General features: G+C 45.9%; 1 long non-coding RNA gene across 1 annotated transcript; it reads left to right on the top strand.

The window, feature by feature from the left end:
- Positions 1-14,394: 14,394 nt before the first annotated feature.
- LOC148474995 (uncharacterized) lies at positions 14,395-70,551 on the top strand. Its single transcript, XR_015872787.1, has 3 exons — positions 14,395-14,557; positions 53,566-53,668; positions 70,425-70,551. It is a non-coding gene; the product is annotated as an uncharacterized LOC148474995 (long non-coding RNA).
- The last annotated feature ends 1,538 nt before the right edge of the window (positions 70,552-72,089 follow it).

Below are 72,089 nucleotides of genomic sequence, written 5' to 3'. Positions count from 1 at the left end.
CCTCGTCACCCCTTCATGTGCTTCCATTACTCTCACCTCTCCGTAAGTCGAGGGAAGATTGAACCACAACACACAAGGTAAACTCTTTACTTACCACGTAAAGTCAAGGTTACCACAACTGTGCATGCTGTATACATATTCCTAAGGTGTAGTCGGTGTATTGTGATGTCTTGGGATGAAGGTGTCCTCTGAATTATTAGCCTCTGCTTAGGCCCAATCATATGCTTTCTTCTCCCGACATCCTCTCAAACCTCCCCATTCACTTTCAAATACAGTAAACTGATATCCAGTCCAAAAGTATGACCATTTGTTAAAAATCATTGTACACAGAATAATGTGCCTACAGTTGACAATCACTGCAATGCTGTAATAGATACTTCTTTATGACTTACTAAATTTACACTCTGCAAGAATACCCGAGGATATGTCAGAGCTCTAAGCGTAGCGCCACAATTTGCATGTCATAAAGGTCCCGGACTGCCCTCTTCCCTGGGGAAGTGAGAAGTATCCAGTAGGCTGGTCTCCTGTCCCTTCCTGAAATTCGGGAGTCTCCAGGACGTTCTGGGAAAGCAGTCAAGTTATTCTATAATAGATCATCTCCACTCCACCCAATTATCAAATGTAATAACCATGTCAAAGTGATCTAGTAAGCCTTCTGTGGTCTGTCCTCAAACATTCTGGAACCAAATATCTCTAAACACACCTGTTTGTTCTGGAGCCATTGTAACATGCAATAATGTTTGTATAGTGCAGGGGTGGGGAACCTTTTTGCTGCCGAGGGCCTTTTTGCTATATATATAACATTAATAGCAGGCCTGGTGCAAGCCATGCCCCCTGCATGTGACATTGCATAGGGCGGGGCCAGATTACAGCACTGCCCGGAGCATCCTGATGATGTAAGGGCAGAGGGGTGACTGTCTGAAGTGTCCTAAGGATGCCCCAGGCAGCACTGCTGCATAGATTCTAGCTGCAGTGTGCCATTCTAGCACCCTGCTAGCCAGATGAGGCTAGCAGAAAAGAGCTCTGAGGGCCAGACCAAATGCCTCCGGGCCTGAGGTTCCCCATCCCTGGTATAGTGCTTCTGTGTTCCTAAAATGCATAATTTTCTTTACCTCTTGGGAGTGCTGCAAAATAGAGATTAAATGGAGATTACATCCTGCGGAAATCACTTCAATGTTTTGTTTGTTTGTTTTATAATGAAATCCTTGTAATCTAAGATGGAATAGCTAAACATGCACATTTTTTATATACATGAGTGCAGCAAACAAAATAAAGATGGAATTGGCTTACACATGTTTCTTGTAAACATCATATTTATTGTCAAGTGTACATGTTCTGTATTAACATATTCATTAAGCAGGCTGAATGCAGCAAAACATCTATATGCATGCTAATACCTTGCACTGTCCCTCCCAGCGGCTACAGTCCTCCCTGTTTTTTCAATGCAGAAAAACACTGCGCTTTTCAGTAGTTTGTCAGACGTGAGAGGAATTGTACAGATATAAAGCAATTTCAGTTCTGAGCCAAGCACACTGGCTGCTGTGTAGTTTAAAGTGAGACTGCACTGCCCCCTGGTGGATATCAGAAGCAAAAGAAAACTTTTTTTTTTTTCAACTTTTTTTATTGACAGGTATATAGAATTCATAAGGCATGTGTTTCACAACCAAAATACAGTAACATGACAGTCATATTACAACAATATAGAAAAATTATACAATTATCCACTCAATATAAATTGAAACATTCAAATATGGGTGAATTACACCATAAAGTACACCAATTAACGATATACATAGTATGAGAAAAATAAAAAGGAACGTAATCTGATACAAATCTCAAAAAGGGACTCTAGAACTAAGTACTTCCATATTGTACCATGATGTGAGATTGAAGCATTTCCTTAAACCTCCCTTATTGTGGTTGATAAGGTGTGTACATATGGAAGCCATATTTCAAAGGTATACAGTCGGGAAGCCGGCGGACCTAATCCTGACAGCCGGCTTCCCGACTGTCATATCCCGGCAAAGGGTCTAAAGACAGGCATCGATATGCCGACGCCTGTCATTAGACACACCAGGAGCCCGACGCCCGGCATCCCGATCGAAGGGACGCCGAGTGTGGATAGCAGCAGGTGGGGGGGAGGATTAGGTTTAGGGTTCCCGGGGGGGACTTAGGGTTAGGCACCCCCCCGGGGAGGTTAGGTTTAGGCTACAGGAAGGGGGTTTAGGGTTAGGCATCCCAGGGGGGAGGTTAGGCCCAGGGGCTGGCTGGCAACTTTCAGCCTGGGGGCAAACACAAGCAAGTGGCCCAGCAAATGCAATTTTAACAATGGGTCTGACAATAATGTTGGGGGTGTGGTTTACGTAAAATCAGGTCAATTTAAGGCTGTTTATTGCGGTGGGACGATTTTTAAAAAAAGAAAAAGGCTTAGACTGTGCTAAGGTCACAGTAGATATAGGGGTCTCTTCATGGTGAGGTGTTATTCAGCTATGGCCACTACCGTCCGCCTGTGTCTAGCCGCCGGTCCGCCCTCGCCTCTGCTTAAGCCTCTCACTGACAATTACAAAATGACCAGCAGCCTGTGTGTGTAGCATCTAATAATGCCTGTCCTGCCGGATTCTGGCCCAAAGCATTCAGCCTGCTCCATATCCTTCAGGTAAATTCATGTGCTCTGGTGTCTCGCAGTCATAGGGGAAAGCTGTACGTTCGTGTGCTTGCGTGGATTGGGCTGCTGGAGACATGGGGCCTGATTCAGAGGTGGACGCTAATGCGTACGCAGCCATGCTTCCCCACGCTCGTAGCTGTGAAAATATGCTAATGTTAGCAAAGATCACCCGAGCATAAAGACGCCCACTGATGCGTTCCTACTTGCGTGCACGATCGCATGCACGCATAAATATCGGTAACATCAGATAAAGTGGATGGAGATAAAGTACCAACTAATCAGCTCCTAACTGTCATTTTTCAAAACACAGCCTGTAAAGTGACAGTTAGGAGCTGATTAGTTGGTATGTTTTCTCCATCCACTTTATCTATCTCCAAGTATTAGTACACAGACCTCTTAAGTTTTTTATCTGTTATTATTATGCTGTATGCACAGCAGTTACCAGTTAAAAAATAGTGATACCGTTGAACTAATGCAAGTTATGGTATCTTTGCGGCCCCCTGCTGGATGTGTGTTGAAGATACGGAAGTAGCGTAAACTTCAGGAAACACTATTCGGACCCTGTGGGCTCGCCGCGCTCGGCACGCTTCGGGCACAGTGGTTCGCTTCGCTTGCCACATGGATTTATTCTCCCTGCATGCACACTTGTATAGCAGGGAATGACGTTGGATGGTAGGGACTGACGTTTGACACAAGCTTATAAGCCAGTGTCCAACATGATTCCCTACCATCCAAGTGGCATGGAGGGGGAATAAATCCATGTGCAGAGCGAAGCGAGCCACCGTGCCCGCAACATGGCGAACGCAGCGAGCTCGCAAGCGTCCGAATAGTATTTCCTGAAGTTTATGCTACTTACGTATCTTCACTGAATAGTGAAGATATGCAAGTAGCGTAACCAGGTGCCGCAAAGATACGGAAGTACCGTTATAACCAATTTTTTGTCACAAATATTCAACAGAAAAAAATTAAATATCTCTCTCTCTCTCTCTCCCCCCCCCCACCTGGTATGAGTGGAGAAGACAGGAAGCAGGCTCTCCACTCTGTGAAACTCATCTCTGCCCTCAGCCCCTCTGACTCTCACTTCCATGGGTGCCATAAAATGTAGTTTTTCAGGTCCTCTTCCCACTCGATAAGCCACGCCCCCTTTTCCCATTCTCCAGCCTCTTGGGTTTCTGGGTAGAGAAACCTGGCTCCACATTGGTCGAAGGCGGCCATCTTTTTGTAGTCTCTTATGGGGCAGCCATTTTCTTTTAGTCCCTGCACTTCAGTCGAATCTCTCTCTAGCTGGGCAGCGGCTGGGGAGCAGAAGAAGCATCCTCTGCCTGCCGCAGCCTGGCGGCCCTAGAACACTGGATTGCATCGCCCCGGGGGGCAGGTGGCACCCTGCCCCCCGTCCCAGTCCGCCCCTGGTTAGACCCCCCGGGGGACTTAGGTTTAGGCAGCGGGGAAGGGGGGGTTAGGTTTAGCCACTTAGAGGGGGGATTAGGGTTAGGTACTGGGGGGGGAGGTTAGGGTTAGGCACCCCTAAGGGAGGGTCAGGGTTAGGGGGTAGAATTAGGTTAGCTAATACTTATCTGAACACGATTGGGATTTCCACTGCTGCCGGGATGCTGGTGTCGGGATTCCAACCGCCGGACATGCGTCTGGCAGTAAATCATACCGATTCCATTTTAAAAAACTTTTCTCTTTTTGTAGTGTGTTATTAGTCCAGTCCATTGAAAACATGAATGAAAGCCTAGGATACAATAGCAAAATAGGGACAGGATCGGGGGTGATCCACTGAGAAAGTATAGTCTTCTTTGTGGCTACAACTAGTTTATTAAGTAATATACAGTTACCCTTTGACAAAAAAGTGGAGTATGTTTTGGGACACCAGAAAGCCCAGATTTTATCAATAATAAACTGAATTTTTAACTCTGTTTTAATATAAGTTTGAAGTGATTTCCATAGTGTCTGTACCTCTGGGCAAGTCCACAAACAATGTACAATGTCTGCCTCGGGTGATCCACATTTATAGCAGTTAGAGTTAGGAGCATCCCATATAAGGAACTTCAGTTTGGGTGTAAAATAAGATCTATGCAGAAGTTTTTGATGCATTTCAGCATAAAGGGGCCTATCCACTAGCAGACTGTGAAACGACTGCACAATTACGAAATTATAATCGTGCAGTCGTTTCACAGTCTGTGCTGTGCCTACACTGAGCGATCAGCCGTTCAGTGTAGGCACCCTCCCTCATCCCCGAACATGGCCAATCTGTCATTATCGGCAGATTGAACACAGAAAAAAGGAATTTGCCCCCCAGCATACTGCAGCTAAATCAAAAATACTTGAATCCTACATGATAATAGAAATTCAGAGGTATTGGTTACATACATTTGCAAATATATGAATAAGCGCTGGGCCGACGTCAAGGCTTCTCTATACCAGCATCCCTAACATTAAGGGGTTCACGTCCGAGAAGCAAGGCACCCCAAAAAATTCCAGCCAAGGACCATCCCAAGGGCATCACACAAAAAGGGGAAAAAGGTGATAGTGAAGTGTGAAAGGATAGATGTGTAAAGATAAATCAATAAGTGTTAATGAAATGTAAACAAATTAAAATGACATAAATAATATACAAACGAATAGAGAAGTGAAAAAATATTCTATGTGAATTAAGGGGTGATGCCATGAGAAAGGTCCAGCCAGAACAACCCCGGGGGCCCCACTCCCAAACGCTCACCCCAAAATAATTATTGCTACATAATAGTAGCACCCACTCTGGGTCATATAATTACAAATTGGTGTACTGCATGATAACAGTACATGCATGAGCTGAGAGCTAACTTACCTTGGAGGTACCCCAGAAACCTCCACATGGCACTATAAGGATCAGCACCTCCTCCTAATATTTATTTATTTTTTTTTTTTTTGATTATCGGCAGATTGACCAGGCATGTTCGGGTGATGACAAAAATGACCACTGGGAGCTCGCATCGCCAGTTGTTTTTGACATTAAGCTGCCCGATTTGTGCCCGATTAACAAGCGATTGAACAATAACAATGTCGTTATCGTTCAATTGCTCTGTTTAAAGGGGTAGCGGATACCCGCCTTAAGATATAGAGCTCTAAACCTAACCCAGCCCCCCGCGCGGCTGTCCGCAGCGGCGCCCGGCATCCCTTCGATCGGGATGCCGGGCGCCGGTCTCCCGGCGTCGGTAAAATGACAGGCGTCTGGATTTAGACGCCTGTCATTTAACCCTCGCCAGGATAAAGCAGTCGGGAAGCCGGATGTCGGGCTTACGTCCGCCGGTTTCCCGACTGCATACCGCTCTGTGTCCAACCCATCACAACTGAACCTAAGCATGGCCAGTAAGCACAGTCTTCTTAATGTAAATCTTGCTGAGCATCTCAAATCATTTTTGCGGCCGGATCACCCTTATCGATACAATTGGCTTCATAGCCGTCATGACCATCAGCGCGCAATTGGAACAGCCCTATCCTTGATGCAAACGTGTCTCCGCGTACACGCAGCACTACATAGCACAGCTACACCCCTTCAGCTGCAAGTGGAGATGCAGCCGACCTGTGTAATGCAATACTGTACATAGCCTGCAGTTGCGGATACTCCACTCCGGAGCATGCTCAGGGCCTGATTCAGACACGCTCGCGAGCGAATGTGGGTCGATGTTGCCCAAGTGCGCATGAGCACGACGGAGGCGGCTCTGTCGTGCGCATGCACGAGACCCGAATAACGACGGCCAAGCCGTCGTTATGGGTCTCGCACCAAAGGGGGCGTGCTGTCGATGGTGATTGACAGCACGCCCCCTTTGGTGGGCATGGCTGCCCAGACGGAGGCGTTCCCATGGGAACGCCTACCATCTGAGGCCGGCCCCACTGACATCACTAGTGATGTCAGTGGGAGTGCTTTTGGCTCTGATAGAGCAAAAAGCACTCCAGGGCTTGCGGCAGCGAGACCCTACCGCAAGGGTCTCGTCGCAACCCCGATGGTCGCGATGGTCTTGACCATTGCGACCATCATTTTGGCCGCTCGCTATAGCTGTGGGTGGCGACGCTACAAAAACTAGGAGGGACAGCCCTGATTCAGAGCGAGCACTCTGTCAGAGCGTCCAGCTCTGAATCAGGGCCTCAGGGCCTGATTCAGACCCGCTCGTGAGTGAGACCCTACCGCAGGGTCTCGTCGCAAGCCCGATGGTCGCGATCGCGACCATCTTTTTGGCCGCTCGCATAAGCTGTGGGTGGTCACCCACAGCTATGCGAGCGGCCAGGAGGCCGCTCCAATAATAGGTAGGAGGGCCCTGATTCAGAGCGAGCGCTCTTGTCAGAGCGTCCCGCTCTGAATCAGGCCCTCAGTGCGGAAACATGAAAAGATATATCTGCAAACCGTCTTGTGTTAACCTTTGCGTCAGCCGCATTGGGATCCGTCAAGTAAAGAATTGCGCTGAAATAGATTATTAGAATTGAATTTGGATTTAATTTATATCTTTTTAGCAGGCTCGACAAATTTTTGTCAAATCTAGGAGCCATCTTAAAAGTTTAGGAGCCAGACCATCGTCCATTACCAAAATATATGAAAGCTTGTATAGACCACCACACATGCCCTTTCAGTGCCCTTCAACCTCCCTACATACAATCAAATCACCACACATGCCTCTTTAATGGTCAACATGCCCATACCAGCCCCTGTAATAGTGACCCCAAAAGTAATGCTTCCTGTATTAGTGCCCCCAGTAGTAGTGCACCCAATAGTAATGCCCCTGTAAAATTTCCCCAATTAGTAATGCCCCCAGTAAAAGTGCCCCCAGTAGTAAGGCCCCTGCAATAGAGCCCCCAGTAGTAGTGCCCCTGTAAAATTGCCCCTTGTAAAAGTGCCCCCAGTAGTAAGCCCCTCGTAAAAGTGCCCCCAGTAGTAAGCCCCCTGTAATAGTGCCCCCAGTAGTAAGCCCCCTGTAATAGTGCCCCCAGTAGTAAGCCCCCGTAATAGTGCCCCCAGTAGTAAACCCCCTGTAATAGTGCCCCCAGTATTAAGCCCCCTGTAATCACCCACGCACGCAGGGGGGGTTCTGAGTACCTAGGAACCCCCCCCTGCCCGTTGCTCCATCACCGCCGGCCTGTCATGCAGTTGAACCAAATAACTTTTTTTTTGTAAAGAAGAGACACTGCCTGGGCTGGCTGTAGGGGGAGCTGCAGCGCGCAAGCCCCTCCCAGTCAGTTCCCATAGTGGCACTGTGACCAGCAACCTGAGTGGAGGGGAGCGCTTGCAGCCGAGACACCGTGTCCAGTACTGCCAGCGCTGACGAGTCCCGAAGCCGCACGACGTAGGCGGGGGTGCCGGAGGGGGGGGGAGGAGGGAGGGAGGATTATGTTTAATAACTGATGCCAGCACACAACTGTATGCACTTGCGGAGGGGAAGGCGGGCAGGGCGGAGGATAGTATTTAACAAATGATGCCTGATTACTGCTGCATTTGCCTTTGGGGGGGGTTAATGATGCCAGAGGACTGCTGTATTTGTGGGGCGGTGGGGGGAGGATAATGTTTATGATGCCAGAGGACTGCTGCATTTGTGTGTGTGTGGGGGGGGGTGGGAGGGGTGATTATATTTAATAAATGATGCTAGAAGACTGCTGTATTTGTGGGGGGAGGATAATATTTAATAAATGACGCCAGAGAGAGGACTGCTGTATTTGGGGGGGGGGGGATGATATTTAATGGTGAGCACAGCGGTGTGTGTGTATGAGTGTGTCGGTCAGTGTGTGTGTATATGTGTATGAGTGTGTCGGTCAGTTACGTTTAGTTCAAATGTTGAAATTTCACTGGTAGTTTACATTTTGTTTGTACATACTGTTACACATTGTGCATAAGCAAGTTTTATGCCTTGTTATTTATATTATTTATTGTTATTTATATTAGAACACTTGAAGTACACAATAAAGTGTATGTTGCAGGCTTATTGGTGCATACACACGGTCAGATTTTTCCCTCAGATATGAACGATAACGATTTAAAAATCATTCAGTCGTTCATATCTGAAGGAAAATCTGACATATCTGACATGCCTGAACGATGGACGATGAACGATGCGCGTTCCCGAAGGTCAGATAACGATATCTGACATCTGATGTGTTTGCAGTCAGACTTGGACGATTCCATTCATTTTAATGCAGTCAAAAATCGTTCAAATCGTTCAAAACTTTGGTAAAATCGTTCAAATCGTTCAATCGTTCATCTGACAAATCTGACCGTGTGCATGCTCCATTATTCTGGTTAGACTTTTTTTGTCATTGGTTCTGTAACTTTTTATTTGGAAACCCCCCTTTCAAAATCCTGCGTTTGCCACTGGTAATAGTGCCCCCAGTAGTAAGCCCCTTGTAAATGTGCTCCCAGTAGTAAACCACTTGTATATGTGCTCCCAGTAGTAAGCCCCCTGTAATAGTGCCCCCAGTAGTAAGCCCCCTGTAATAGTGCCCCCAGTAGTAAGCCCCTTGTAAATGTGTTCCAAGTAGTAAGCCCCCTGTAATAGTGCCCCCAGTAGTAAGCCCCCTGTAATAGTGCCCCCAGTAGTAAGCCCCCTGTAATAGTGTCCCCAGTAGTAAACCCCTTGTAAATGTGCTCCCAGTAGTAAGCCCCCTGTAATAGTGCCCCCAGTAGTAAGCCCCTGTAATAGTGCCCCCAGTAGTAAGCCCCTTGTAAATGTGCTCCCAGTAGTAAGCCCCCTGTAATAGTGCCCCAGTAGTAAACCCTTTGTAAATGTGCTCCCAGTAGTAAGCCCCCTGTAATAGTGCCCCCAGTAGTAAGCCCCCTGTAATAGTGCCCCCAGTAGTAAGCCCCTTGTAAATGTGTTCCCAGTAGTAAGCCCCCTGTAATAGTGCCCCCAGTAGTAAGCCCCCTGTAATAGTGCCCCCAGTAGTAAGCCCCCTGTAATAGTGTCCCCAGTAGTAAACCCCTTGTAAATGTGCTCCCAGTAGTAAGCCCCCTGTAATAGTGCCCCCAGTAGTAAGCCCCTGTAATAGTGCCCCCAGTAGTAAGCCCCTTGTAAATGTGCTCCCAGTAGTAAGCCCCCTGTAATAGTGCCCCAGTAGTAAACCCTTTGTAAATGTGCTCCCAGTAGTAAGCCCCCTGTAAAAGTGCCCCCAGTAGTAAGCCCCCTGCAATAGCGCCCCCAGTAGTAAGCCCCCTGTAGTAAACCCCCTGTAATAGTGCCCCCAGTAGTAAGCCCCCTGTAAAAGTGCCCCCAGTAGTAAGCCCCCTGTAATAGTGCCCCCAGTAGTAAGCCCCCTGTAATAGTGTCCCCAGTAGTAAGCCCCCTGTAATAGTGCCCCAGTAGTAAGCCCCCTGTAATAGTGCCCCAGTAGTAAGTCCCCTGTAATAGTTCCCCAGTAGTAAGTCCCCTGTAATAGTGCCCCAGTAGTAAGCCCCCTGTAATAGTGCCCCAGTAGTAAGCCCCCTGTAATAGTGCCCCAGTAGTAAGCCCCCTGTAATAGTGCCCCAGTAGTAAGCCCCCTGTAATAGTGCCCCAGTAGTAAGCCCCCTGTAATAGTGTCCCCAGGAGTAAGCCCCCTGTAATAGTGCCCCCAGGAGTAAGCCCCCTGTAATAGTGCCCCAGTAGTAAGCCCCCTGTAATAGTGTCCCCAGTAGTAAGTCCCCTGTAATAGTGCCCCAGTAGTAAGCCCCCAGAAATAGTGCCCCAGTAGTAAATCCCCCGTAATAGTTCCCCAGTAGTAAGTCCCCCGTAATAGTTCCCCAGTAGTAAGCCCCCTGTAATAGTGTCACCAATAGTAAGCCCCCTGTAATAGTGCCCCAGTAGTAAGTCCCCTGTAACAGTGACCCAGTAGTAAGCCCCCTGTAATAGTGTCCCCAGTAGTAAGCCCCCTGTAATAGTACCCCAGTAGTAAGTCCCCTGTAATAGTGCCGCGCAAACGCACAAAAAAAACCCAACAGAATACTTACCTTAAGCCCCGATCCTGCGTCCGCTGCCGTCCACCACTCCTCGGAACTGTGGGAGAGACGTCATGACGTCTCTCCCATAGTGCCAGTGGGGGGGAGGGGAGCGGACGACAGAGCTCAGGAGTGAGATCTGACTGCCGCTGCGGGGAGTCGGGCGTCCGCTTGTAAAATTTCAGTGGGCGCCCGGCAAATGGAGCTTCCCTGCGGCGAGGGGGGGGACCTTTGCAAAACTTGGTCAACAAAACTAAAATCTTAGGCCCTCATTCAGAGCCGTTCGCTATTTGCGTTCGTTCGTTCAAAAACAAGGGGCGGCTATGCAAATGATCCGTTCGCACATTGCAGTCTGTTCACACCTCTAAGTCTGAACGAGCGAGCAAAACATACGCTCGTTTATTTGATAAAAACGCCCCCTGGCCGCTCGCACCATACGTCATGTCCGCTATTTATTAGATTAATCGAGTACATCGAACAGGATATGAACTGCTCGCTATTCTTGTGGTTGTTTTTTTCAACCGCTATTTTGCGAGCAGTTCTGAGTTTAAAAAAAACAAGTGACGTGGTCATTGACGCTGCTGTATTAATTATGCACACCCATAAAACGCCCGTTTTGACCTTTAAGCACGCCTGCGATCGGATCTCCACTCCCTGTTTTCAAGCACCTTCCCCTGTTACCACCCACATACGCCTCATTCTGTCACTCAAAATAGCAGGCACTCGCTATATTGCGTACAAATGATTTTCGGCCGCACTGACTGGTTCGCGCATGCGTACTAAAAACCGTACGCATGCGGAGATGTGCGAACATCGCTCGGAACGAGCGTACTGCCGCTAGCGAGTGGCTCTGAATGAGGGCCTTAGTCGCCATGGTGACCGGGATTTGTCGAGCCCTGTCTTATAGTTCATTTACAGTTAATATGAAATGCATCAAGCCAGAATCCCCCTGTATTGCTCAGGCAGGAAAATCATTTTGAATAAAGGTTTAGCCAATTTGTAATGAGAATATTTGGTTCTGCAGTTCGAAGGGGTGCGTTACATTTAGAATGTTGACACCAGAATGTCAACAGTCAACATGTCTACATATCGATTTCCAATGCACTTTTCCTCTAACACCAACCCTAACTGCAGCCTAACTCTAACATCAGATGTCGACATTATGTAAATGTCTACATTATGTCATTATTGCGACTGTCGAATAGCGACATTCTTTACATGTCGACATTCTGCATGTCGATATTCAGACCACGTGGACATTCTTACTGCATACCATTCAAGTGTCCCAAATTTGTCTTCATTCTATATTGAGATCCCATCCGCCTCCATATTCCCAGTCACAAGCCGTCATTGATAGATCTCTGTATTTCTGGACGCAATTATTAATGAAATGTAAAACATTACCTGGCTTGAAATGTTTCTGCTTATATAATGATGGCTTAGCCTGGCATTGGTTCCCACAAACTGGCACTGGCAGGCCATTCACATTTCCCTCAGCCTGCTTTTTGCTTCCAGAAGGCAGGCAATGACGTCAGGACATCTACTGACCTGTTTTACTGCACCCGCTGCTCGCTGGGACCTGCCAGCCTCATTCATCTTTTAATGCACTGATTCATGTTTAATACCCTCTTCAGAATAAAGATACCGCTGCTCTGAGCCAAGCCAAGCTTACTGATAACATCTTTGGCACAGTTACCCATCCAGCGGAATATAGTTAGGATGCAGCATACCCTAAATATCTCATGTGTCGGCTCTAGTGAGGCTGCAGCAGTGCCAGGTGTCACTGAGGATGAGACACATAAAGCTAGGTGTCACACAGGTTGTCTCTCCTGGGTTAAATGGCACATTTCTACTCAGGTTATATACATTTAGATGGCATAGTGCCAGGTTTAGTTGTGTCAAAACCTTTGTATGCGGAAACGAATGGCAAGCAAGAGAAACCCCCATGCAGTGGATACACACAGCTGCTGGTATTTATCATCATTATTATTATTTATTTATATGGTGCTGCAAGGGTTCTATAGCGCCTTACACAGAGATAGAACATGCAGCAAGATTCCATAGGTGCAAGGCTACATGGTATTGGCAGGTACAGGTGTAACGGAATTTCTCCTGTGCTACAGGCTGCCCGCCATCGTGTAACTGTAAAGATTTTGTATTTGTGGTACATTTTGTTTTCTAGAATTACGGAACAGACCTCATTAAACATGCACAACTATAAATGAGTCCAAATAAAACAAGTCTTCATATGGAATAGTCATGGAGGAACCTAACCCTAAAGGGCAGATTTGATGGGCCATGTGGTTCTTATCTGCAGTCAAATTCTATGTCTCTATGAACATTCATCAATAACATTGACTCAGACATGCCGACATCAGTATTATCCTACGGGATGTAGTCGGCGTCCCAACAGTCAGAATCGTGACGCTCACTATACCGGCTGCAAGATCCCCATGGGTCAAAATTCTGCCAACTTGAAATGGTAAGTATCAGGGCCGTAGTTAGGGTAGTGCAGCCGGTGCTATCGCACAGGGCACCAGAGGTCAGGGGGCGCTGTTTATGCCTGTCAAATTTCTGTTTATTATCGTTCTCACTTGTAGCTTCCTCTTCTTTTATTTCCAGCATCTCCTGGCCCCTATCTCTACCCTGGCCCTTCCCCGTGAGGCCATGGCCCTTTTTTGGGTGCATTATGTCCCTTTGAAAAATGAGGGGGGCACCAATGCTCTTTCTGGCACAGGGCACCAAAAAGTCTAGTTATGGCTCTGTTAAGTATGAGGGAGAGGGTTAGGCTGTGGGGGTGGGGGTATAGGGTTAAGCTGCGGGAGGGGAGGGTTTGGGTAACGAAGGGGACTGTTAGGGTCAGGCTGCGGGGGGGTGGGGTGTCGGGAGTTAGGGTTAGGCTGTGGGGGGGCTTTGGGTGAGGCTGCGGGATGGGTGGGTTAGGTTTGGGGTTAGCCTTAGAATGCTTATTGAAAATCTCGTCCATTTTCACCGTCAGGATGCTGAACGTTGGGATGCCGTACCTAACCCTTATTCTATACCTTATTTGTCATTTTAAATTGCACCTCTGGTAGTCTCTAGTGAATAAATAAATTGTTGTTGCACAAATATTGGTTTACTACTTCAGTTCACAAAATGGCTGCCTCCACGTTGTCATGTTGTCAGGTGCACATTTAAAAGTAATAAAAAAGAAAAAGAACAAAAAACAATTTAACAGACTGTCCTATAATCTGGATCTCTTGACCCTCTAGTTCAAGATTGTACAAATACCATAGGCTGACAGCACTTGTTGCCTTATCATGTGTCACCTCAGAGGACGAACGTCAGACGTTACAGGAATGATGCGCGGCCACGTTGGAACGCTGACATTGGGTTAGTTGGATGAAACCAGCCAGCTCCATATAGTAATTCATTCTCCCTCAGCCCTTATAGCTGTCGTATGACATCCCTTTCCCTCTAGCAGGGATACTGAGAACCCTGGGAATATAAATGATGATTTGGATACACTGCACACAGGCACGCATCCCTTGTTGCTGAATTGGATTCCTTATAGCACTCCAGGCATTTCCCACCTTCATTCATGATGTATGTGAGGGAATGTTTCATGTGGCCAGGAATCGGTCCTGTGGTTACTCAGCAGAGACAGTGAGCTGCAGAGACATTTTTTTTCAGCAATGTCCTTATAAGGATAGCCCCCTTTAAGGGAGATGGATGATAAAGGGGTGGGGAGCATAGATGATAGGGAGGGAGAGAGAGAGAGAGAGGAAGGGAGAGAGAGAGAGAGAGAGAGAGAGAGAGAGAGAGAGGCAGCTACAGTTTGCTGGCCTGGACTGTAGGGGATGAGAATGTTTTAAATAGCATGGAATATGTTCACATAGTCACACAGCACTGCATCACTTCAGAAGGGCAGCTTCCCTCCAGGCAGACAAGGTTAATGCACTATTGATCACAATCAGGTAAGTACCTCTTTGCCAGAGTGGCTGCAGAATTAATAGGAGAGCACCATTTTTTTTATTATATATATATATTTTATTTTATTGACACATGGATGAACTGATTACTTACAGGGAAACCCAAAACATGTTTTTTTTCAGGTGCAGCGATTTGCAGATGCTCAGAGGTTATAATCTGTAGGAAACTGGTACCCGTCAGGGTCATTAGCACAGCCTGCCTACCCAATGCTGATCAGGCTGATCACTCTTTTCTTTTGACTGCTGAAGAGGTAGTGGGTGGGGGTAGCAGTGTGTGTGGGGGTTATCGGCATTGCAGATTGGTCTGTGTTAGTGTGAAGTTGTAGCAGGGGTGCAGCATGCCAGGGATGAAGGACTTGGTTAGTTACTACTAGCACAGTGGATGCCTACCTGTGCCCCTGCACTTGTACATGCCATGCAGTGTCATCTGCCAGTGTTAGTGTGAAGTTGTAGCAGGGGTGCAGCATGCCAGGGATGAAGGACTTTGTTAGATACTAGCATAGTGGATGCCTACCTGTGCCCTTTCACTTGTACATGCCATTCTATGCTGGCAATGACTCTTTGCCAAGTTGGTGCAGCGTTACATATGAATTCTAAAGAGATGACTTTTGTATGTGCAACAGTTTAAGTTGTCCTTAATGGTTAATTGTGTAAATCAGGGGTAGACCTCATACACCAAGCTCCTGTCAGCAATCATCCGCATGCTTATTGTAGTTGCTGGAGCTTGTTGTTCCTAAACACTTGTAGTAATAAGAGATTGCTAGATTGGGAGTTTTTGACCAATAAATGCCATTAGCTGCCAACATTTTAAATACTTTGCAAAGATCTTCTGCTGGTGAGGTGAGCAGGTGATTGTATCCCGATTGTACCGTACACCTATTCCTCTTTACACCGTACCATAGTCCAGAATAGTGCATATACGTAGTGCATCGCTATCACTTACTGAAATCTGTTTAGGACAAGTAATCACATTAAGGATATAAAATAAGACCTCTCCAATACAACTATATTAAATATTATCATTGCATAACCAGATACATGCCTTGAACTATGGAAGATTAAACACACCTTTGGCTTAATATAAACACACAATTGTGGAATAACTTTTTTTGAACCCAATGTATGTGAATATAAGAAACCTCATCCGTTAAGTTAGTAGCGTGTATTTTTTTTATTGTTTTAAATGCTTAAAACATACTAGCCAACTTTTTTAATGTTCCCTCCTGGAGATTTGGCAGGGTGGCGTCAAGGTGGTAGAACAGGGGGGCGTGGCACCACTACATATTATGTCATTGTAACCCTGCTTCCACTATACAATGGTTCATTATGCAGTATTCTGCAGCGTGGGTGGGACCACAGTGAATTATGGGCCTGATTCAGAGCCGGACGCTATTTGCGCTCGCTCGTCCAGAAAAAGGGGCTGGCTATTTAAATTAACCGTTCACTCTTTGCGGTCTGTTCACGCCTCTATGTCTGAACGAGCGAACAAAACATGCGAACGTAATTTAAAAAAAAACGCCCCCTGACCGCTCGCATCATACGTCATGTCCGCTATTTATTAGATTAATCGAGTACATCGGACGGCGTATGAACTGCTCGCTATTCTTGTGGTTGGTTTTTCCTACCACAATCATGCGAGCAGTTCTGACTATAAAACAACCTAGTGACGTGGTCGATGACGCTGCTTTAGTAATTATGCACACCCTTAGAACGCCCGTTTTGACCGTTTGGCACGCCTGCGTTCGGATCTCCACTCCCCGTTTTCAAGCACCTTCCCCTGTTACCACCCACAAACGCCTCAATCTGTCACTCAAAATAGCAGGCATTCACTATTTAGCGAGCACACGATTTTCGGCCGAACTGACTGGTTCGCGCATGCGTATTAAAATCCGTACGCATGCGCAGTTGTGCGAACATCGGTCGTAACGAACTAGCGCCCGCTTACGAGCGGCTCTGAATCAGGCCCTATGTTGTTAAGCCCCCGAACTGCCCACTTTACTTGGGAAGTGGGTGGGATCTGGAAGGCTGGTCTGGTAGAGCTGCCCGAAATCCAGGAATCTCCCGGATATTCTGGGAGAGTAGGCAAGTATGGCTTAATCACAAGTCTTGTGTCACATCGGGATTTCGTTTGTTTCAAAAGAAACTTGCACTTGTATTTGAACAGCAATTGTATTTTGCATATTTGCATATTTATTAGTTATCGGGCTCTAGACTTTATAATTGCTTATTGCGGCAAGTAATGAAAGAAAAGTATCACCCAAAGGATTTACAGGTTGAGTTTCCCCTATCCAAAATGCTTGGGACCAGGGGTATTTTGGATATCAGAATATTCCGTTTATTGGAATATTTGCATACCATAATGAGATATCTTGTGAATGGGACCCAAATTTAAACACAGAATGCACTTATGTTCTACATACACGTTATACACACAGGACCTGATTCAGACCCGCTCGCTAAGGCGCAATCACTTGCTCTAAGCGATTTTCGCCCATCTGCGCATGCGTATAATTAGCAGTGCGCGTGTGCAAGCCATTCGTTGCGATCTGATTTTGGTAGCTCGTAAGCCACTATCAGGTCGCTGGTTTGAGTGACAGATAGTGCCATTTGTGGGTGGTAACACGGGAAGGTGTTTGTGAACAGGGGAGTGGATGTGCGAAAGCAGGCGTGTCAGGCCGCAAAAACGCAGTTTAAAGGGCGTGCATAATTAGCAAAGTAGCGTCATTGTACACGTCACCTGCATGTATTTCAGCCAGCGCTGATCGCTGTGCTTGTGGCAGGCTAGGGCAACGCCAAGGGCTGCGAGCAGCTCCGATGGTTCACGATGGCCCCGATTAATCCTTCATTTCCTGGAGATGACGTGTGTTTTTGCGAGTGGCAAGGGGGCGTCTACAGACATTTGTGAGCGCACTTTGCCGTAGCTTGCTAAAACATCGTGGGCGTCCTTACGCGACGCAGTGCAAATGCTTAATTTAAATATCCGGCCCCTTTTTGCCAGCGAGCGATCGCATCTTGCAAGCGGGTCTGAATGAGCTCCACAGTCTGCAGGTCATTTTATACAACATTTTCAATCATTTTGTGGCTCAAACAAAGTTTGTGTAAATACATGAAATTCATTTATGTTTCATATACACCTTATACACAGCCTGAAGGTAATTTTATACAATATTTTTAATAATTTTGTGCCTTAAATAAAGTTTGTGTACATTGAACCATCAAAAAGCAAAGGTTTCACTATCTCAGTCATGCTAAATATATACTATTTTTCTGGAATAGTCCGTATTTTGGAATATTTATATATGAGAGACGCGACCTGTAATAATCACACGCAGGGACGGGGGCTCCAATAGAAGCCAGGCTTTGCAGTTTGCTGAAAGTAAAGTGATCGCTAATGCAATCACTTTACTTCTCCTTTGGGAGTCGGGCGCATTACAGTGCATATGAAGTCTGCTGACCAGTCATGTGTAAGTGGAGGATGCCTTTGGTACCTTTTGCAAACTGTAGCCCTTAAGGGGCATACACACTAGACGATAAAAGTGAACGATATGGATGATAATGATATCGTTATAGCACAGATCGTCCAGTGTGTATGCACAATATCAATAAGGATGCGCGCTCCCGCAGAACGTTAACAATGCCTTCCATAGTCTGAACTTGCAGGACAATCTGACGATATCGTCAGATTCTGCAAGTTTGGGAATGTGGCAGGGTGACATCACTGAACGATATCGTTAATGATATCGTTCAGTGTGTATGCCCAATGTCGTTTGCCCGGGAGATCCCGGGAGCGCAAGAGGAAACACTGACGATATCGCTCATGGAGCATATCGTCTAGTGTGTATCCGCCTGTAGGCTGCAATGGCTAACACCATCTGGAGATTGTGTTGTCTACAGGGGCCACACTACGGAAATCTTCACATTCCAGAACTTGGTAAATACATCAAATAAGCAGCCCCCATTGGTTTCTAGTTTGCGGTTGAAAATGGGGGATATCTGCTACGGTCCAACGTAGATACATTCAGGGATACTTCGTATTTGCTGGTACCTCTCAGATATTTCTTAAATATTAATTGATAAATAAGCCCATAAGAGAACACTTTAGAGATGTACTTCTTTAGCACTATTAAGTCAAACAAGAACTCTGTAAAATATGTTCGAAAATGGCTAAAACAACGTAAAACTAACAAGTACTTTAGACGTGTCTTACATGCACGCTTGGGGCGTGGTGCTTTCAGCAATACAATCTATTTTATTGTGGGGTCTAGTTACTAAGCAGTGTTAAGAGACAGAGTGAAAAGTGATAAGAAAGTGATAAGGTGCCAGCCAATCAGCTCCCATCTGTCATTTTTCAAACACAGCCTGTGAGATGACAGTTGGGAGCTGATTGGCTGGCACCTTATCACTTTTCACTCTGTCTCCTAACACTGCTTAGTAAATAGACCCCTGTACAGTATGTGTTAAGACCATACTTGCCAACTCTCCCTCATTGTCAGGGAGACTCCTTGAAATAGTAGTAATCTCCCTGACTCCCTGAAGAGTCTAATAATCTCCCTGATTGCACCTTATCCCCATCATGAAGCTGTTTTATAAAAAAAAACAGATATATATATTCAAATGGAATCATTAGTGTATTTCCCTGCATTGGTTACAATAATCCCTATGGTTACATGTATTTTCTGAAAAGTATCAGTGTGTTTTCATCAACAAATAGATCTTACTAACTGCTTTGGGGCTCGTTTACATTTGGATGTAAGTCAGTTTTATGGCACACCTCTCAGATGTAGCAGTACACGCCACTTTACCGCCGTGCTTATAAGTTGTGCTTTCACAATCTCCTTGAAATGCGATTTCAAATGTAGGCAAGTATGGTTAAGACATGAAATTAGGTAGTGCTCCATAAAAATAATGTTTAAAAACCGAAATGGAGCAAAAAACATGACGAACAAAGAAACCAAACATACATAGGCATGGCATCATAGATCATTCAACAGTATAAGGTAATAACAAATGAAGAAAGCATCAAACAAAAGGTATAAAATATATAATCACCAGATAGTTCAACAAACAGCATGATTTTACTTCCTTAAATAAAAAATAAAAAACATTTAATGCCCCATTTAAAACCGATTTCTACACCACAATGATGGGAACAAGTTCATAAGAAACCATTCTGCTAATTTTTAGGTGCCCCCCCTCCCCCCATAATTAAGTATCCAACTTGCACCAGTTGCGGCAGTAGATACTCCATTAACGGAGCATTTCAGTATAGCTTCTCTGAAAAGCAGTGGTCCCCACAATCCCTAACACTGCTGCTGAAGTAACAGTGTTACTTACCCCTCCTGAGAGGCTTTCTGTGCATGAGTGGGGAGGCAGTGGAGGGATCTGCTCAGATGCCTTTGTGCAAGCCCGCTCCTCATTCGCATAAGAAGGAGCGGGGCACCTGGAATCAACGCCATCTGAAGACGCCGTTGATTCCGCGCAAGCAAGCTCCAAAACATTTACAGTTTCTGAGTTTGCTGAATACTAGGCGACCCCATCGGGCCCCTAATAATGAATGGCCATGCAGAAACTAGCATTTCCGTATGTGTAACGGGCCCATTGGTGAAGATGAATAGGCCCCTTAATGTAATGGCAACAGTGGATGACAAGTACATTAACATCATAGAGGTGTGGACGAGCATTTCATCTTCATCTGGATGGCTTTATATTCTATTGTGATGGAAGATCTTATTTGGTGCAGTTGCTGACTTGCTCTCAAAGAAGAAGGTGGGTTTTTGTGGAGTTGCAGTGGCGATAATATGCAAATGCTAGTTTCAGCCTCCCCCTTGTGTACTAACGGGCACCGGAATGTTCAAGCCTTGGGACACCCACTTTCAAGACCGTGGACGGTGCAACATCGTGACTTGGATGCATTTTCGGCAAAAAAAGACGCCCGCTGCTAGCAGTGTTGCACAGGACCTGACAGCTCATTCACGCCAGGCATTTCGCGCTGCATGGCATATTGGGGCTAGATGAGCAAGGATAACCACATGACACTTGGCCCTGCCCGACCCACCTGAGTCTCCCTCCCGGTTCCCATTAGAAAATAAATAAAATAAAACTTCCCCCGGGATCGGTGTCTACTTCTGTATAACCCGGTCAGCTGATCTGTGCAGTAGCCGGCTGAGATGTTCTGAAAGTACCGGCAGGCATCTCAGCTGTGGTCGCACAGATCAGCTGACCGGGTCACACAGAAGGAGACTCTAATCACCGATCCCGGGGTGCAGGTAAGTTTTATTTGATTCATTTTCTATTTTAACTATTTATTTTGACAGTGATCAGCCTGTGGTCCAGCAAACACACATGGCTGATCACTGAAGCCTTCTCCGGACTCTGGGTCTCATTCAGAACCGCTCGTAAGCGGCCGCTCGTTCGCTCTGAGCGATGTTCGCACAACTGCGCATGCGTACGGATTGTAATACGCATGCGCGAACCAGTCAGTGCGGCCGAAAATTGTGTGCTCGCTAAATAGCGAATGCCTGCTATTTTGAGTGACAAGAGGAGGCGTATGTGGGTGGTAACAGGGGAAGGTGCTTGAAAACGGGGAGTGGAGATCCGAACGCAGGCTTGCCTAAAGGTCAAAACGTGCGTTTTAAGGGTGTGCATAATTAATACAGAAGCATCATCGACCACGTCACTTGGTTATTTTATAGTCTGAACTGCTCGCAAGATTGCGGTAGGAAAAACCAACCACAAGAATAGCGAGCAGTTCATTCGCCTTTCGATGTACTCGATTAATCTATTAAATAGCGGACATGACGTATGATGGGAGCGGCCAGGGGGCGTTTTTTTCAAAATTACGACCGCAAGTTTTGTTAGCTCGTTCAGACATAGAGGCGTCAACAGACCGCAAAGAGCGAACGGTTAATTTGAATAGCCACCCCTTTTTTCTGAACGAGCGAGCGCAAATAGCGTCCGGCTCTGAATCAGACCTTCTGCTTTCCCTGTCAGCATGCAGGGAAGGCTGAGCTAGAGTAAGTGAAATGATGGTGAACCCTGAATAACGCCATCTGCAGATAGCGTTATCGCAGGGGTCCCTCCCTGTATTTTATTTCAATTTCTTTCAGTAAATTGGAAACAGATCACATTTCCCATTACAAGTACAGTATAGGAATTGTGGGGTGCTTACCAAAAGAATGCAAAGGGCTTGGAGTAGTTTTTTATGAAAACTGCTCCAAAAGTCTTTTCATACATTTAAGTGATATTAAAATAATGTAAAAAGGGTGTGAAAACATGCGTTTTCTCATTATATTAGTAAAAATAATATTGATAAATATACCCCTAAGTGAGTTGTGCAGCAGAGGTGCTGGTGGCGGTTAGTCCACATATAGTATATAGGGGGCTAAATGGCGCGATTCTTGAAGAATCATGTCATTAAGCCCCGCCCCCTACACAGGGACCCACGATCACCGCAGAAATTCTCCGCATTCTGCCCACTTTTCTAGTATGGGGCTCTTATGTCTGGGAGTGTCAGAGGGCACGTCCAGTCTCCTGGAACGCTAAAGAGGAAAGACGGGTCAATAGAGCTCCTACTGAGCCGTGTGCAGGTCCTAGAGACTGCCAGCTTTGCTGCTCTATGGATCTGAGGCAGAGTAAAGCCCTCATAGACATCATTTGTTTTTTTTGTAGAGGTGTGAGCAAAATTTTTACAATACTGATCCACAGAGGCAGACGGCACAAGACTCCTATGTAAAACACCCTGTAATTAGTACACTTACGCATGTAAATTCAGGACAAAATAAGACCTGCCCCGGATTTACCCAAACCTGCTCAGAATCCGCCCCATTCATCCCATACTTGTAAACTTCTTGGCGGCCCCCTGGTCGGCTCAGCGTAGGGAGGGGTCGCAGAAAAGTGGACATGATGGCGTGAGTGCGGGCATTGTGAAGCAAGGAGCGTGACCACAATGATGCAATACAGCGCAAATTGCATCATTGACTGCCCATATTCACCAGGTAAGCGTGCAGTTTGCGAGTTGATGGCGGCCGGCTCGGAATTCTTGCCCACTCTTGTGGGTGGCCGGGAGTGCCACTGATTTTCAGGCGCCTCCAGGTCGTTCCTTGAGAGTAGGCCCACAAATCAGGGCAGTCCTGCTATAATTGGGACATTTGATCCTCAGCTTTAGCTACACACAGCCTCTCAGCCAAGACTGTAAAAATGACCCTTGCAGCGGTCTGGAGGCTTGGGGAAATGGGTGTGGTGACATAACGAAAGGGGCGTGGTCACACAATAGTATTTCCAATTCAAATTACACCACACAGTAGCACCATCTTGATTCACATTACACCTCCCTTATTCATGTATGACACACAGCAGTGCCCCTTATACACAATGCCCACAGTAGTAGCACCCCTTATACAATGCCCACAGCAGTGGTGTCCCTTATGCAGTGCCCAACAGTAGTGGTAGTGTTTCTTATGCAGTTCCCACAGTGGAAGTGCCCCTTATGAAGTGCCCTCAATAGTGGTGCCTCTTATGCAGTGCCCCCAGTAGTGGTAGTGCCCCTTATGCAGTGCCCACAGTGATAGTGCCCCTTATTCAGAGCTCACAGTAGTGGTAGTGCCCCTGATGCAGTGCCCCGAGGAGTGGTTCCCCCTATGCAATGCCCCCATTAGTAATCCCCCTGTAATAGTGCCCCCAATAGTAGTGCCTCTTATGCAGTGTCCTCAGCAGTGGTGCCCCTTATGCAGTGCCCCCAGTAGTGCTAGTGTCCCTGCAGTGCCCAGAGTGGTAGTGCCCCTTATGCAGAGCCCACAGTAGTGGTAATGCCCCTTATGCAGTGCCCACAGTGGTGGTGCCCCTTATGCAGAGCCCACAGTAGTGGTGCCCCCTATGCAGAGCCCCCCTTATGCAGTGCCCCGGGAGTGGTGTCACTTATGCAATGACCCCTATGCAATGTCCCTATTAGTAATCCTCCTATAATAGTGCCCCCAATAGTAGTCCCCCAGTAGTAATGCCCCCAGTAGTAGTGCCCCCAGTAGTAATGTCCCCTAAGTAATGCCCCCAATAGTAATGTCCCCTAAGTAATACCCCCAGTAGTAGTGCTTTGAGTAATGCCCCCATTAGTAGTGTCCCCTGAGTAATGCCCCCAATAGTAGTGCCCCCTGAGTAATGCTCCCAATAGTAGTGCCCCCAATAGTAATGCCCCCCAAAAGTAATGCCCCCAGTAGTAGTGCCCCAAGTAATGCGCCTGAGTAATACCACCAGTAGTAGTGCCCCCAGTAGTAATGCCCCCAGTAGTAGTGCCCCCTGAGTAATGCTCCCAGTAGTAGTGTCCTGAGTAATGCCCCCAGTAGTAGTGCCCCCAATAGTAGTGTCCCCAGTAGTAGTGCCCTGAGTAATGCCCCCAGTAGTAGTGCCCCCTGAGTAATGCCCCCAATAGTAGTGCCCTGGGTAATGCCCCCTGAGTAATACCCCAGGTAGTAGTGCACCCAGTAGTAATGCCTCCAATAGTGAAGCCGCTATCTTACAAAAAAAAAAAATCTAATACTTACCTTAAGCCCCGATGCCGCTGCCGTCTGGCTGCTCCTTGCTGAACAATGGGAGAGATGTCATGATGTCTACCATAGTGCACTGCGGGAGCCGGATGTCGGAGCTCAGCAGTGAGCTCCAGCCTCCGCCTGGCTGCTCCGTTGAACTATAGGAGAGACGTCATGATGTCTCTCCCATAGTGCTTGTGGGGGGAGCCGGAAGCCAGAGCTCTGGAGTGAGTTCAAGGCTCTGGCTGCTAGCGCTGCGGGGAAGGAGCCAGGTGCCTGCTGGTAGCAAAATCTCAAATGGGACCTCTCTGCAGCGCCAGGGTTAGGTGGGCCGGCGGAGGCGGAACTGGTTCCGTCTACAAATAGAAGTGACGGAAAGCAGTTCTGCCCCGTCCCGGCCCACTTTAACCCCTGCACTCTGCGATGGGTCTGCAGTTTGTTTGCAGTGGAGCCTTCGCACACGCGTGATGCATATGCATGCGCAGTACACAACAATCGCCCGTCTGCGCGCGTAATCGCAGTTTCAATCAGTAATGAATCAGGCCCTTAATGCAAAGTGCCTTGCTTTGTGCACTGGTGGCAAACGTGCATTTTTGGCCACCTTAGGTTCAGGCAACACTGGGGGCATATAGGACTTTGAGCTGCAGGCAGAGTACTATTGCCTACCAAGGCACCTTAGTCCCTACAGCAGGGAACCTCCAGCCCGGGGACCGTATAAGGCCCCCGGAATCATTTGGTCTGGCCCTCTGAGCTTTTTTCTGCTAGCCTCATTTGGCAGCCAGAATCTATGCAGCAGTGCCGTCTGGAGCATCTTTAAGACGTTTGAGACTGTTATACTGTTGCCCTTACAGCTCCCCGGAGCATCCTCAGGATGCTCCGGGCATTGCTGTATTCACCGGCGATTGTGGCCCCACCCGTGTGTGATGTCATGAGGAGGGGTTGTGGCCTACACTGGGTCCGCGAATAATGTTATATATATCAAAATGGCCCTCGGCAGAAAAAAGGTTCCCCACCCCTGCTGTACAGGGTAAATGGGTTTCTACAGCTGATCTTATCCAAAATTCCAACAATAACCGCTTTCATGTATTGCCAATGCAGTCATTTGCTGTCAATGGGCCCATTAGTCGTCTTTTCTTGGTAAACTTAACATCTTTTATAGAGACAGTACCTGGAAATATTTATATTTCAGTATGATTTCTTTATATTTCCCATAGATCGCTTTGCTTCTTCTTCCCATCCCAAACGCCTACAGTACGTACCTTCCTGTCACTACGGCTTTACATTAAACACTGTTCAAATATTTATAGAAGCTGGAATCCTATGTACACACAAGACATTCCGTACAATTATGAACTACGTCTCCCATGATGCTCAGTGGTATAGCTGCTCCTGGACGCCCTGACATGGATTATTTTCCCCCTGTCTTTGTATTTTTTTTATTTTTTTTTACTGGGCATAATTTCATATTGTGTTGAGACGGGAGCATACATTGTTTTTGCTCAGCCTCTGTGCATTCTAGAACGCAAGCTGCCAGGCACAAGCTGTTGTAGTGATGTTGCTGTTCATTTGTTCATTGGCATGTGAGGCAGTCATAATTCTATCATTCATGTATGGGGAGCGTGGCTATTATTTTTCCCAGAACACAGGAGTATATTAATAAGCGGTGAATGCACACTGAAGCCACACAGTGATTCCGTAGCTGCAAAGCAGAGATAAAGGAATTCACTGGCATCTTTTAAGTTAAATGTTTTTTTTATTTCTAGATTTTTTTAAAATAAATATATATATATATATATATATAAAAATAAAATATGTGCTTATATATATATATATATATATATATATATATATATATCATACTTACCGACATTTGGCCAGGTCGGTGCAACAGGGCAGGTGGGGCAAGTTTAGGCAGGCGAAGTGGGGGGGTGACAACGCGATCATGTCATCGCGCCCCCGCCCCCCGCTTTATATGCCGATATTACCGGCATTATAAAGCAGGGGGCTAGGCTGCGATGATGCAATTCAGCGCAAATTGCGTCATCTCAACCGAGGACCGCTCACTTTTAAGGCGATTGCGGAGGGGTCGCTGGGGGCCGGCCGCCATTCAGGGGGACTTGCCTTCTTTTGCACCCAAATTTCGTGCGGCTCCCGGCAGTCCCGGAGAGCAGGCAAGTATGTTATAGATATATATACAGTATATATATATATATATATATATATATAAGCAATAGAAAGGACTCCAGAGATTACAACAGGGCGATGCTTTATTAAGGATCATCCATGATCCATCTGTATACAAATTCGAAGGAACAGGCACTCACCATAATGTATTAATACATACGATTTATTCAACTCACAGAATTTCCATCATAATAGTCAGTTGACGTTTCAATCCTCTCGGGATCTTTGTCAAGACATCATTAGACAAGACACCAGGATCACCACAAGATACCTGGGCGTGTGGTGATCCTGGTGTCTTGTTTAATGGATGTCTTGACAAAGATCCCAAGAGGATTGAAACGTCGACTGAGTCTGTGAGCTGAATAAAACGGATGTTTTATATATATATTGTGGTGAGTGCCTGTTCCTTTGAATTTGTATATACTGTGTATATGTGTGTATATATATATATATATATATATATATATATATATAATTATATATACACACTTACATATACACACATACACCTACGAACACACACAAGTTGAGTAAAGCATCAGTTGTACTAATTCCACTAATTATAGTTATTTGTATGTTATTTGTAGTGTCGGGCGTACTGGCGACACCTATAGATGCCCCCTTGTCTTGCTTGGTCACACGGGGCATTTTGATTTAAATAAAGCGAGAAAACCAGCGGAGGTTTAGGCAGCAATGTCTTCCGACAGATTGACATCCACTCATGCATACAGTCTGTAATTGAAATATTAATCGTAGTCGTTGGATTTCAGAGGTGCAGTTTCCATGTCCAGACATATTTGACAAAGTGCTTTATTTAGTGAATATTCCCCATCTCATTAATAATTGTTGGACAAATCATTTCCTATTCATTTAATTCACCAGTGCCCAATTATTCGGGTTATTTTGTGATTGTCTTTAACTCTTCTGGTGCCAGGTGACCATTAGGCCCTGATTCAGAGCCGCTCGCGAGCGCTGTGAGCTCTAAAGCGGGCCGATGTTTTTTGCACTGCGCAGGGTCCGGCGCGAGTGAGCCCCGCTGAGCGTCTGAAGTTCAGTCACTACAGGGCTCGCAACAATACGGGGTGGCTGTCGCTGGTAAGTGACAGCTCGCCCCATTTTGTGGGCGGGACAAACGCAGGCGTTCCCTTAGGAACACCTGGCGTTTGTTGGGAGGTCTTACTGACAGCACTACTGATGTCAGTAGTGGACTTCCAGCTCTTTTAGAACAGGTAGTCCACTCGGCCTTGTGGCAGCCTAGACCCTACCGTAGGGTCTCGTCGCAAGGCTGATGATCGCGATGGTCTCCTGGCCGCCCGCACAAGCTGTGGGTGGTCTCCCACAGCTTTGCGAGCGGCCGGAGAAAAAAATTAAAATAAATAAAAAACAATCCCAGCGAGCGGCCAGCGCCCACGAGCGGGTCTGAATCAGGGCCTTAGTACAATGGGTCTGATTCAGAGGGGGTGCCTATTTAAATGAACCGTTCGCTCTTTGCGGTCTGTTCATGCCTCTATGTCTGAACGAGCGAACAAAACATGCGGTCGTAATTTTGTAAAAGACGCCCCCTGGCCGCTCGCATCATACGTCATGTCCGCTATTTAATAGATTAATCGAGTACATCGAACAGCGTATGAACTGCTCGCTATTCTTGTGGTTGGTTTTTCCTACCGCAATCATGCGAGCAGTTCTGACTTTAAAACAACCAAGTGACGTGGTCAATGAAGCTCCTGTATTAATTATGCACACCCATAAAACGCCCGTTTTGACCTTTAAGCACGCCTGCGTTCTGATTTCCACTCCCCGTTTTCAAGCACCTTCCCCTGTTACCACCCACATACGCCTCCTCCTGTCACTCAAAATAGCAGGCATTCACTATTTAGCGAACAAACGATTTTCGGCCGCACTGACTGGTTCGCGCATGCATATTACAATCCGTACGCATGCACAGATGTGCGAGCATCGGTCATAACGAACTAGCGGCCGTTTACGAGCGGCTCTGAATGAGGGCCAATGTGCAGAATAGTATTTATAAAGGTAGAAGCTATTAAAGATAATTTAATGTTGTGTAAAATGTATCTTCTATGCTTATTAGTGCACATGTGGTAGCTTTTATGGGGGAAACTTTTTGACATCTGCAGGGGGTACCAAAGTTTGCAGCATGTACTTAGGGCCTTCCAAGCTAAATATAGCCAAGATGCATAAATTTGCCTTATATTGTAACTACATGCACCCCTATTGGTGCTGGTAAGGGGCATTGTTCTGGACTTTCAATGCAACAGGTTTAGCACCAATAAGCTGCATTGATATAGCAATGTAGCTGATACCCACATAATTATAAACATTTCCATTTACAAATTTTACATTAGTGACGAGTAATAGAGACCCATTTGGAGCAACAAGTGTGTAAACATATCTTATATAGGTGGCTTGACAGTGCTAGTGTTAAATACGACATTCGCATTACCCTATTTGTACACAATGCAATGAAGTGTCATTTACACAAAAGAATACGTTCTTGGTAGTGTTATTAAAAAATGCAAAAGTTGCTTTTACCATTCAATATATAATAAGCTTTTCAGAGCCCCTGATTCCCGATGGTTTGTGTACAACTCCGATGGTGGGCGATTGGAAAATATTCAGGATCTGTACTATGCAAGTGCAAATCAGTGTCCATTTGGGGGCAAGGCGAGGGGTGGCAATGGTGAGCATTTTACAAAACAGGGTGGTGTCGTCCCCGTTTTGTAGGCGTGGTGAGGCCAGGGTCTGCACCCTTGGGCACAGATTTCCTGGCTCCAGCAGAGTAGTTCCGGCGGCCATACAGAGTGTGCTTAAGTACTGATGGCCGATGGCACCCTGATATTTATCCGATGTTTTCGTCCTCGGATGCAGGACTTGGACCGGCAATGCCTGCAGGGGACTTTTGCCTTCACACGCCTCCTGCGGCATTACCAGATTTTTGTATCGTTGCTGCGTTGAAAAACACAGCAGCAATGCAAACAGCTTGCAACTCTAAATCAGGCCCATAGCCCCTTAACACCGTTCCCAAACGTAACTATGACAGCAGCTCCTGCGAGCACTGGCAATTGTAAAGCAGAGATATATCTACAATATCTCCTGTTTTCTCTCTTGTTAAATTCTAGTGACACTTAATTCTTTCCATAAATATGTAGAAACGGACGTTTTAAGGGCAGAATTAGTTTGATCAATTTACCCATAAATGCAAAAAATAAGATTTATCACAAAAGTAACATCTGGTTCTCCAAGAGACGGACACGCTGTGTTCAATAGTTATGGCCTCAAAACCCATTCAGGTACGGCTGATAAGGCAGAGTCTTGGGACCTTTCACAGACAGCACCACATGACGCTTATATCTCACGATCAAAGCATGCTGGGAAAATCTGTAAAGGTAAATTGAGGATTTGGAGATGAAAGCTTTGTAGGAACACAAAAACATTTTATTTTCTAGGCTCAAATCATTTACCTGCATCATTCCCTAACGCTGGGCCCGGTTCAGAGATTGATGCAATGTCGATATTTACAAAGATTGAGCGATTGTTAGCCATTGTGCAAAAGCCACACTGCTCGCGCTCAGCGATTGGCGTGCGATTACGTTCGCCCACAGGATTCAATCGCAAGTGATTGACAGGTAGTCAGCGTTTTGGAGAAGGCAATAAGGGGGGGCTAGGTAAATCAGGCATGTCGGGACTGTTTAAACGCCATTTCATGTGCGTGCATAAATTAGCCATTGCCATCTCCTTCGCAGCATGAGAGCTCTCAGCGTGTCAGGCAGGGCCGGATTAAGGTTTGAGGGGGCCCTGGGGCAACAACTTTGTGGGGGCCCCTATCAATATAATTTTATATATTTATATATACACATACACCACACACATATATTTATATACTTGCACACACATACATACAGTCACACAGAAAAACACATATACTGTATCAGGCTTGCCTACCCTCCCGATTTGGCCGGGAGCCTCCCGATTTTCGGGTGCCGCTCCCGGCCCCCCGGGAAGGCAGGCAAGCTGCCATCCCTCCCTACTCCCCTGCAGAGTTACTAGGGAAACCCCCGCAGCGGGGAGGCCCGGTGACGCGATTTGCGCTGAATCACGTCATCGTGGCCCCTCCCCCCACTTTACAATGCCGTTTACTCCGGCATTGTGATGAGGGGGGGCAGAGCCGCGATGACGCGATCTCGCGGCCACATCCCCGGCCCGCACTGGCCACGCCCCCGCAACGGCGTTATCGTGCGGCCACGCCCCCCGCTGTAAGCTGACATTCAGCCTCCTCCCGGAAGGAGGGAACTGAATGTCGGCAAGTATGTACTGTATACACCATACATGCGTCACACATACTGTACATTACACACAAACATACATACATACATACACACACAAGTCACACACACACACTTACCTTGCACCATCTGCACTGCATGTTGTGGATGGGGAGGGGACCTGGCAGAAAGGCGCCATGTTATTAAGCTCTGCCCCGCTCCGGCTTTGGCAGCGATTCGTGGGTTAATCGGAAAGGGGCGGAGTCAGATGACACAATTGTAATGGTAATGCATCATACTGGCTGCGCTTCCAGCCGATTGACCCGCAAATCGCGGCATTTTGCCGTGAGGTGGCGGAGCTTAATAACGGTGCCTGCTCTTGTGCTGCTGCTGCTGCTGGTGTGTGGGGGCCCTTTAGGTGTGGGGGCCCCGGGACGACCGCCCCTGTGGCCCCCCCTATAATCCGGCCCTGGTGTCAGGAGAGATCACAAATGCAATTGCATTAGCATAAATCTCGGAATTAGGCCCTCTGTGTAGAGTAGGCATGAGCAAGATGCTGTATTAAAAAATGGTGGTAAGGATTTTTCCATTCAAGAGGTAGGTCGCTCTGTGAAATGGAGAGGTCTTGTTACCGGCAGGGACGGGCTGGGGCTCCAGACCAGCCCAGGCATGATTTCCTGTGCGCGCTCCTTAAGCGCCCTTGCATGTGAAAAAGGGGCGTGACCTCGTAGCAGGCCCATGTCTTTCAGTATCCCAGCTGAGCAATGCACCGTGAGGCGGAGCTGCTCGGCCAGGGTTTCAGTCCAGATCGACCCTTCTGGCATTTGACAGAAGTGCCAGATGGCCAGTCCGGCCCTTGTTACCGGCCCGGCTTCTTCTATACCCGGAGTAGGCAAAATCCGGAACTTCACTTGGTGTGGAAGTACACATTTCCATTTCAGTGTGCTTGAGCGGAAAAACTATGGTAGTGCATGCAGGGATTTGCAGTTCCACAGCAGCTGGCGTGCCACAGGCTGCCTACCCCTGTTTTATCTCCGCTCTGTGGGTTGCAGTGTAACATGACAGCGCTTATAATAAAATGCTTTCCCCTTGGACGAAACTGGGACCCCACTTTTATATTTTTTGGACTGGTGACAGGAGCTCTTTAATTTAATAACATCACTACTGCTTAGAAGATGCTCTTTGTGGGGATAAACCCCAGCCAGCTCTGACACTCATAAACTGGTGTTTTATATCTAGCCGCTTAGCAGAGCTGTGTCATTTGCCATTTTGACACAAAGTTAATCCATTCATACCAGTAATAAAAAAATAATAACAACAAGGACTGTAGATAACGTCGCTGGATAACCATCTCTCAGCTGCGCTATTTAAAAGCATATTATGCTAAAAATACATTTGTACTAGAAATTATCTTTAGTTCATTTTTTTGCTTAGTAAATAGAATCAGGGAATTCTTAAAGACAAATTGAACCAGAAAAATAAATAAATAAAATAGTTTTAAGTGGAGCTAAAGGAGTTAATTTGAAAAGCGAAAGTATACCTACTTGGGTGTGTAAGACCTACTAATATCAGCCATAAAAATTTAGAGAGATAGATAGAGAGATAGATAGAGAGATAGAGAGATAGATAGATAGATAGATAGATAGATAGATAGATAGATAGATAGATAGATAGATAGATAGATAGATAGATAGATAGATAGATCTTAGCAGAATTTTAAATATTTGATATTCTAGTTTTTTCACGTACTTCCAAAATCAGGTCCAGCCCCCATGTGCAGAGCGGACATCATCATGACACATTAGGGTGTGGTTGTGTTAGGATGGACATGGTCACATCACCTGTGGTCACATCACCTGGAAGCTTGTAAAGCACTTCAAAAAAAGCTTGGCCACCAGTGGCGTATCTAGGGGGGGTGGGCAAGGCTCATGTGTCGTAGGGGGAGCAGTGCCGCTTTCCACAGTCAAGGTTCGTTTCAGTTATTACACAGTAAAACAAACACACCACCGCTGGGTAGTGCACTCGCAGTGTATTATTCATAAAAAATATTGTGACACTGTGGGAGATATTCACTTGGGGCGAGAGTAGCAAAAATCCCGCACCTGCTAGGTTTTTTGACCCCGGCGGCACCCCCCCTGAGGACTAATTAAGCAATTGGAAGTTTCCAATTAGCTTAATTAGCCCTTGATTACTTCCCTTCTGCAGCGCTGTCTTCTGCATCTTCTTCTGCATCCATCGTCGGGTCTGCAGCAGTGGTGAGTATACAGTGTGTTTCAGTGTTTGTTAGTGTTTACGTGTGACTCCTGGTGTGTCCCCCCCTCAAGTGTATGTATATCCCCCCCGGGATGGGCGCCGGGAGAACTACATCTCCCAGCAGCCCTTATGCCTCCCTGCAGTCACCGGGACTCCCAGCAGCCTCATCCCCAGTGAGAAAATGGAGGGAAGGCAACCGGGAGCCGCGGAGACCCCCAGGCAGGTAAGTGTATTTTTTTTCTTTCGCGGCGCTGGGTTTTCAGAGCTGAAAACCCGGCGACCACTTTTTTAAATTGGATACCTCAGGTATCGCATACCCATGGTAATCCAAAATTGGGTGCGAGGGGCGCAAGGTTTTATCCTCGCTAAACCTCGTGCCCAATTGAATATGCCCCTGTAAGTGATAGCGCAGTGTTTTAGTCATAAAAAATATTGTGATACTGTAAGTGGAAACAGTGTAATATTCAACACATAGTTTGACACTGTACATAGCAGTATATTCATAAATAATATTGTGACACTGTAAGTGGTAGCGCAGTATTTTATTCATAAAAAATATTGTGACACTGTAAGTGGAAACAAAGTGTAATATTCAATAACTATTGTGACACTGTAAGGGATAGCGCAGTGTATTCATAAAAATTATTGTGACACTGTAAGTGGAAAAGAAGTGTAATATTGAACACGTATTGTGACACTGTATGTGGTAGCGCAGTGTATTCATAAAAAATATTGTGACACTGTAAGTGGTAGCGCAGTGTATTCATAAAAAATAGTGACACTGTAAGAGGTAGCGCAGTGTTTTCATAAAAAATATTGTGACACTATAAGAGGTAGCGCAGTGTTTTCATGAAAAATATTGTGACACTGTAAGAGGTAGCGCAGTGTTTTCATGAAAAATATTGTGACACTGTTGGTCATTGATACCGCAATGTAATATTTAAAATTGGTACATATTGACGTGTGTGCTGCAACACCAATCATCATGGTGAGAATGGCATACTGTACCTCCCAATGTTGTGCGAGTTAAAACAAACCTGCTGGCTATGGGATAGCGGAACTGTCCCATTAAATTAGGACAGTTCTATTGATATTGTGATAGTTGGCAGGTATAATAATTTATCATTTACCTTAATTAAACTATTTAATGAGATTATTGTATTTTTTGTATAGGAAGATCAAAGCCTAGATCTGTATTGATTTATTACTGGTATAACTATCCCTACATGGTGTATCTGCAGCAAATATCACTGCAGCCTCTCTCAGTCATGGGAGTATGTGTAACAGCCTGGGTACTGCAGGTTTTGGTGAGTCCCGTGCAAAACTTCCCGATGTTTTAACATAGCAGTCATTTAAAAAGCAAAACCAGGTTGATTTTGCCTTTTAAATTAACTAATTTAAAACATTGGGCAGTCTCACACAGGACTCGCTGATGCCTGCAGTCCGCATGCTATTACGTATACCCCATCCTCTATAGCTTGTCACTACTATTTACGTGGTACAAAATAATAGCTGTGTTACTATTAATTATACAGCATTGTTGCCCACAGAACAAATAGTAAGAGACTAAGGGGTAAATTTACTAAAGTGAGTTTTTAGAAGTGGAGATGTTGCCCTTAGCAACCAATCAGATTCTAGCTATTATCTTCTAGAAGGTGATTTTTAAATGTTAATTAGAATCAGATTGGTTGCTATGGGCAACATCTCCACTTCTAAAAACTCTCACTTTAGTACATTTACCCCTAGGTGAATGAGCTCATAGTACATAAGACATGTCACATTTGACACAACTGTTTGCACACTTACCAACATTATTTACTACATTTCCACATTCAGGCCACTCTCACGATCTATCCTTCCATACCCATGAAGCCTCACTAAAATAACAATAGATTATACCAATTTTCCAGGATAAAAACTGCATTGTACTTTGGAACTGCATCCAGTTTTTGTTGACTCCACCCTACTTCACCCTCCCCGCCCCATTGAGAGTGGTGGGAGTGGCAGCAGGGTTTCCACTTTTCAAATATCAGATTTCCTGGTCTCTTTTTTTTTTCCCTGGTCAAGATCTCAAATTTCCCTGTAAAATTCCCTGTTGAAATGTGTACTTAAAGCCTTTTGGTATATAAATAAAAAAATACCTCCCAACTTAAGCCAATGGTAACTCGAGATGGTGTGTGATTACAGTATGTTGGGTGCATAAGCGAATCTGCGTTTTTCACATAGAACCACCATTTTTATGGTGCTTTTATGGAAATATCTCACTAACTGCCATAAATTGGGTAGAATATCGTAATCACGGAACAGCTGGATAGTCCCCCGAAACTGGGGGACGGTTATGTACAGTGGCAGATTTCCCATTAGGCCTAGGGGTGCCACTTGCTGGGGGCAGCACAGCAGGCTGTCCCCCCCTTCTTAGGGATGGTCATCGATAGTTATCAAACATCGATTGTTAACTACCAATGGACGATAGATTTTGCCATTGATGGCAGAGATCCAATGGTTCTATACCATTGTTGTCAGAGTAGAACTGATGCTTTTTCTTTTCTTTTTTTGTCAGAATGGAGCTTAGTCCCGCCTCCAGTGGCCACAAAGCCCCGCCTCTATTCTGATTGGCCTGCAGCCCTCCATGCCCACCCCGGCAGCAGTGGCCCTCGAGTGGTGCACCATTGATGGTTCATCATAGATGGTTTTATGCCATTGATGGTAATCACCGATAGAACCATCAATGGTAACAATTGAAGGAGAGCCCACCAGTGGCCATCCCTACGTATCAGAGCAGCTGAGCCTCTTTTTATTTAGCAATACTTAAATAGGATGGGCCGGTGATGGGTAGAGAGTTCAGAGCGGGAGGGGAGTTGGATTGGTGCCACCACCTACCTCATTTTTGTCCGCCTGTCTGTACTTTGGAGGCATCTGATTCAGACTGACCGGCCCTATTCATAAAGTGGGTGGAGCCTGAGCCAGCAGTGATGTGATTGTGATGTTGTGACTGTCACTGACGGGTGGCCCTGTAGCGATGATGAACTGTAGTGCCCGAGCTGCTGGCACAGTAGTCACAGTGAAGGCTTTGGCCACCAGGGATACTGAAGCATGGAGCCCTGTCTGGTGGCACTGAGAGTCCTGATAAGAATTTACCGTTATTGGAATTTAAATATTGCATATATAAAGTATATATTTAAGTAGCAGGCCACATACTTATTAAATTATCTTGGTATATTGTTGGAGACAACACAAACTTTTAATATTTTTTTTTGAGGTGGAGAAATGGCCAATAATGTTGTGCCTAGGGGTGGTCTGACTGCTAAATCAGCCTCTGGTTATGAAGTGTTAATATAATGAAAAAATTACCATCACCGCTAACCAAACTAAGTTCTGTTTGTTTCGTCAGTCTGCAAATAAGCTAATGTTAGACTGCTCCATGCACTTCCAACTCCATCCCCCTTCTTCCTAGGGTTGGCCATTAGTCATCAATGTTTTGCAAACATTGATGTTAGAGGTCAATGGTTCATGGTTTCCCATAAATTGGGGGGGAAGGGAGGTTTCAGACATTTTTCGGCCATCGATGGTTTTCCTGCAATAGTCACGGGCCCATGGCGATGTTTTCAGCCAACGTTCATGACCACATTATCTCCCAGTAACATAGAGCAGAAGGCGGAATCAGCATGTCACCACAGCAAGACTCAGTCAACCTTAATCTTCTCACGGAATCTCTTCCGCCATATTTTGCCCTGCCAGTATTTTGGTTTTGCCTTCTGTCTGGAAGCATAGGAGTCATCCTGCCATAGAAATACTTCTGTATGAGAAGGGACTATTGATGTATTTTAGCCAATGGTCATCCGCCATCGATGAGCAAGTGGCAATGGCATCATCAATGGAACTATCATTGGTGACTACTTTGATGTACAACCCTACTCCTTCCTCTATTCTCTCTCCACCCCCTCTCCTGTCTCGCCCTCTCCACTGTCTCCCCCAACTCCTATCACACACTCGATCAGTCCTGTAAGCGTGTAGACAGAAAACTTGAAATCCAGCCATTTTATTCATTTTACTATTAAATTAAAACAAAAAGCTTTCTTTTTTTTCATGGTTTCTAAGGAAACTTCCTGATCGCGGTTAAATTTCCAGGAAACCAGGAAAAAAAACTGTACGTGGAAACGTGGTAAGGTGGTTCAGTAGGGCACATAGCCGCAAATTCTCACTGCAGCCATTCCAGGTTGATGAAACTGTTAACCCTTTTATTTACAAAGAACACAGCTTGCAGGGAACAGTGAGTGATACCTAGCAACCGTACAAGGCTCTTACGTAAATTTAGAAAGATAGGTCAGATTGGCACATAACGCAGTACCACTAATCTATGTAACGCATACTTTACATCTATACAATATCTTTGTTTCACTTTTTTACTGACTTTTATATTGTTATCAGCGATGATTATTGTTTAACTGACCTGTAACCTGTCTACATGAATTTCATTTATTCAATAGAGAAATAACTTGTGGATGCAGATAAATATTTTCCAGTATCGCCAGCTTTAGATGTAACAGCTGAATTCAAGGTGATCTTATCTTTTGTTGCCCAGGGCTTCCCTGCATCAGTCAGAATATCTAAGTGATTCCCTAAGCCTGTCAGACAATCTACTTGGAGCTGTTCTCTAGCACCTTCATGTATAGATAAAGGGGAATTTAACAATAATAATAATAATAATAATAATTAAAAAACATCATACTTTCATGCATGTTTAGAGCACATACATGCCTGTGCTAGTTTCCTCAAGCCAGGGTGCTACTGGAAATATGACTGCTCATGTATAAAATTAGATTAATAGGAATTAAAAAGTAGTTTAAGGATGTGCCCATTGAGCATTGAAAAATAATGCTAGTTAAAGAGTAGATACAGCCTTGTACATTGTGCACCCTTCACAGAGAAGTAATAAGTAATTTGGGGCGGGATGTACTAAGCAACGCGGTACATTCTGCCACTTATTGGGTACGTTTCGGTATTAAATACGTCGGCATGTACCTAGGATTGTGATTCTAATCAGAAAGGACAGCTCCCCCGATAAGAGCTGTCCTTTGCGATAGAGGGGCTTCCGGGATTATGACCCAGAAGTTCATCTGTGCATGTACAGTATGGCGCGCGTGCTGCCGGGGTTGCTGGGAGGGATCCGATTCCTCTCAGAGGAAAATGCGGAACGAAGCCCATAGGCTTCTAATGGGTGATGCCTTCTAGTAATGAAAAGGCAGGCGTGTCGTGACTATTTGGGGGGCGTGTCTCTGATACAGTACGCATTAATAAATAGCTCTGGGGTCTCAGTTAGGGCAGCCATTGTGCGCAACTACAGGTTGAGTCTCCCATATCCAAATATTCCGAAATAAAGAATATTCCGAAATACGGAATATTTTAGCATGACTGAGATAGTGAGACCTTTGCTTTTTATGGTTCCATGGGCAAAATTTACTAAGTGGCGGTTTGGTGGCGGTTTATATTCTGTTCTAAACCCCGTGGGTTTGGTGGCAGTTTCTATTCTGTTCTATACCCCAGGGTTTGGTGGCGGTTTCTATTCTGTTCTAAACCCCGGGGGTTTGGCGGCGGTTTTGCAGCGGTTTCTAAATGACAGCCCTGTTCTATTCTATTCTAAAATGTGTTTTGACTGCGGTTTGGCGGCGGTTTTGCTATCTGCAGATTTATGAAGGCCAAAACCGCTGCAAAACTGCCATCAAAACACATTTTAGAATAGAATAGAACAGGGCTGTCATTTAGAAACCGTTGCAAAACCGCCACCAAACCCCCGGGGTTTAGAAAAGAATAGAACCCGCCACCAAACCACCAGGGTTTAGAACATACTTGCCTACCCTCCCGAAATGGTCAGGAGCCTCCCGAAAATCGGGTGTCGCTCCCAACCCCCGAAAGAGGGGGCAAGTCTCCCGGCCAGCGCAGTCTGGCCGGGAGACATGCCAACCCTCCCGAAATTCAGGTGTGCATGCAAACCTGCAAGCACTTTCATATCAGGTTTCTTATATGACACTTATATGCAACCCCTTGTAAAACACAATACATGAGCAAGCCCTGAAAAGCATCACTGTGTATTCATGAACAAGTAGATCCTACTGACTGCTTTGGGGCACGTTTACATGTGGGTGTAAGTCAGTTTTATGACACGCCCCCCAGATGTAGCAGTACACGCCCACTGTACCGCCGCACTCATAGGCGTTGCTTTCACAGTCTCCCCGAAATGTGCAACCGATGCTATGTCTTTGTACGCAGTCGCTTGTATTTGTGAGGCAACCGGCGGGCATCTTAGTACAGATTCAGGTGGCTGCTACAGTTACTTATTGTCGCAACCCGCTGTGTATAAGTTAACAGCTGCGGTAGCATTAGTGTCCATCTCTAACTCAGGCCCTATGTACTGTCTGAGCATTGTAACAGAACCCCATCATGTTGTACCAAGTGCTCATGCTTCTAGATGCTCCAAGCAACATCTAATGTAGGGTTGGGCAATAAGCATAACCTCAGCTGTTGTAGAACTACACATCCCAGCATGCCCTGCAACAGTTTTGCTATTTGGCCATGCTAAAACTGTTGCAAGGCATGCTGGGATTTGTAGTTCAACAACACAGAGGGAAGCTTATTGCCCACCCATGATCTAAAGTGATGGGAAGCAAAGCAACGCTTGTCAGAACAAGTGTGCGTGCACAGCTCCATTCCCTTACTGTATTCATTTGGAACAATAGGCTTCAAAGCATGTTTTAATTGACTTTGAGTATGTACGTGACATGCTTTTACATGAGGCCTGAACTAGAAGTAACAGTCGCTGACATGTCATTGTCTATGCAGTTTATACGGAATCTGTGGTATTAGTGTCGACAATGGGGGAAGTCGAAGTCTTCTCTGGCTCATCAGGGTCTTCTCTATGATAAAAAAAATAAAAACACGTAAGAAACAATATCCGTGCTCATTTCTATGTCAGAATATGTTTCTATGTCACTTGAGTAAAGTAACAGACAAAGGGGCATGTGTATCAAAGCTGTTTTTGCGGTAAAATACAGTTTAAAGGCTTTTTCGCGTTTTTATCGCATTTATATATTTTTTTGCAGTTGTACTGTATTATACGTGTTATCGGATTTTTATCATATTTTTTTGTTGCATTACTTGTCTGGATTAGTAAAAATGCAGAACAGTTTCGGAACCATAGAAATTAACTGAATTGCGTTAATTTTCATATGTATCTTTTTCACCTCATCGGTTCTGAAATTATCAGCATAGTCTGAAGACGTAATCTGGAACAGGAGTGTATTTCTTGTAAACTTATATACATACTGCTTATACCAATACTGACAAGCTAAGCACATGCGCTGAAATCACACTTTATGGCATTTGCCTAAAGACAAATGTGACAAAAATTAGAAAAATACAGGAAAAAAAAAATTACAAATAGCTAAAGTTTATCACATTTTCATTTAAGTCAGCTCAACATTGATAAATGTGGCAAAAAATAAATAAAAAATTCAGACACGTGATAACAGGCGTTAAAAGTCTGAAAATGACAGGTCTCTTTTGCAAATAATGATACATATGCCCCAAAAGGAAGATATATAAAATGGAGAAGTTGACTATAGCAACCAATCAGCTTCTAACTGGCATTTCACACTCTGCTAGATAAATGACAGATAGAAGCTGATTGGTTGCTTTGGGCAACTTCTCCACTGCAACTCTTTCCAAGCCTTGATACATCTCCCCTAAAAAAAAAAAAATTACCCACATTTTTTAGGTTGCCTTAACCCGTTCGCTGCTGAGGGTTTTCTCCTGTGTTGAGCCCATTTTTCTATGTTGTGATTGTAATTTGTTTTATACAGTACCTAAGCCATCTATGGGTTTATGATCCATGGAGCAGAGGGAGATCCATACTTGCCAACTCTCCCTGATTGTCAGGGAGACTCCCTGAAATAGTAGCAATCTCCCTGTCTCCCTGAAGAGTCTATAGAGAATGGGCCTCAGACTGCACACCCTGAACATATATATATATATATATATATATATATATATATATATATATATATAATTGGAGGTGCTACCTGTGGAGACAATTGATATATACAGAAAGAAATACAGGTGCACATCTCCAAATTAACTGATTATATATAAAGAAGAGTCTATCAATCTCCCTGATTGCGCCTGACCCTTAGTATGAAGCTGTTATATATTAAAAAAAACAGAGATATATACATTCAAATGTGGTCATTAGTATCATTCCCCTGCATTGGTTATAAGGCACAATGATCCCTATGGCTACATGAATTTTCTGAAAAGTATCAGTGTATTTTCTTCAACAAGTAGATCTTACTAACTGCTATGGGGCTCGTTTACATTTGGATGTCAGTCAGTTTTATGGCATGCCCCTCAGATGTAGCAGTACACGCCCACTTTACCGCCGCACTCATAGGTGTTGCTTTCACAATTTCCCTGAACTGCTTTTCCAAAAGTAGGCAAGTATGGGGAGATAACTCCCACAAATAAGATATTTATACTACACTACACTCCCGGAATTTGCGGGAGGCTCCTGATTTTTCGGGTAGACCCCCGCATCCCGGAAGTGTAGGCAGATCTCCCGCTTCCTGCCCACTTCCTAGTGTAGCGGGCAGTATGGGGAGATTTAATGGGGAATTTGCGGGTCCGCGATGAGGGGCGGGGTGAAATGACACGATTTGGTTCATGTAGCCCTGCCCCCTCTCCGCAAGCCCATGATTCGAGGGCTTTTCTGGGGAAAGGGGTGGGGCCCAATTACGTCACCAGCCCGGCCCCGCCCCCGAACCAGCCTGCAGGAGCAGCTGTCCAGGTTGCTCCCGGAAAGCTTATCTACAAAGTAGGTAAGTATGCACTAAGGGCCTGATTCAGAGTTGGGAATAAAGTAAGAAAGAGCAAGTAACTGTGCACGTTGGTAAAACCATGCTGCACTGCAGGTGGGACAGATGTAAAATGTGCAGAGAGATGTAGATTTGGGAGGGGTGAGTCCAAACTGAAATCTAAATGGCAGTGTAATAATAAAGCTGTCCAACATTTGTGGGCTACATGCAAAAGCAGACAGTATTTACCCTGCAGGTTGTCCAGGTTCACAGTCATTTGCTATTTCTTCTTTCTTTTCCTAACTCCATTCTACACATATAAAACCAGAAAATATGGAATAACTTGCGCCCTCTAGCTGTTGCACAGTCCCACTTACAAGAGCACCAATTCTTGAATGACATACATATATATAAAACAAAAGTAGTCCACAAGCGCTGCTAGAATTCAGTATGAATGTCTTGATTAAGGTGTCCTATATATTTAAAAAAAATAAAGAACAACAAGGGGATTGTATTATCCAACAGTGTATATTATTTCTTCACTGTTAAGGACAGGACCTCTGGACTCACCCCATCTCAGTGAGATGCGTTCACATAAAGGTTTCTTTAATTACCCCTTGTTCATGTTTCTTTATCCCTAGGTTCTCAACGGTATAGTTTCCAAATCACCAGTATAAAAACCAAAGTTCATCGATCTCCCAATAAAAATTTCATACAGGTTTTATTCGCATAGAATAAAAGTTCCAAAAGAAGATATAATTCACATAACGATCAGGAAAAGTATAAAAATATGTAAAAATATAATAAAACATACAAAATAACCCCTGTAGGTTGATATGGTATGTTTCACTCTATTCCTTAAGGCTCAAACAGAGGAAAAAAGAATGCAAAGCACCTCTCCTCACCCCACTGTACCCGGGAATCCAGTTTTGATGGAAGGTCCTCAAGATGGAAACAATGGAGTCTAAGGGCCTCATTCAGAGGCGGTCGTAGGATGCAAGCGGTCGCTCAGAAATAGGGCGGCCGCTTGCATCCTGAACGGCCGCCTCCATGTTGGTCGTTAGGCTGTGGGTTAACACCCACAGCTCTAACGACCGCTAAGGGAGATGGTCGCGATGGTCAAGACCATCGTGACCATCGGGGCTTACGACGACACCCTAGGGTAGGGTCTCGTCAACCTTAAGCCCCAGGGAGCTTCCTGCTCTGTTTGAGCAGGAAGCTCCCCACTGACATCACTGATGATGTCAGTGGGGATGCCCACAAAACGGCAAGCGTTCCGAAAGCAACGCCTTTGTTTGGCCGGGCACGCCCCCTGCCCGCCCAGCAAACGGAGCGAGCTGTCAATCAACATCGACAGCTCGCTCCGTCTGCTTCGAGCCCGCTAACGACGGGTGATCCGTCGTTAGCGGGGGCTCGCGCATGCGCACGACGGAGCTGTCTCCGTCGTGCGCATGCCCTGTGGACCAACATCGAGTCGGTTGCGAGCGCTCAGCGCTCGCGACCGACTCTGAATAAGGTCCTAAGTACCATCAAATAGAAGTGGAACCAACACCTCAGGGGTCATCTAAACACCAACGCGTTTCGGAATGACTTCAGTCCTCAGGGTCCTTTTGGTCACAGTCATTCAACTGGACTTGTCAGTCACTGGCAATCGTGACATCTTTTAGTTGGATATAATCTCCCAAACCAAAGGAGCTTATGTACAGAAGTATTTTACGCACCTGTTCCTCCATACACTGGGTCCACTCCTCCAGAAGATGGAGCACTCGACAGACTAAATTGGGGAGGAACTGCTGTAATCAAAAACTGGGAGGTCTGTTGTGGATGCATCCATTATAAATATGCCACTTCTAAGTCGTCAAATGCAATGTAACTAAAATGATCAAAAAAGGTGGCTTTTTTGGTGGGGCGGGGGGGGCAATTTTATATAGCAATATCTGCACTTGAAAGTTATAATGCTTTTTACTTTAGCAATTTTTAAATGTTTACAATGTGTAGGAATAATATAGAAGCCCCCAAAAAACTGCAATTTTTTAAACAGAAGACATTCCTTTCTTTGACAAAAGATATTGTTATTAGACTCAGCGGTAGACCCAGCAGAACTCGTCATATGCACATTTTAATGTAGATGCAGAAGAGGAGTCCTGCTCATTGGCTGCATCGAAGGGATCAAAGTAACTCGTGAGATTTCTAAAAAATATCTTTCTCCTTTTTTCTTATTTAATTGTTTATTACAGAAACCAAGAGAAAATAATATTTGCGCAGTAACAAAAAACAAATCTATATAATTCACCTAGCATAGCTAATTAGTACCTTACTGAGATATTTACCAAACCTTCAATAGAGGGCAAATGGAGGTGCTGGCCAAGGCAGTCAATCAGCTCTTCACTGTCATTTTATAGGGGATGTAATCAGGTTACCGTTGGCCGGCATCCCGGCCCCCGGAGTACCGACACGGAGATCCTGACATGGGACTAAAGATAGGCATCGAAATCCCGACGCCTATCAGTAGCCCCACAACGAAATCTTGACGTCCGGCATACCGAACGAAGGTAAGCCAGGTGTCTAAGGTTATAGCCGTTTAGGGTAGGGAAAGGTGAGGTTAGGGTTGGGCACCACTAGGGAAAGGTTAGGGTTAGACACCCCTCCACGGGAGGGTTAGGTTTAGTGTGCGGGAGGGGGGACTTATGGTTAGGCACCAACGGGGGGAGGCTAGGGTTAGGCAGTAGGAGGGGTGTTAGGGTTAGGTACTAGAGGGGAGGTTAGGGTTAGGCACCACTAAGGGAGGGTTAGGATTAGGCTAGGGAGAGGGGAGGGTTAGGGTGCTTACCAGCCCCAGTCGGGATTTTCATCCATCGGTCTTCCACTGTCGGTATTTGATCTGGTGGTTATTCAGCCACCGGGATTACATACCGATTCCTTTTATGGAATGCTCTTAAACACGGAATGACATAAGGTTCTAGGACCAAGGTGAGCAATTAAATTAGATGTGATGTATGGACAATGCGCTGTTGCAACTATGTGTGAACGCCGGCAACAGAACCCCACATCACTTCTGCATTGTGCATGTTTCACCCCATAGGGATGCAAAGGAAAAAGCATGATGTTATAGCCCACTGTATGTACAGCATTTATGTGCACTGCACATGGCATCTAAATGAGTTGACCTTATAGGACTCGATCCAATTAGGTGCAAGCTACTCACACCTGCGAGTAAGTGCCATAGGGCTGCGGACACAAATGTGCGAGTCCGGGGTGACACCAGGCCACGAAGGGGGCAAATTGCTGTGCCGTTGCCAGCGTTTCTATGTCGTTGCAATGGCAATTTGCCCCCTTTGCACCTAATTGGAACAAGCCCATAGTGTCTTGTCGTAGCGGATTTCCCCGCTCTGAGTTGACAACTGACATGGACGGGTTTATGGCGAAGACTGGATCCATGAAATGGTTACGAGGGCACAGAGAAAGTGATATTATGTTCAAAGAATCTGGCATGGCATTAATGATTCTGACTACTGCAGGGCACTTGTTAGACTGGTACATGTATCAACTTGACAGTTTTAGAAGCTGCAAACCCAGAAACAGACTGGTTGGGAACTCTGCTGTATAACCAGATAAAGCTGAGCATGCAGAATGCAGCAACAGGGTATAAGGTTTAATATCTAAAAAAATCAGTGAGGCCGCACCACAAAAAAATATCTCATGTCAGCTTTTTATTTATGCAACAAAATGTTCAGGAAAAAGTCATAAAAAAGGCAAAACAATGGCCCCTTCCTCAGTGCAACATGATGTACATATGGAAGGGGCCAGTGTTGCTCCGCCCTGCCACAAAGGAGACTCAAGCAAGCTTCATAGCTACACCATACCTTCTTTGGAACTATAGGGTTTCATACCTCCTGACTTCTATAAGATGGAGGTTGTGACAATGGTGCATGGCCAAAATTAAGGGTCGTGACTTAGCACAAAGGGGGCGTGGTCTCACTGGAAATGCCATACCCGTGAGCCTCCGTTTTTCTCATGCCGGGGGCTTGCCTAGCAAACCGGAAGCTGCAGGACAGCCCCCAGCCTTTCCCAGAGCCAGCACAGTGTGTGGATGGCGTGCGCATGCGCGCATCATCCATTCACCTCTGCTATGCAGAGCAGCGGTGTCAGAGTGTCCCCCCACCACCCGTGGGACACTGCGGCCTGCGGGTGGTACAGCGGGACAGTGCCCGAAAGTGGGACTGTCCCACTGAAATCCGGACAGTTGGCAGGTATGTGGTTTATTTGACAGTTATGTTGATACATGGGGACAGGCCCTGATTCAGACCCGCTCGGAGGCAGCTCGCAGGTCTGATGGGCGTGTTTTTTTTATATTTTTTCTCTGGCCGTTCGCTAAGCTGTGGTAGACCTCCCACAGCTTGTGCGAGCGACCAGGAGGCCGTCGTGATTATCGCGACCATCAACGAGACCTCTGGTAGGGTCTCGGCTACCACAAGGCCAAGTGGACTTCCTGCTCTAATAGAGCAGGAAGTCCATTACTGACATCAGTAATGATGTCAGTAGGGCCTCCCACAAACGCCAGGCATTCCTATGGGAACACCTGCGTTTGTGTTGCCACCCCCCCTCCCCACCTACAAAATGGGGCGAGCTGTCACTCATAATCGACAGCCACCCGTCTTGCAGCAAGCCCCGTAGCGACTGAGCTGCAGTCGCTGGACGGGGCTCACACACACCGGACGCGGCGCGTGCGCAGTGGGAGACCATCGAGCCGATTGCGAGTGCTGTACGCATGCGAGTGGCTCTGAATCAGGCCCTAAGTTCCTGAACCTCTCATTGACTATGATGTAATGCATACTTGTCTACTCTCCCAGAAATCACGGGAGTCTCCCGATCTTTCGGATAACAACCCGCACCCCCGAAAGAGTAGGCAAATCTCCCGCATCCTGCCCACTTCATTAGGAAGTGGGCAGGATGCAGAAGATTTGCCTACTCTTTCGGGGGTGAGGGTGGTTATACGAAAGATCGGGAGCCTCCCATGACTCCTGGGAGAGTAGACAATGGGGGAGATTTTCCGAGTTGTTTGCGGGTCCGTATGGAGGGGGCGGGGCTAAATGACGCAAATCACGTCATTTTTGTTGTCTATTGTCTGGCCCCGCCCCCGAAGATGAGAGAAACAGCTGCTCCCGGAAAGGTTCCCTGTAAGTATGACGTAAGTATGACGTAATTTCCTGGGCCAAAATGTAGTTTCCATAAGTTAAGTTTTATTTTAAAGTCCCTTTTGAGTGCATTTTTTTTCTAAAATATACAGTCCGGTGCATAAATATTGGGACATTGACAGAATTTTCATATTTTGGCCTCTATTCACCAACACAATGGCTTTGAAATTAAACAAACAAGATGTGCTTTAACTGCAGACTTTCAGATTTAATTTGAGGGTAATTACATCCAAATCAGGTGAACGGTGTAGGAATTACAACGGTTTCTATATGTGCCTCCCACTTTTTAAGGGGCCAAAGGTAATGGGACTTTCAACTCAAAAGCTATTTCATGGACAGGTGTGGGCTATTCCCTCATTATTTCATTATCAATTAAGCAGGTAAAAGGTCTGGAGTTGATTCTAGGTGTGACATTTGCATTTGGAATCAGTTGCTGTCGACTCTCAATATGAGATCCAAAGAGCTGTCACTATCAGTGAAGCAAGCCATCATTAGGCTGAAAAATCAAAACAAACCCATCAGAGAGATAGCAAAAACATTAGCTGTGGCCAAATCAACTGTTTGGAACATTCTTTAAAAGAAAAAATGCACCGGAGAGCACAGCAACACCAAAAGACCCGGAAGACCACGGAAAACAACTGTGGTGGATGACAGAATAATTATTTCCCTGATGAAGAAAAACCCCTTCACAACAGTTGGCCAAATCAAGAACACTCTCCAGGAGGTAGGTGTATATATGTCAAAGTCAACAATCAAGAGAAGACTTCACAAGAGTGAATATAGAGGGTTCACCACAAGATGTAAACCACTGGTGAGCCTCAAAAACAGGAAGACCAGATTAGAGTTTGCCAAACAACATCTAAAAAAGCCATTACAGTTCTGGAACAACATCCTATGGACAGATGAGACAAAGATCAACTTGTACCAGAGTGATGGGAAGAGAAGAGTATGGAGAAGGAAAGGAACTGCTCATGATCCAAAACATACCACCTCATCAGTGAATCATGGTGGTGGTAGTGTCATGGCGTGGGCATGTATGGCTGCCAATGGAACTGGTTCCCTTGTATTTATTGATGATGTGACTGCTGACAAAAGCAGCAGAATGAATTCTGAAGTGTTTCGGGCAATATTATATGCTCATATTCAGTTAAATGCTTCAGAACTCATTGGACGGTGCTTCACAGTGCAGATGGACAATGACCCGAAGCACACTGCAAAAGCAACCAAAGAGTTTTTTAAGGCTAAAAAGTGGAATGTTAAGCAATGGCCAAGTCAATCCCCTGACCTGAATCCGATTGAGCATGCATTTCACTTGATGAAGACAAAACTGAAGGGAAAATGCCCCAAGAGCAAGCAGGAACTGAAGACATTTGCAGTAGAGGCCTGGCAGAGCATCACCAGGGATGAAACCCAGCGTCTGGTGATGTCTATGCGTTCCAGACTTCAGGCTGTAATTGCCTGCAAAGGATTTGCAACAAAGTATTAAAAAGTGAAAGTTAGATTTAGGATTGTTTAGTTTGTCCCATTACTTTTGGCCCCTTAAAAAGTGGGAGGCACATATAGAAACCGTTGTAATTCCTACACCGTTCACCTGATTTGGATGTAATTACCCTCAAATTAAATCTGAAAGTCTGCAGTTAAAGCACATCTTGTTTTTTTCAATTCAAAGCCATTGTGGTAGTGCGTAGAGGCCAAAATATGAAAATTCTGTCAATGTCCCAATATTTATGCATCTGACTGTATATGTATATATGTATATATATATATATATATATATATATATATAAGTAATAAGTATATATAATTGTTTTTCTATAGTTCCACCCAGTTACTGAACCTACTTTTCGAGAAAAATACCCATGAATAAAACTATATCGGACTCTTCTCACACAAATTATACATCTACATTGGTTTTTGATTAAATCAAAGATGTAGCCTAATTTGTCTCCATTTTCCACTCATGAATGTTGTGTATTGTGGCCCTGATTCAACAAGAATCGCAATTGCAGAGCTGCACACAGGCATATACTGTAGTGTGTAGTGCTCGCAGGCAGGTTTGCAATTGCGTCCTTGCAATAATGCAAATGCAGCAGGTGGTGTATGACAGTACTGCGACGGCGGATGGCGCCGGGCGGCTGGACAGCTGAGTAAGCCTCAGCCACTCCCGGAAAACGGGGCGGATACGCCCCCATTTCCGGGAACAGCGCCTGCCACCGCACCGCCCCTTAAATGCCTCTGCCTGTCATTCAGGCAGAGGCATTCAAGGGCTAGCTGCGTGTTAGCAGGACCCATTCTGCACACTCGCAGAATGGGTTCTGCGCATACGCAGATTCCCGATAATTGGGAATCTACGTTCAGCAGTGCAACTGCGTGCACTGCTGAATTAGCTACTGTATGTGGATGTTGGATCTTTTGGTCTATGGGCCTGATTCAGAGCTGAACGCTATGGCGATTTTCACACAGTTGGGCGATTATCGGTGGTTTGTGCATGCGTCACACCCGCCTTGTGCACGCGCGGCGATTGAATAGCTGTGAGAGTTCACTCGCAAGCGATTAACAGGAAGAGAACGCAGCTCCAGTGTCTGTTGCCGCGGCCATTCTGAGTGACCATAAACTCACGCGAGGTGTCGATGTTTTCCGGATCTGCGTCCAATGTTGCGTCTGTGTGCAGGCAGCTGCAAGGGCTCCGGTGGGCGTCTCAGTACAAATTCCGCCGGCTGATGCATTAGCATATTTTATCAACTGCTAAGCGGCAAAATTCGCAAATGCATTTGCACTAGCGTATAATTCTGAATCAGGCCCTACATCCTTAGGGTATATTTACTAAGAATCAGAGCCTAACTGCAATGTTACAGGATGTGTTTGAAAAATTACAGTTAGGAGGTGGTTGGTTGGCACTTTATCTCCATCCAAGGCTTAGTAAATAAAGTGCCAACCAACCACCTCCTAACTGTCATTTTTCAAACACATCCTGTGATATGGCAGTTAGGCTTTGATTGGCTGGTACTCCATTCGCTTTATCTCCACCCAAGTCAATAGACCCCAAAGTGAACGGAGATAAGGTACCAGCCAATCGGCTCCTAACTGCCGTGTCACAGGCTGTATTTGACAAATGACAGTTAGTAGCTAGTTGGCTGGTACCTTAACTCTGTCGACTTTTTCTCCATCCAAGGCTTAGTAAATAGACCCCTCAATGCTGCTGAATATGTGGAGTGCATTGTCCACACTGAGGGTGCCTCTGCTCTATGATCTGTAAAGCATTGGGTTCTCTAAACGATAAATGCCGGTCACGCGTTCTATGTTACTGCAGGTGATAGTGATGTGACCACAATGACCAAATTGATAGGATAGTTATCGGGTATGTGGGTAAATAAGATAGCTGACAGCCATCTTTGTGTGCAGTCCTCCTCCAACCACGCTCTACAGGCACCAGAAGTGGTTCAACCTGAGGTGACAAATGACTGGTCCTCATTCAATGTTACACCTACACGCATGTGCTAAGCTTTTTCACCCTAAGAACATGGAGCTCAGATAAAATGCAGCCTTTCACCAGTTGTTCATGTATGTGAGCCAAGCTCAATATAAATTCCTTATTATAGAAGAGATTATACACTTGCCCTGTAAGCCTCATTGACATAATCAAGTGGAGCAAAGCTCATTACTGAAAAATAAACGTTGTTTTTTTCTTCAGAGATAAATCTGGCAATTCACATCTGTTATGGAGCCAGCAGACAGTGATAAAGGACTGAACTCAAAAGTGTCCTGCTAATTAAACACGGGAAATTAGAACCGTGTCTATTCATACGAAGATACGGAACACAATTCATTGGACAGATAGATTAGCAGTGACTTTACATTGCTGACGTCTGTGACTAAGGGGTCTATTTACTAAGCAGTGTTAGGAGACAGAGTGAAAAGTGATAAGGTGCCAGCCAATCAGCTCCCAACTGTCATTTTTCAAACACAGCCTGTGAGATGGCAGTTGGGAGCTGATTGGCTGGTACCCTATCACTCTGTCTCCTAACACTGCTTAGTAAATAGACCCCTTAGTGGGAAAGGTCCTTACAGACTATTCAGACGAATATGCCATGGCTAGTATTGCTTTAAATTGGCCTTACCATATTTACCAGGGTTCTTTTTTTGCTCAATAAAATATTAAAAAAACTCCCTATATTTAATGCTAGTTATTTGCTTGTCTTCTGCTGGTACTCTGCGGTACGCAGTACTGCAGGGATGGACTGGGGCTCTAGATCAGCCCTGGCAGTCCCCTCTGTGCTTATGTGAAAGAGGAGTGGCCTCATCTCACGGGGGTGTGATTAATTCTCACGGGGGCGTGTTGCAAATCACGGGGGCCTTGCTTCGTGGCACGCCCCCATCTCTCAGTATCCCAGGTGAGCAGAGAGCTGGGAGTCGGAACTGCTCGGCCAGGCTTTCAGACTGAACCGGCCCATCAGGCCATCGGCACTTCCGGCATTTGCCATATGTGTCAAATGGCCAGTCCGGCCCTACAGTACCTACACCCGGGTTTTCAGTAGAAGTTTTTATCATTATAATTAGTTCCGGAAACAGGAAAAAAAATCAGGAGATTAAGTTCATAAATGAATGGAATAAGTTTGTGAAGACCTTTTTTTTTTTTTTTTTCGCTTTTCTGCAATAGTGGAACAGGAAGCCCAAGTCAAGGCTTAAATTACACTGCACATGTATGAACCAGCAAAGACAGGTCACGCATGAGCATATGCATTCTTATAAAAACATTTTATAATAAAAATTATGACATAGATAGCATGTTTTTTCTTTTTTTTCTTTTACCATACTTTGTGTACTATACTTGTTTTTTAAATACTATACTTCTTACTATTTACACTTATGTTACATTGAGTAATCTAAATAAATGTAATTACACCCCCAAGCTGTTGGCACCCTTGAAAGCTGTTGGCATCAGTGTTGCACTGTACAAACAGAATATAAGAAATTACTTTGGATTATTATCATATGGTGTTTTTCTGTTCTTCTTACTCATATAAAGTTGTGCTATTTTCCTTCATTTCCTATCTCAGTCCCTGTAACTGATGTTTAACAAATTTTCCCCATGGGGATGTCGATGTTTATAAGGAAGCATTTCCTGTTGAAAAAATCCATGAAAATTTATTTTTATTATATCTCTTGTGTATTGTGGGGATCCATATCAGGACTGTGTTGTCATTTTAAGGTTATTGGAGGAGCTGTCGGTTTTAGAAAAGTTGGTGACTGCAGCTGCCTAAATCTCTGTCAGTCTGTATTTTGATGCTGGTCCTAGGTTCCAAATTTCCCCCACACTGGTTCTAGACTACAAATCACCCCTAATGTAGTCTTCCATCATAGCATGGCATCTATTCACCTCTTGCTCTGCTAAGCAGAGCAGCCGGTGAGAGGGGGCCTCCAACCTCCCCACCACCACCCGTAGGTGGGATGGCGGAAGAGTGCCCAAAAAGTGTGACTGTCCCGCCAAAAACAGGATGGTTGGGAGTTATGGTACAATTAACCTACCTGACTTGTTTTTGGAGGGTGGAAGGAAACTGGAGCACCCAGGGGAAACTAGAGAAGTGCGCAGACCCCCCTAATTTTCCCTCTAAATTATCGTTGTGTTTTACTTTTGGGAAAACCATCCTCAAGTGTTTTGGTTCGGTTTTGGATTTCTTTAAAAATGGATAAAAACAGCTAAAATCATATAACTGGGTCCTGTTTTTATTCCTATAGTATCATCAATAACTTTAACTTCCAGCAATTTCTAGTCAATTTTGACCACCTCACAGCTCCCTAATCATGAGGGAGGTAGTTAAATGCAATCCAAAATACACAGGATACGGTTTTAGATCCAAGTTCTGAACTTGACAAGAAGACCTGAGTCGGGACTTGGTTTGACTTGGAACATCAAAGTTTGGATGTGTTCAATATTCAGCAAACCCGAACCACTCATCTCTAGTGGAAATGCAAACATGGGGTGAACATGCAAAACCCATAAGTGTCCTGGTCAGGAACTGAACTTGTGACATCAGGGCTGAGAGGCAGCAGTGTTAATCACCACGCCAACTGTGCTACCCCCCCCCCCCACTCCTGCTCTTTGAAGACGCAATTCACAACATTGTAGAGCGGGGGCGGGGCTACATATCATCGAGGCCTCATCCCCTGCTGTAGAAACTGCTATTTGTGGTATTTGACAGCAGCGGCCCAGGGCTGGGATACAACCACCTAGCCTCCCCCCCAAATGCGGGACTTGGGACTTTGGAAGGCATGATGCCATAACTAGACTTTTTGGTGCCCTGTGCCAGAGAGAGCATTGGCGTCCCCCTCCCCCCATTTTTTAAATAGGGACATAAGATAGTGCACCTGAAAATTGACCATGGCCTCATGAGGAAGGGCTAGGGAAGAGATAGGGGAGGCCAGGAGATGCTGGGGATAAAATAAGAGGAAGCTACAAGTGAGTATGATAATAAACAGGAAAATTGACAGGCCCAAACAGCGCCCCCTGCCCTGCGGTGTCCTGTGCCATGGCACTGGTCGCATTACCCTAGTTACGGCCCTGTGTCGGTATATCAGACACCCCAGTGATAACAATCTAGTATTTGCACAAAAAAGAGGCTTATAATGTATATATGTGGCTGTTCATCTTCAAGCTGTGTGGCAAGCAAAGGGTAACAAGCCAGGGTGAACTGATTCTTCTATGACATTTTTCCTACACAGGTTTCCAGTTAAACTGAGTTACGGCCATGCCTCTTGGGAAAAATGGAAAGAAGAAAATTGAAGACATTAATATGGTGTACAACATCAAGGAGAAGCTGGGAGCGTGAGTATCCAGGGGAGGGAGGGGGTTTTCTTCTAGAACACTGGTGATTTTCAAACCTGTCCTTAGGCCTTAGTTGCAGAGCACACATAGCCTGTCTTGGTAGTACATGCGGCTATATCAGCTTGTCGGGAAACTAATTATCTCAGTTGCGCTCCTTTAACCGTGCTCAGGCCAGAGGACAGTGTTGTAGAGCAGAGGTTCTCAGACGTGGCCTCATGGCTCACGTACGAGGGTGGATCTAAAAGTCATAGTAGTAGATGTCACATTACCAGCATTATATATAAAGTGAATTATTGCAGGTACTGAGATGTGAGCACAAACGTCACAGTTGTTACTAATGCTGGTATTCCAAAGTTGATATCGAATGGTATCTATGGCAGTCGAAGCTCATTTCAGATTTCATGCGTGTTTTTGTAGATATCGAGGTCAAGCTCTTCTTCTGGAACTCTCCCACTGCTGCAACTCTGAGTTCTGTAAGCACAGAATATTAGCTTAAGGGACAAATGTATTAAACCTTATAAAGAGTGGACAAGTGGAGAAGTTGCCTAGCCAATCAGCTTCTACCTTTCATTTTATAGAATGTACTTGATTAATGCTAGCTAGAAGCGGATTGGTAGTCTACTGGCAACTTCTCCACTTTTTAGAAAGCTTGGTACATTTCCCCCCTTATATATCTGTATTTCCACTTGACAGTTTGAATTCTCTGGTGTCCAGTGACTGTCTCAGTGGAGTGGAACAAGCTACTGGTGAGAATACCGGGCCACCCGTGCAGTTACAATGCTGGACCCTGGCGATGTTGCCATGGGGCAATGGTAGTGCTGCTGGAAAGAGCTTCTTGCTGTCTGTCTCTGGCAGAGAAGCATCAGACAACAGCTCTGCAATAATTTGACAATGACAGAAAACACTAGATCACACTTGCCTACTCTCCCCAAATGGTTGGGAGCCTACCAAAATTCGGGTGTCGCTCCCGGCCCACTGGAAGAGTGGGCAAATCTCCCGGCCTGCACCACCTGCCCGCAGCCCCTCCCACCAGCATCTGCTCTCACCTTGCAATGGGTGGCCGGTCCGGACAATGCAATTTGCGCTGAAACGCGTCATCGTGGCCCGCCCCCGGCTACACAGTGCCAGTAATCCCCACGCCATGCTTGCTGTGCCGAGCTGGCTACCTCTTCCGGAAGAGGCAGCCAGATTGTCGGCAAGCCTGAAATAGATTTTATGGACTGAGCAAGCTTAAGCGTATTCCGGATATCTATATATAACATCAGCATCCTATCTGTTGGTGTACAGAGTGAGTTTTTGGCAGGAAACTTCTTAATGTACAGCACCGCTGCCAATTGCACAGTAAAACTTCTCGTGTCCTTAGTGCTGGATGAAAGGATCACCCTAACAGGCCAACAAAAGGCTTGATGGTGAAAAACTGGAGACAGAATTTGAAGATACTATATTTATAAATGCACAGTCTTTTATGTACATTGGTGACATCATAGGCGATATTTATCAAAACATGGCGTGTAAAACAAAAAAAGCAGTAAGATTCTTCCTTTTGTGTTTCCATTCCAGTAATTAAATCTATTTATCATTGTCAAAATGCGCAGTCAGTAGTCTGCAGTATATGCCTGTCAGATATTCCTCCATTTTTCCTTAATGTTTGATAAACCTACATATTAAAAGGATAAAGCTGTAAACACATCCAGTAATAGATATTAAAATGTAAGTGTAAATATGGGCTGTGGGCCTCATTCAGAGAGGTATGCAGTCGGGAAGCCGGCGGACCTAATCCCGACAGCCGGCTTCCCGACTGCTTAATCGGCGCCGAGCGCGGATTGCGGTAGGGGGGGGAGGGTTCCCAGGGGAGAATTAAGGTTAGGCACCCCCCCCGGGAGGTTAGGGTTAGGCTAGGGGGAGGGAGGGTTAGGCACCCCCGGGGGGGACTTAGGGTTAGGCAAAACCCCCGTCAGAGTTAGGTTTAGGCGGCGGGGAAAGGGGGGTTAGGTTTAGGCACTTAGAGGGGGGATTAGGGTTAGGCACTGGGGGGGAAGGTTAGGGTTTGGCACCCCTAAGGGAGGGTTATGGTTAGGGGGTAGAATAGATTAGTGAATACTTACCTGGGGACGATCGGGATTTTCATCCTTGTCGGGCTGCCGCTGTCGGGATTGACATGGGTCCGACGGTAAATCACGCCTATTCTTTCAGAGATGAACGCAAACCCAATGGTTTGCGTACATTTTCCGATGTTAGAAGATTTGGCGCATGCGCAGGATCTGTACTGCACATGCTTCAGTCCTCTACTGTGAATCCTGGCCTGTCTGGCTCTAACTAAACAAAACCCTTCTTAGGGGTTTATTTACTAAGCACTTCTGTTCGTGCTTATGCCCGATATTTAATAGGGCAGTGCTTTTACTAGCTGTGTCAGAGTGGACAGACCTAATGGCCTGCTCCCAAAACGGAAGTCTAAAGGGGCCCATACACGGTGCGATATAGCAGCCGATCCGACGGATTGGTACGATATCTCTGCTATATCGTACCATGTTTTGGCATGATATCGTGCTTTTGCGCGTAGCCTGCTGATGTTTGCAATGTGCGAATGCGTACAAGACGCAGTGCGCGTGCGCGAACTAGTCCATGCGATCGGTAAACGTTTGCACCCTGTACATAGACGCCCTGCTAGAATGAGTAACAGGATGAGCTGTTTGTGGGTGGTGGCAGGGGTTGGTCGATGAAAACGGGGATTTGGTGGTGGGAACGCAGGCGTGTCTGTGCGTCTGAATGCCGTTTCAGGGGCGTTCATAATTAAGATGCAGCATCATAATACTTTACACACTGGCTGATTTACACACTGCAGCACTCGCAGTGCTTGTGGTAGGGTACGGTCAGCCACAAGTGCTGCGTATAGGTCCGATGTTACTCCATGTTGCCGATTGTTTAATACACTTCCTGGAGATGACTTGTATTACTAAGGGAAAGTGGGCGTCTTGTGACAGACTGGTGGGCATCTAAATTCACACCGCGATCGCACGGCAAGACATAGTGTGCGTGCTAATGTCTTGCTGTGCGATCGCCGGATTTGCATACTTTTGCAGCTGACGGCTGCGTGCGAACGCATCTAGCGAGCCGTTCTGAATCAGGCCCTTTGTGCGAATGCAAGCAGCAAATTTTGGAATGCGTTTATTGAAAATTATACCATGAACATGTTTGTGAAATTTTATTGAGTTTTGAAATTATGTGAAATTTATTAGCCCCTAAATTATTCATGCTTACTGTGATATCACTAACGTTGACTTCCCAGTGTAAATTAATCTACTAATCTGCAATGTCCATATAGCTTCTGTTACCTAGGATACGTACAAGTCGATAGCACTGCCTCAAAGTTAGAATGCAAGGTAGAGAAGCACCACTCTCCTAAGCAGCTGCCTACCAACTTGGAAAGACATTTAGAGGAGCAGTATACAAAAGTGTGAATATCACGTTAAAGTTGAACAAACAGAACCACTCTTGAAATCAAATAATCTGTCCTCTAAGCATGTGGAGAGCCTAAAATACAGTCAAACTGACTTTTCTGAGCACAGCTACGTTACATTGTGGGAATTCTCGTCCTTCAATTCTGATATCTGTGCTTGATGTCAGGCTAAAAATAGATTACTAACCATACTGTGTGAATAGAGGAATGAAATAGCTCATGAAAACAAAGTTTGCTTGCCTCACATGCACGCTTCCAACCCAGAGAAGACATGCTAGTGGCGAGGGAATGTGATTATCTCCTGTCCTGTAAAAAGAATGTGGCAGATTAGAGGGTGTTTGCACCCTGCAGACTGAACGGCTGCCGTTGGAACATGCTGTGAGGGACAGGAGCCTACAAAGGTTTACTTGCTCAGTTCACACAGAGCTGTCACACACATGTTCTCCTGTTGTCTGTCATGTTATGGCTGCAGAACCTTTGTTGTGCCTGTTGTTATTTTCATCTTTTCCCTGTGTCTCTCCAACTGTGTTTACTGATCACCAGGATAAGCAGGATGCAGCTTAAGGGGAACTCTTGTGAATCCTTTGTCTAGTTATTTGAAGAGACAGCCAGAAAGACCCTCCAGAAATGATAGACTGCAGCTAAAAAGACCTGTTTATTTAAATAGAAATGACTTTACACTTATCATGTAATCATAGATATGAACTCTTATGGATGGCAACAGAAATGTTGAGGCCCGGTACATTTATGTTTTTAGTGCATATCCCTGTGTCTGTCCAGGACCATCTCCCTGTGTCTTCCCAGCACCATCTCCCTGTGTCTCCCCAGCACCATCTCCCTGTGTCTCCCCAGCACCATCTCCCTGTGTCTCCCCAGCACCATCTCCCTGTGTCTCCCCAGCCCCATCTCCCTTTGTCTCTCCAGCCTCTTCCCCACTTCAGTCTCTTCATCTCCAGCCTCATCCCCCTATCTCTCTTCAGCACAAATCTCTGCCCCTCCCCCCCTACCCCTATGTCTCCCTGGCTCCAGTCCCCCCTCTCCTCCAACCCATATCTTTCTGGCTGCAGCACCCTCTCTTTCCCAGTTTCTCTCTGGCTCCACCTTCCATGATCGGTCCCATCAGTGGTGTCACAAGGGGGGTGCGGGGCGCAACTCGGGTGTCACCCTCCAAGGGGTTACACCAAGGTGCTGGCTCCCCCTCAGTGACAGGAAACAGGTGTTGCACTGTAGCAATAAGTGCAGCACTTGGCTCCTGTCACAGTGAGGGAGCTGGCACTCCGCACCTCCTGCACCCCCCACCACCCCAGTGATGATACCCACAGCACGTGCCGGGGTTCAGGCCGCGAGGCCACGCTCCCGGTTAGCGAGGCCATGCCTCCTGTTAGCGAGGCTACGCCCCCTTTTCGGCGGCACACGGCTGCGCCCCGCGCATGGCATCCCTCCCCGCTCCAGGTGATATATGCGTTAGTGCATACACACTTCTAAGTTTGCCCGCCATTGTACCATCGCAAGTGATGAAATTTAGGACGCCCATAAAACCAGATCTTCAGATGCGATCAATTTTCTTCTGATAAAACATGATCATATATGTGTTACTTACTCTTAAGATATTTCACGGGTCGGGAATCGGAAGATCTGTCCGATGATTGCATAGGTGTGTACCCAGACTCAAAAGGAAGAAAAAAAAAATATATCAATCTCTGATAAATATTTGTTGCAGTAAAATTGCTAGCAATAAGATAAGACCTGCTGCAGTCAGGGTCGGACTGGTCCACAGGGGTACAGGGGAAACCCTCAGTGGGCTCCACTGCCTGAGGACCCCAAACCTTCCTCTAATGTCAAGATCCAGACTATGCACTTGAATCATACATTGTTACCCTATGAGACAACCAGTTACCTGGTAGAGCAGGAACATAGAGTAACATGGGTGCTTGGTTTGTTTGTATAGAAAGTACACTAAGACTTGCCCTCCTGTTAATAAAAGAGTTATTGACACTATCATATCTCTAGAGTGCATTAATGTGGTATTAATAGACAGGATCACCATCATGTGCTTTAGGGCTCTATTTATCAACACTATTTTTACTAAGATAATGTGAAAAAGGGTGTTTTCACACCCTTTTCACATTATTTTAGTTTCACCTGTAGCTATTACAGGGCAATTGGAGTAGAATTAGTAAAATTCTACTCCAACCCCTAGTATCACTTATTTTTAGTAAAGCAGATCGCATTTCCCATAATTGTAATGGGAAATGTGATCCGACCAGAGTTACTAAAAATAAATTGTAAAAAAATACCGGGGGAAGCCCTGTGATAATAACGCCACCTGGAGGTGGCATTATCCAGGGTCTCCCCCGGTTACCGGGCTCCCACTCTGCTCTAATGGGGAGAGCAGAGGCGGGAGCCGGTACCAGTAATCAGCTATGTGGTCTAAACAGACCGCAAGCTGATTACTGTAAAAAAAAGAAAAAAAAATGTAAACATTATTTTTTTACTTACCTGAATCCAGGGACCGGTGATCAGGCCTCCGGTGATGGCTCCTCTCCGGTCAGCTGGTCTCCCATAGTGCCCTGCTGCCCGGTCATCAGGTGATCGAGTCCGAGTGCAGTATGGGAGATCACCTGATTGGGAAGCCCGGAGAAAATCACCGGAGGCCAGGAGGATGCAGGTAAGTGTAATGAATGGAGAGGGGGGGGTCGTGGGGAGGGGGGGTCGTGGGGGTCCGCGATCGCGGGGGGCGGGGCTTAGCGTCGGTGGGGGTAGCAGCGATGGTGGGTCGGCGCATGCGCGGGCTCTTAGTCGCTGTATTTTTTCCGAAAATACCGCGACTACAGTGTGGATGGGATCCGCAGGGACAGAGCTTTATCGCAAGCTCTGTCCCTGCAAGGGATTTATAGTAAATCCCTGTGATATTGCCTGAATTCGCAATGCGAATTCACTCGGTAATATCACACTACAATCCGCATTCAATATGCGGATTGTAGTAAATAGAGCCCTTAGTATTTTACATATGTTACATTGTGTTCCCGCTAAGTTGTTTTAGCAGGGCGTCACACCCTGCCCGATTTCAAAATGGCAAAATATGTCCTGCCCTTATGGCGTCGCCCTGCTGAAACAGCTTGCCAAGTGTGCCAGGTGCCGTTCCCACCCACGGGCTGCAGTGTGTGCGGTGCAGCGGTCACTGCTGTCGAATGGATTCATATTTTATTTTTCACAGTGAGACGAGAGCTTGGGGGCAGCCCAGCATGTCCGTAAGTACTGGGCACCCCCAAGAGTGATGAAAAGGGAGCGCGTCTTAAGGATATGCCCCCTTTTCTCGTGACCACGCCCACTTTTAGAGCCGCCCGAGTGCACTTTTTATGGTCCAGCGCCCTGCCGGACCTAAATTGAACACTAGTTAATATTGCATTCCCAGGACTATGGTGTTATCACTACGGTGCATAATATGGTACAGAGTTGTGTCCTCATACACTATACACCATATGGCGCAGGATGCTGGGCGTGAGATGTTGGAGTAGAGTACCATGTTTATCTTTTACATTTTGCGTCTTATGGTGCGTACACACGGTACGACTTTTATGAACGATATCGTTCGTATTATCATTCATATCGTTCACTTTTTTGCAGTCACCAACCTGACAACGACCAACGATAATGATATCTACGGTCCTTCATCCATGCAGGTCAACTTGGACGATTTTGTAAAGATTTGCCTGTAAAAAGATAGATATCTATGACAGATATTTCAGTGAAGCTATCAGTGTGTACAACCAAAACGGTTTGACCTGCACTACAGAAAGTGGAGGGAAATCTATCAACGATATCTATGGTTGTTCAAGTTGTTCCATGTGTATGCAGCATTATGGTGCATACACACGGTCAGATTTTCTGTCAGATCTGAGCAATAACGATTTTTAAAATCGTTCATATCTGAAAAAAAGTCTGACACGTCAGCCTGCAACAATGAACGATGCGCGTTCCCGCATGTCCGATAACGATATCTGACATCTGATGTGTTTGCAGTTAGATTTGGACGATTCCATACATTTTAATACAGTCTAAAATCGTTCATCTGACATATCTGACCATGTGTATGCAGCATGAAGGTACATACACATGGAACGATCTGTACCACCAACGACTTGAAAGATATCGTTCATAGATCGTTCAAAGATATCTTTCAGTGAGTCATCCTGCCACATCTCTGAACAGGGAAAATTGACGATATCGTCCAAGTTGGCCTGCATGCATGGACGAAGAAAGATATCTTTATCGTCCATGCGGGAACGCGTATCGTTGGTCGATCGCTCGCTGCCTAAAAATGAACGATATGAATGATATATTGTTCAACGATATCGTTATCACTCATATCGTTCAGGAAAATCGTCTCGTGTGTATGCAGCATTAGTTGCATTGCAGACACAACGGAAAGCTGCTCATAGTATACTAGAGACGCTAGGTGCGACTTTAACCGCACAGAAATTGGTTTTACATACGTACAAAGTCACGAATGAAGCACAACGAAACTTGACTTGAGGAAAAGCTGCGGATGGTAGCATTAGAGTCCGGCGGTAAAGTAAGTAGCCGCACTTACATGCTGGCACAAGTAAGTTGCATCTAATTGAATTGGGGGCCTGATTCAGAGCCGCTCGTAAGCGGCAGTACGCTCGTTCCAAGCGATGTTCGCCCATCTGCGCATGCGTACGGTTTTTAATACGCATGCGCGAACCAGTCAGTGCGGCCGAAAATCGTTTGTTCACTATATAGCGAATGCCTGCTATTTTGAGTGACAGAGGGAGGCGTATGTGGGTGGTAACAGGGGAAGGTGCTTGAAAACGGGGAGTGGAGATCAGAACGCAGGCGTGCTTAAAGGTCAAAACGGGCGTTTTATGGGTGTGCATAATTAATACAGCAGCGTCATTAACCACGTCACTTGGTTGTTTTATAGTCAGAACTGCTCACAATATTGTGGTAGGAAAAACCATCCACAAGAATAGCGAGCAGTTCATACGCTGTTCGATGTACTCGATTAATCTAATATATAGCGGACATGACGTATGATGCGAGCGGCCAGGGGGCGTATTTTTCAAATAAACGTCCGCATGTTTTGTTCGCTCGTTCAGACATGGAGGTGTCAACAGACCGCAAGGAGCGAACGGTTCATTTGAATAGCCACCCCCTTTTTCTGTACGAGCGAGCGCTAATAGCGTCCGGCTCTGAATCAGGCCCAGAGCTCTATAAGCTTGTACAGGTGTCTCAAGTTTTTCTAATTCCTCACTCCAAGGAGAGGGAATAGCTGTAGTCACACCATCGCTCCCTGGCTTCTCATGAAAATAAATGTACTTTTGCTTGAACATTATATATTTTTTGCTTTTTGTTATTTTCTCCCAGTCGCCTGCTGTCTTAATTATCTCCTTCTGCCCACGATGTGTCAGGGGAGGGGAGGAAGGCTAGTCATCCGTGCTTAGGTGATGTACAAGGCATTTACAGTAAGCAGCGTGCATCGTGATACCGCTCTGATCCCAGGAATCAGCAGGAATCTGTGTGTACTTCCTCCACTGAAATACAGCTGATTAATCCAATATCTATCCTCCTCCGCCTTATTTGCCTGCCATCATGTCAGCCTGGCTGGGTGCCGTTGTCACTGCCCTCCTCCTCCCACACAGTGCAATCGTCCATGGGAGATGATGCCAGATTACTCTGCTAACGAGGAGGACTGCTAGCAAGTGCACGGTGCGTGGGCTTGGGAGCGTACTATGAGTGGGTGGATGTCCCTTCAGAAGAGCAGGAAGTCATAAGCGAGTAGCTTGGAAAGAGACGCAGCATCAGCATGGGGGACGCAGCAATTACTGGGGAAGGAGCGGACGCAGGACCTTATCTAGCAGCTGTTCCTATGGCTCAGGAGCACAAGTGTCCACATACAAAATGTTCACTGCATGGTATAATGATAACACCGATCCAAGTAGAAGATTTCACTCACAGAGAAGACAGTGTGATAGAAACTGTCCATTACAGCATTTGATCATGCGCTAAAGAGAACCTGCTGCAAACCGCTTGCACTTATACAGTACACTTTTGCAAGTAGAAAGACCAGCTGTCAATGCGAGCTGAGAAATACTTCACATACAATGAAAAATGGTTGCACTTAGGCATATCTAGAAATGAAAAGAGGATTGTCACATCAACTATGGATAACCAAAAAAACCTTAGGGATTTGTCACGCAGGCTATTTGTACATTAAACATGAAGGACTGTGAGAGTCATTAACTAGCAGTGTATACCTATCTTGCGCTGTACTTGTGCAAAGTTATTCTGGCATACGGTGGGGGACTACCAGTGTCTGTAGCATGAAGACAGTTTCCCCACAGGAAACATGCTCACAGTTTGAGAGTCATAGGGGATGGAAACACCTTATGACCTACTGTAGACTGCACAGCATTACACCCATATACTGTAGAATGTACAGCATTACACCCATATACTGTATAATGTACAGCCTTACACCCATATACTGTAGACTGCACAGCATTACACCCATATACTGTAGAATGTACAGCCTTACACCCATATACTGTAGACTGCACAGCATTACACCCATATACTGTAGACTGCACAGCCTTACACCCATATACTCTAGACTGCACAGCCTTACACCCATATACTGTAGATTGCCCAGCATTACACCCATATACTGTAGAATGTACAGCCTTACACCCATATACTGTAGATTGCACAGCATTACACCCATATACTGTAGCCTGCACAGCATTACACCCATATACTGTAGAATGTACAGCCTTACACCCATATACTGTAGATTGCACAGCATTACACCCATATACTGTAGCCTGCACAGCATCACACCCATATACTGTAGATTGCACAGCATTACACCCATATACTGTAGACTGCACAGCATTGCACCAATATACTATAGATTGCACAGCATTGCAACCATATACTGTAGACAGCACAGCATTACATCCATATACTGTAGACAGCCTTACACCCATACATTGTAGACTGCACAGCATTACACTCATATACTGTAGATTGCACAGCATTACACCCATATACTGTAGACTGCATGGCATTGCACCCATATGCTGTAGACTGCACCGCATTACACCCATTTGCTGTAGACTGCACGGCATTGCACCCATATACTGTTGACTGCATGGCATTGCACCCATATACTGTTGACTGCACAACATTGCACCAATAGCGGTAAATTTACTAAGATGGGAGTTCTATTAAGAAGTGATGTTGCCAATAGCAACCAATTAGATTTCAGGGGGTAAATTTACAAAGAATCGGGATTGTCCCGATTTGCAAAGTGATTCATCTTGCTGGAATTCGCGTGAACTCGGGTGATTTAATCTTTTTTTATCTGTCAAATTTACCAACAGGCGTTTTGAGGCTAAACGAGTTTACCAATTGTGATGTAGGTCGAGATTCTCGGGTGATTTGTAAGCAAGCTTGAGTGAGTTATGTCACCCGAGATTGCAGTGATTTCTCTCTGCACAACTCTCCCTAGCAAGTAGCCTGCACATATCAGTGAGATATGTGTAAGCTGCTTGTACCTGTAAGAAACGGGTTAATGTTTAAAAAAAAAAAAATGACGTGAGGTCCCCTCCCTAAAAGCTTAACCAGCCCTGGACTTGCTCGCCAGTCCTGGTTCTTAAAATTATGGTGAAAAAAAATGTGTAGGGTTCCACAGTAATTTAAGAACCAGCACCAGGCAGCAGGGCCAGACCTGGTTTTAAATAAATGGAGAAAATGTCACGGCTGCCGACACTTGAGACTCCTGGAGGGAGGCAGGCCTACTAGGCACGATAAACTGGGGTGGTCTTCGGTATGACCTTGCCATGAAACTCAGTAGCACAGGATAAAAGTAAAATATAATTTATTCACAAAAGAATTATAATCAGCAAGGTCTCATATAAAGTCTCAAACAGCACAGAGATTCATATATGCAATAGTAAGTATAGGAGAGAATCCCCAAATATATAGGCAGTCTTTAACATATAAGAACTAACATGGTAGAGAACCCAGAGTCCAGTATGAGGCTAACACCTCAAGATGGCATTGAGGACCTTGGCCAGGGTAGAACCCTGTAGTAATGGAAATCCGGAGCAGAGCAAGCCATGCAGAATAATATAGTTCCGGGACAGGGCCGAGACCTGCGGAGCAGTGAGAGATGAAGCAAACTTGAGCCTTGTGGTATAATGAAGACGGAGCAGGGTAAAACCCTGAAAGGCGATGAAATTCCAGAACAGGGTTGAGCCCTGCAACGTGGCTAGAGTACGGAGTGTGGTTGAGCCCCATGATACAGAGAAGATTATAGCGGGGTTGAGCCCTGAGGTGCTGCTAGGGTTCAGAGCGGGGTTGAGCCCCGTGATGCGGAGAAGATTGTAGCAGGGTTGAGCCTTGTGGTGCGGCTAGGGTTCGGAGCGGGGTTGAGCCGCGTGATGCGGAGAAGATTGTAGCAGGGTTGAGCCCTGTGGTACGTCTAGGGTTCGGAGCGGGGTTGAGCCGCGTGATGCGGAGAAGATTGTAGCAGGGTCGAGCCTTGTGGTGCGGCTAGGGTTCGGAGCGGGGTTGAGCCCCGTGATGTGGAGAAGATTGTAGCAGGGTTGAACGCTGTAATGTAGCTAGGGTTCAGAGCGGGGTTGATCCCCGTGATGCAAAGATAACACTGTAACGGTGCAGTTGACAACTGTAACAAGGATGAGTGCAATATCCACAGGAATGGAAAAACAACAGGCAAAGTAAATAGTGCAGCAAAAATGGTGAAACTGCAGTGATGGAGCAATAAGCAATTCTTAGGCTATAGGAATGCTGGGCCCTGTAGTGCAGCGGGTGACTGACATCAGAAGTTCATCTGGAATACAACAAAGTCCACAGCAATCCACAGGCACAGCAGGGATCTGGCAAGAGTCCAAGAAAAGACCTGAAAGCAACGTTGCACAGACACTGAGACACAGTAACAGGCTTTATACTAGAGGTCTGTGATTCATAGGAAGCTTCAGAACATGTGACCCAAATGGAATCAGGTTTGAAATAATGAGCAATCTAGGAATCCCACTTCCTGACGACACCTGGGAAACAGATGATCACTTTAACACTCTATCCCCTGAATGAGAAGCATGCCAGCAAGCAGGATAGCTCCTCCAACAACCACAATGGAACTTTGGCAAACGTAGTCTATCTAAAATTGGCGTGAGGTTCCCTGTATATTTAAAACCAGCTCTGGACCCTTTCTAGTGGGGGACTGATGCCACAGCCAGGGGAGCCCTTTCACCGGGACCCCCAGCTGCAGCATCAGTTCTGACCACTAGCCAATAAAGGGGTCCCCCACTCCAGGGCACCCCTGGCCTAGGCTGATAGCCCGGGGCTATCCCCGCCACCTCTGGGCGGTGGGTGGCGAGTTGATAGTGTGTATGTAGTGTATAAAAATAGAATTAACAACCACAAGTACCAGCATGCGGGGCATTAAGGGCCCGCTGGTACATGTAGTGCACCTGTAAAGAAATGTGTAAAAAAAGACACACACACCGTGTAAATCCATACACACTCACACATACTCACCTGCTCCCAGATGTTCACGTCCCCTTCTCAACGTAAAGTATCCGATGGAAGTACCTGTAAAAAAAGATCCAATACTCACCTTTTGTCCCACGATGTTCTCTGGACACACTGGCCCTCATTCAGAGGCGGTCGAAGGATACAAGCGGTCGTTCAGAAACTGGGCGGCCGCTTGCATCCTGACCGGCCGCCTCTGTTTCGGTCGTTAGGCTGTGGGTTTACACCCACAGCTCTAACGACCGCTAAGGTGATGGTCGCGATGGTCATAGACCATCGCGGCCATCGGGGCTTACGACGAGATCCTAGGGTAGGGTCTCACTTGTCGTAAGCCCCGGAGAGCTTCTGGCTCTGTCAGAGCCGGAAGCTCTCCACTGACATCACTAGTGATGTCAATGGGGCCTCCCCCAAATGGCAGGCGTTCCCATGGGAACGCCTCCATTTGGGCTGCCACCCCCCGGCCCGCCTTCCAAACGGGGCGAACTGTCAATCAACATCGACAGCTCGCCCCCTTTGGAAAGAGACCCGCTACGACCGGCGTTGTCGGTTGCAGCGGCTCTCACGCATGCGCACGAAGGAGCCGGCTCCCTTGTGCGCATGCGCACTGGACAAACAACGAGGCGGCCGTGCGGTCGTAGACCGTACGGCCGCCTCTGAATGAAGCCCTCTGTATCAAAAAGCTACAGCATGTTGATACCTGGGAGCAGGTGAGTATGTGTGAGTGTGTATGGATGTAATCTTTATTTTCATGGTGTGTGTGTATCTTTTTTTACACATTTCTTTACAGGTGACCTACACGTACCAGCGGGCCCTTAATGCCCCGCATGCTGGTACTTGTGGTTCTCCAAGTACCAGCATGCGGGGGAGGCTTGCTGGGACCTGTAGTTCCACTATAAAGACAATGTTGTTAATTCTATTTTTAACACTACATACACTATCAACCCACCACCCACCGCCCAGGGGTGGCGTGGATATCCCTGTGCTATCAGCCTAGGCCAGGGGTGCCCTGGAGAGGGGGACCCCTTTATTGGAGGGGTCCCCAACTCCCCAGGGATCCCTGGCCTGGGCTGACTAGTGGTCAGGGCTGATGCAGCGGCTGGGGGGCCCAGTGAAAGGGCACCCCTGGCTGTGGCATCAGTCCCCTGCTAGAAAGGGTCCGGAGCTGGTTTTAAATATACGGAGAACTTCATGCCATTTTTTTTCTCCCTATATATATAAGACCAGGTCTGGCCCTGCTGCCTGGTGCTAGTTCTTAAATTACAGTGGAACCCTACACATTGTTTTCGCTTTAATTTTAAGAACCAGGACTGGCTAGCAAGTCCGGGGCTGGTTAGACTTTTGGGGGGGACCTCATGTCATTTTTTTTTTTTTTTTTAAATTAACCCTATTTTAACCATTTACAGAAAGAAACATACACAAATCACAATGATTTGTGTGTTTCTGACCATCTCGCAGCTCAAGGGGGTTGAGAGATTGAAAAGTGATTTTGGCAGAGAGTTTGCTCCTATCTCACCCGACCTTGTCATCCCGATTCTTGGTAAATTTGAGAGATGTATGTTTTAGGTGAAAAGTACTTTCGATTTGGCCCGATGGTGATTTGATTTGAGATTGCTATCTCACCCGAGTTTTACAAGTGAGATGAGAGAAATCTCTCTCTAACTCACCCACCTTTTGCCTTTAGTAAATTTGCAAGCTGGAAAAAAAATAATAAATCACCCGAGATGGTCATCTCGACCTATCTCAAATCTTAGTAAATTTACCCCCAGGTATTATCTTCTAGAAGATGCTAGATAAATGAGAAGTAGAATCTGAGTGGTTGCTATGGGCAACATCACTTCTTAAATAGAACTCTCATCTTAGTAAATTTACCCCAATTTTTATTATTATTATCATTTATTTATATGGCACCACAAGTGTTCCGCAACATCTTCCAAAGTACAAAAACAAGTAAGTTGACCAGTGACTTACAGTACAATACAATACAGGACAAGGACATGGATAATATACATTGCTACATTAGCGCCCATAACACCCAGATAATCAACAGACCAAAGCAACCAAGTGTTAGGTGCCCTAGTGGGGAGTAAGAAGTAAATGAAAGTAGAGAGGCACAAGAGGGTAGAGGGCCTGCTTGTAAAAGCTTACATTCTAAAGGGGAGGGGATACCCCAATATACTGTAGACTGCAGAGGATTGCACTCATATACTGTAGACTGCACAACATTGCACCCATATACTGTACACTGCACAGCATTGCACTCACATGCTGTAGACTGCACAGCATTACACTCATATACTGTAGACTGCACAGCATTACACCCATTATCCATATACTGTAGACTGCACAGCATTACACCCATATACTGTAGACTGCACAGCATTGCACCCATACACTTTAGACTGCACAGCATCGCACCCATATACTGTAGATAGCACAGCATTGCACCTATATACTGTAGACTGCACAGCATTGATTACACCCATATACTGTAGACTGCACAGCAGATTATACCCATATACTGTAGACAGCACAGCATTGTACCCATATACTGTAGACAGCACAGCATTGTACCCATATACTGTAGACAGCACAGCATTGTACCCATATAGTGTAGACAGCACAGCATTGTACCCATATAGTGTAGACAGCACAGCATTGCACCCATATACTGTAGACTGCACAGCATTGTACCCATATACTGTAGACTGCACAGCATTGCACTCACATGCCTCCAAGCCGCTGGGTCCTAGTGCTGATGGTTAGGACAGTGGGGTTACGTGACGCAGCATATGGGAGCGTGGCCGGGTACACTTCATAGCATTAAGGGCGGAGCAGCGGGTGCATCTTGGATACGTCCCCACTGCACAATACTGAGATTACCGCCATTGTGAAGCAGGGGGTGGGGCTACAATGACACGATTTACAGCGAATTGCCGGGAGCCTCCCACCCGTTCCTGGAGAGTAGGCAAGTATGGGCAGCCCTTCCCTGTGCATGCACTAGCCCAGCAAGTGTCCACCTATCTTCCCTTGTTCTAGTCTCTTCTGTAGTTAGAGAATACAGTATTCCTGTCCGTAATCTGCATTTCTGCTCTCGGTTTGCATAAGAAAATGACATTACAAAACCGGGTTTGGAAACGGAAGCATTACACGGACACACTATTCAGCTTGGCTCACTTGGATGAGATTACTTACATAAATATGCAGATCCTTTCAAATCAATTAATCAGTTTACAATTTACATGTAAATTTCCTACAAATCCTATGTCAGCATTATTCTGTGGTGTGCGCCGTCCTCAAACTACTATTGACTGTAAAGGCCCCCATACATCAGCAATTGATTGCAGCAATCGTGCAATTTGCAATCAATTGTGTAGAAAAATCTTTCCCTTTTTCAATCGATTGCAGAATTGCCACAATCGATTGAAAAAGGGAAAGATTTTTATACACAATCGATTGCAAATTTCACGATTGCTGCAATCAATCTCTGATGTATGGGGGCCTTAAGGCTCTCTTCATAGCATTGCATTTATCTGCAACATGCATTAAAACAGGGAGCTATCCGATATTCAATGTTTGACGTACGCTAAACAAAAGAAAAAAAAAAAGAAGCTGAGTGGCTGCTGTGTTTCTCTATACATTCTGCACCTGTATGTAACGTTAGTAAATGAGAACTACATGTCGCACACACACTAATTACACGTCTCTTGTTTTCAGGGGGGCTTTCTCAGAGGTGGTTCTGGCTCAAGAAAAGGATTCCGAGCGGTTGGTAGCCCTGAAATGTATTCCAAAGAAGGCGCTACGTGGGAAGGAGGCCGTGGTGGAGAATGAGATTGCGGTTCTAAAAAAGTAAGGGAAGGATTGGGTAGTGCTTAGCTGCTTAGGGGCTTCTGACCAGGGAGAAGAGCCACACGGTGAGCATGCTGGGAGGGAAGAACGCTGGGCACAAGTGATAGCACTTCAGGTGGGGAGGACGTGTCACACAAATTTTGTTCATATTTAACATATCCAAATGTGCCTGATTTCGGAGATGGTTGGTAATGCAGCCGCTTTCGCAAAAGCTGTCCCTGAAATTACTGTTCCTATATATGCCTCTCAGACAATGATAATTACTCAAAACTTTTTATAGCAGGGGTAGGCAACTTACTGAGCTCCAGCTGCTGTGGGGCTACACATCCCAGCATGATCGTCACTGCGGGGGGCATGGCGCTGCAGAAGTGGCCCTGTGTTGGGGGAGTGGTAAGGCTTAGCATCATTGTGGCCCCACTACAAAATGGCATAATTACTATCCTTGTGGAGGAGGAGGGGGGTGGCGATTCAACGCGAATCATGTCATTGCCCGCCTGTTCCACCCACTTCACTCGGAAAGTGGGCAGCCGGGGTTGGGGAGACTTGCCCACTCTTCCGGGGCATCCAGGAGAGCTTCCCAGACGTTTCAGGAGAGTGGCCAAGTACGATGTACTGACACGCAGTTTTAGCATGCCCTAACAGCGAAATGATTGCAGTGCCTGCTGGGATGTGTAGTTCCATAGCAGCTGAAGTGCCACAGATTTTCTACCACTGAATTTATACTATGAAGCAGGTGCTTGAAGAAGATGAGTTATCTAGACAAGAAAAAAACACACACAAAAAAAATCCCCTTTTAAACTGCCTGTAACAAATGGTAGCGTTTTTGTAAATATACGATAAGGCACTCGCCATAAATGTGATTAACCACTAGGAATTAAATATAGTAAGATGATGGAATAAGGGACAATCCAAGGCCTGGGTCTTAGTGGCCCTTCTAAGGGACAATCCTAGGCATGGAGCTTAGTGGCCCTTCTACAAAACCAGGCTCACCTACCTAATCTCGAGAATATTGGGACTGATTCAGAAGTAAACGCGATGTCAGAACTGTGGCGCCATTTTTTTTGCCACTGCGCATGTGTGGCAGTTGGTTAGCAACGGCGGATGCAGTGGGTATTTATTCACAGAGTGAGTTACAGGCAGTGGCCGTTTGGGGGAGGTAACGGGGGGTGGCTACAAAAATGCAGGCGTGTCGCCACCGTTTTCTGGGAGTATCCTAGTCAGCCACTATTCATTCTCAATTGGACTGGCCCTGGCATCTTTCTTAGTTGAGACCGACATTTTGAGCAGGGCGGGCCAAGGCCAATTTTTTAGGTAAGCGAATATTTTGCGTATACCGTTGCGCGCGCCTTAGGCACGCGATCGAATTACATAAGTGTGCGTGTTTTCGTGGGAAACACATACCTAAAGCATGTTCACATATGTACATAAATATGCAACTACATATCTCACAAATGCCTTGTATTGTTCTCCCCACACTCTATAGGCGCATATCCGGTGTACTGGTTAGCATTACTGCCTCACAGCACTGAGGTC

This window comes from Taudactylus pleione, unplaced genomic scaffold (assembly GCF_031769625.1).
Source record: "Taudactylus pleione unplaced genomic scaffold, aTauple2 ptg000790l, whole genome shotgun sequence".
Lineage (NCBI taxonomy): Eukaryota > Metazoa > Chordata > Amphibia > Anura > Myobatrachidae > Taudactylus > Taudactylus pleione.
Note: the sequence above shows the minus strand (reverse complement) of the source record. Positions and strands in the feature narration are given on the sequence as shown.